Source organism: Emydura macquarii, unplaced genomic scaffold (genome assembly GCF_026122565.2).
Source record: "Emydura macquarii macquarii isolate MOO-44397 ecotype Brisbane River unplaced genomic scaffold, CSIRO-AGI_Emac_v2 contig_2979, whole genome shotgun sequence".
NCBI classification, from domain to species: Eukaryota; Metazoa; Chordata; order Testudines; family Chelidae; genus Emydura; species Emydura macquarii.
In genome coordinates, this window is record NW_027133116.1 from 300,701 (window position 1) to 357,961 (window position 57,261).

Here is a 57,261-nt window from a genome sequence, read left to right on the forward strand (position 1 = left end):
CCAGTCAGAACAGGAATCTGAGGTGCCTGACCTGCTGTGTGCCATGCAAACAAACAGCACCACATTACTGTTCGCATGCACAGAGCATCTGCACACGGTGAACCGCCACTCTTGGCTGCGTGAGAGAAGCACTGGGATGAGAAGCGGTGGCTGCAGAACTTTCGAATGCACAAAGCCACCTTCATGGAACTCTGTGTGGATCTCGCCCCTGTGCTGTGGTGCACGGACACATGAATGAGAGCTGTCCTCTCAGTGGAGAAGCACGTGGCCATCGCCGTGTGGAAGCTGCAACTCCAGACTGCTACCGGTCGGTCGCTAACCAGTTTGGAGTGGGGAAGTCCACTTTTGGCGTTTTGTTTTAGCAAGTGTGTGGGGCCATTAATCCCATTCAGCTACGAAGGACTGTGACTCTGGGCAATGTTTGTGAAATAGTGGATGGCTTCACAGCAATGGGATTCCCTAACTGTGGCAGGGCAATTGATGGCACACACATCCCAATTTTGTCCCTGGACCATCTTGTGATGGAGTACATCAATAGAAAGGGGTACTTCTCTCTGGTGCTGCAGGCGCTTGGTGGATCACCGTGGACATTTCACCGACATCAGTGCGGGTTGGTCAGGGAAAGTGCATGACACATGCATTTCCAGGAACACTGCCTGTACAGAAAGCTCAGGCGTACTCCAAACAGGCAGCTCTTTGGCTCTGCGCCAAATGGACAGATTGTCTCCCTGACCTTCTGGTAGCTCTGTTGCTGCTGCTTGATTTTTGCTTGGCACTTCAGCGTGTCCTGTTCAGAGCCCTTCTCAAGAACTCTGGCCCTGGGTAACATAGTTCCTATGGCTAGAGCGGAGCTGGGACTGCACGGCTGACTCTCCCCAAATGCCGATCAGGTCCAGCAGCTCAGGCGTACTCCAAACAGGAGAGGGTTTGGTGTGTGGAGCCGCCGTGGTCAGCTGGGAAGATAAGATCTGAGTTCTCCACACTGACCAAGCAGGAAGTGGAATAAAAAAATCTCAGGACTTTAAAGAGCGAGGGGTGGGTGGCTGAAAGGCAGCAGAGTTCACAATGATGGCCAGGCCAGAGCGGTCAGGATGGGCATTATGGGACACTTCCAGAGGCCGTTTCCTCCGACATAACCCAGCACGGTGTCTATACCGACTCTTTGTCGATAAATGTTTCTCGATAAAAGTTCTACGCCTCTCGCCAAGGTGGTTTTATTTTGCTGAAAAAACAGGGCAGTTGCCTCAGTGAGGGGGTGATCGCAGTGTGTACCCAGCAGTCTTTTGTCGACTACAGCTGACTGTGGTCAACCAAACTCCGTGGTGTAGACCAGGCCTCGTGCAGAAGAATTGCAAAGTGCTGTAGGGTCTTTTAGAATGAAAGTGCTAGAGCTGGTTATGCCTGTAACTGCTGGTGTGAACAGACGGGCTCAGAACCTGCTGTCTGATAACTGTATGGGCAGGGCACAGTGGTAGTATTAGTCCCGCCCCTGGTGATTGATAGTACTGGGATTTGAGGTAATAAATCTCCTCTAGGACAGGGCTGTGAAAGAAATGCTAGCACCTAAGGTCAGTCTATCTATATCACCCCCCTCCTCTGACCCCCCCTTGAGTGAGAACCTGGGAGGGGAATGTTTCCACCATAAAGGTGGCAGATAGGGAGGGTTTGGATGGGAAAGTGGGTGGGTGGGAGACTAGGGACTATATTACAGCAGGTCTAAACAGGTGACTGCAGCATCCTGAAAGACAGAAAAAGGGAGTGTTGGACTGGAGTGAGAGACAGACGGGGGATCAGGCAAGAGCGCTGGGACAGCTGGCGAGGAAAGGACAGAGAGGGAGATGGCTGACGGGAGGAGACTCCCATCGCAGGTGAGTCTTCCTTCCATTTCTCTTCCTTTCTGTTTCATGCTGTTTTAAATAAAAATAGAGTACAGGGCTGTACCAGGGGCTGTAGTCACGGCCTTGTGCTGACGTGGGGGCGTGCAACCTGAGGGGAGCAGCACGAGCACTGTGCTTTGGGGAAATCCGGCACTGCCCTCCCAGGTGTGCAGAAGGACCGTGCCTATGGAGGGGTTGCGGCATAGCAGAGCTGGGTGACGTTTTTTTCAGAGAGTAGAAACTTGGCCAAAAAATGAATTTTTTCAGGGTCCTGAAACATTTCATGAATTGGCTCAAACTGGCCAGCTAGTTTCAGCCCCAAAAACCCCCATATTTTTTCCAAAAATTCAAAATGCTTCATCGCAACCGTTTTGAGAGGTTTCATTTTTTGCCATTTTCATTTCAAAATGGCATTTTGTTTTCAGATTTGGTCAGTTCAAAAACGAACACAAAAAAGAGCGAAGAACACCCAAAATAGCCAAATCACAATGCAAAACTGGAGGAAAAAATGGTTTCAAATGAACTGAGATGTTTTGTTTGCTTCAGAACAAAATTTGTCCGAGTTTTTCAATTCGATGGAAAATTTTGAACAAATTGATTTCAGTTCAGCTCAAACTGGATGTTTTGCCCAGATGTTGTGGTTTGGCCCCTGAACCTCCAAATCCATTATTCACGCAGCTCTGCAGCATATGCCCTGTTACAGTCAGCCCTCTCAAGTAGGTGCTTCAGAAGGACGTGGGGCCGTGACTCTGCATCCTCCCCACACCTTTCAGGGTGGCTCGCCCCCCACTGGGATTGTCGTGAGGAGTCACCCCTGAGTTTGTGCAAAGCAAGGGAAGGTGCAAGGAGGCACACTCACCCAAAATGAGAAATATTTACTGGTCCTGGGGTGGGGTCACAGGGTATTCAAAACAGCGATTAAACCAGATAGCAAGAGGTGTGGGGGGGGGGGGGGGGAGCTGAGGGCAGTAAGAGAGATGGGGGGAGGGCAAGAGACAGAGAGGGATACCGCTGGGGGGATACATGAAGGATGAACTGGGGTGATTCACTGCAAAGGTGGGAGGCTAATAGCAGGAGACAGACAGGGGAACTCTTGGGGATGCACACAGGAGCCTGGGAAGTTCAGAGCAGGGTGAGCACCTGTAAGAGTCACACAGGGAGAGAGGGGTGGAGAGATGCAGAGGGGAAATCTCTTCTAGGGGATCCTCCCCAGGGGATTCTGGGCAGCTCTGAACAGAGAAGCTCCCTTTAACGTCCCCACGGAATGAGAGAAGGAAGGGTTGGAAAGCTGCAGTGAGGGGAATCTCCAAAGCAGGGGTTTGAAACTGGGGCGGCAGCACGGAACATTTGGAGACCCCCAAGCAGTGTGGGACGGGCCCAGGAGAGGGTCTTCTTCCCCACAAAGGGGTGCCCGAATGAAAAGCGGGGGAGTTCCTGCTCTAGGGGGGATTGTGTGGGTGCTGGGGCAGTTCGGAATGGGAGAAGGCTCAAATCCCGGGAGATACACCCAGGGGACTGGGGCCGTTGAGAGAGACTGACCCTCTTTAGCTTCCACAGGAGGAAGGAAGGGGTTGAGAGCAGCTCGTAGGACAGCTGTGTCTCAGGCATGTGACTTCCTCTTTCCCTGCACGCGATTCCTGCCACAGGGATATTCCTGGGTTCCTCACCTCATTAATTAATAGCCCATTAAAAGTCATAAAGCCGCTGATAGGCCAATCAGAGCACTAAGACCTGCCGCTGGGCCTGTGGCGGGAACGTGCGTGTCGCTCTTATCACTAACTGGCAGGTTCAGTGGCCCCGCTGAGTGAGGTGCTCCCTGGCCTGACTGCAGGCAAAGCTGTGAAATGGGGGCAGAGTGAGGGGGCGAAGGCCCCAGCTGCTTCAATCCATGGGTGACTGGCACCCGGACAAAGAGATTTCTGAAGGCAGCCAAGGCTGAGAACCCACAAAACTCAGTCAGTGACTTTCTTACAGAGAGTTAACCCGTGTGGAAGTCAGCAGGGATGCCATTCAAGACTAGTCGTGGGTACCTTCAGGAGGGGCTCCAGGTCCCCTTTCCACGGACTGCTTCTCTCTCTCGCAGACTCTGGGCCTTGAACACCTGAGCCGTGCAAGAGAGGCTGGGGCTTTTTGCACATGTCCAGCTTGTCATATCCAGCTGCAGGACCCCACACCGGGCCCCATGGTCCCTTTACCTTTTCATTTGGGTGCCCCAGGCTCTCGCAGGAATGTGGGAAAGAGAGAACCCTCTGCCAGCGTACTGCAAATATGGCTCGCTCCTGACAGGAGAGATGTGCAGGGACAGGGGAGCCCTTGGACGGGCACTGCTTCCTTCCCGCACTTCCTCCTTCTGCCTGCTCTGCATCTCTCAGCACCTCTGCTCCTCTCTCTCGCTGTGTCTTCCTCCCTCAGTGCTTTCTTCTCCCCCCTGCCCTCTCCTTCAGGATTCCCCCCTCGCACACACCTGATACTCAATCCTGGCAGAGTTAATGCCTCTCGCTCAGATCAGATGTGGCACTGGGGGGGGTCATGTGACAGAGGAAGGTTGCTATAAATATAGTTAGACCCTGCGATCACCGCCCTAGACGCCTTTGGGCAGGAAGAGGAGAAAGTGAGAGCGAGACAAGGAGGAGGGTGAGAAAGGAGGAGAGGGAGAAGGCGGGCAGGGCGGGCAAAGGCCATGCTCCGGGCCCGCTGGCTAGGTGGGTTGGGGTTGGGCCTGGAGCAGCACCACCGTCACAGCTGAGAGCGTGTGTGTGGCAGCGTCATGGAGCGTTCAGCACACAAGACGGAGAAGCCCAGCGCGGACTCAGCCCTGTGGGGGGGCGCTCCCCAGTACGTCTATGTCCGCTTCGAGAAGTGCACCAGTTACGGGATCCCGTCGGAGGCAGGGCGTGAGGCCAGGGACACGGGAGACGAGCGGCGCTGCCTGGAGAACTCCCTCAGCCACCCGCAGGTAGGGCTGGGCCACAGGGACGTGTGGGGCAGCACAGGTCTCCATGGTGACACGTGGGGGGACGAGGCAGAAATGGTTCCCGGGAGTCCTGATGGAGGTGCCCCCTCTCAGAGTGCCCTTCCCCCCCTTGCTCCCTGGCCCCCGCGCCGCAGAGCGGGAATCGGCCTTTCCACCCCCAGGCTCCTGTGGTGGCACTTACATTCAGGAGCGCTGCTGGCATGCCATGGTGCAGCCCGGTGTCACTGCCATCTGCAGGGACCCAGAGGACGTAGTGGAGCTGGGGAAAATGGGGGGGGGGGGGGAAAGAAAACAGCACCCATAACTCATGCGCAGTGCGAGAAGATAAAATTAAACTACCAGACTAGCATAGCACTCAGACACCGCGGGGATGATATCCACAGAGCTCTGGAGAGAGAGAGAGAGAGAGAGGGAGAACACATATAGATGGATGGACAAAGACACACACGGCTGCACCATGGTTTATCCCTGCACTAATGCTGAGCCCAGCACAGGGACCAAGAAGAGACAGCTTGCACCACCCCCTTCCTGATACTGGGGCTACTGGGAGCTGATTACGGCTTGTTCACCCCTTAAACCTGCCCTAATTTGCACTCTACTATGGGGATAGTGGCAGCAGGAGATAGCCGGGGAATAGATATGTCCTGGCCACGCCAACCTCTTTCCCCTTACCCTGCTCATGACCTTTCCCCGGCATTTTCCCTGAAGCAGCGGCTCCAGTGGGGGCTGGTAAGGAGCTGGCTATGTTAGCTCTGCACCTAGCATAAAGACCTCCTCCACTGGGGTATTCCCTGGGCGGCCCTTTTGTCTGCTTTGCAGCCACTTTGCTCAGGTTCGGCTGACGCGAAGGGTCTTTACGATGACAATGGATTTAGCCCCGTGATAATAGACAGAAAGAGTGAGAGACAAGCGAGTGAAAGACAGAGTGCTCAGCTGGAACGCAGTTGAGAACGTGTGTTTGAATAAATCCTGCAGGTTCGCTTGGCTGTTTTTCTTGGTCTCCATCTATTTGTTGTTCATAACTATCTGGATGAGTGACTTTTGTGGGTAGCAGAAAGTGACAATCTGGTGAATACTCGTGCAACTCAGTGATGGAACAAAGCTCCTCATTGACATCTTGAGAATGCTTTGATTTCCCTTCTGGATAGAAGGGTGTCAGCCATGCAGCCGGGGAGCAAGAGGCCCACTCATGTGGGTTAGGTGACCAATCACATGGACAAAAATAACAAACCTTCATCAGCAACAACAGCCACAGCAAAGAGTTGTGAATGGCCCTTAGCCTGAAATACACCCACGAGAGCCATTCGCTGAATAAATTTGGAAGGAACAACTACAATGGAAAAATCAGAAGGTGACTGCAAACAGAAAAAGGGTCTAACTATGTGATATATAAATTGTTCTCTTCTCAAGATTGCCCAGCTAGAATCAACAGACAGGATGATAGACAGATGGATAAAAACAAACACATACACATACCCTGATAATATACAAATATATGGATGCTCCATCATCAAAGCACATCCATACAAACACAGGTGCGCTAACACACACACCATCACGCACAAGCAGAGCTACTTAGACACACAGAGCACATGCCACCCCCTATGCCCACCTGGCCTCACACACAACCAAACACACAGTGACAGACACTGACCCCACACACCCTACACACATGCCCCGGCTCCCAGATATTGCGGGGGCTTTTAGGCAGACGCATACCTCAAGTAGTCAAATACACATTTCTTTTGTCCCTCAATGTCCTCAACCTGTGTGCATGTGTATAAACACACCCTCATGCACAAAACAGCATGAAGTCACATGTGTGCACGCACATACACTGCTTCCTGAAATAACTCCCGCACACCTATACATGCACTTGGCCTGACACATCCTCCTTCAACATCCATACACTTGCAGCCACACAGCTCTGTTTGCACACTCTCAACACAGGCACACACACACACAGTGCTGTTTGCACACCCACTGAACACATGCACACACTCAGACACAGTATTTTGTGCATAGGTCTCACACATACAAACAGATACACATGCTCACACAAAGCTTCACATGAAAGATCTATTCCTGCTCAAACATGCCTTGGACACACATCTGTCATACATATATATTCCATGTGCACAAACCCCAATTTAAATTCTTGTGGACACTCAGAGCCTCACACATCCCTTGCACAGACACACATGCCTGAGCACACACCTCTTGTGTATATATGTGCCTGCACACAACTTCCCCATGCCTACTCACACAGAATCTGTGTGTCTCTCTCTCTGTCACACACACGCACACACACCCCTCATGCACATGCACTTTCCTATGCATGCCCACAAAGAATCACTAATACACCAACACTGGTGCAGAGAGGAGTTTTGGATCCTTTTATCTCCACATCAGAAATAAGAAGCTTTCCCAAGGAAGCTCCAGGTGGTGCGAAGGCATGAACGGGTTGTGAGTCACCCTGGAGAACTCTCCCACTCCGAATTCCTCACTGGCCACAGGGAGTTCTCTGAGCAGGGGGTGGGTGGGCATAATCAGAGGCAAAGGGAATTGGGAGGCCTGGTGGTTACCAGGAGATTGCTGTGGGAGAGGCAATGACTTTATGTCCCACCTGTTAAGTCTACAGACTTGTCTTGACATTTAAGCTTACACATGAAACGAGGACAGTGAGAACTCACACATCAGGCCCAAACGGAACTGCGGCCACGTCACACTGCCAGTTGTAGCAGGACTGCAAGAGCAGGGGGCTGCAGGGCAGGACCGAGGGACACTGGCGGAGCTGTGTGGGGAGCCCCGGACTGGAACAGCAGGGGGTAGGGAGGCTGCTGTTAAGGCTAAGGTGAATGGGAAGCAGGTTGTGTTTTGGACTGAGTTACATTGGCAACTGAGTGCAGCGGGAGCCCAGGACAAGAATAGCAAATAGAAAAGTCTTGTGAGATCATCGCTATGTAGATGTGTTTTCCCTGCCGCTCTTTCCAGCCTCCCTTAGAATAACTCAAGCCATGGGGCTTCCCCCACTTCCTTTGGGAAATTATCCTGTGCTCTACTAGACTACAAGATTTCACCGTTAGGAAATGTGTCCTTATATATAGCCTGAAATTCACCATTGCCCAATTTCATTTCATTTACTCTTAGCTTCTTCTTCTCCCTCCTTCGTGTTTACACCCTCCAGATATTTGCAGACTGTTCTCATGTTTCCTCTTAGTCATCATTTAGCCGTGCTAGACACACGTAGCACTTTAAATCTTTCCTTTCAGGTCCATCCCTCCAGCCGCTTCTCAGGATCCCGTACAATTTTCCTGTTTGCTTCTGGTACTGAGGTTGCTGCCTGTGCTGAAAAAGTGCAGTCACCGAACTAGTACCATCCGGAGAGTGACAATCTCTCTCACACGTACCCCACCCCTAGTCAACGGCAGGAGACCTGCTGTGCTGTTTTTAGTTATACATCTCTTCTCCCCGGACGGAATAGGAAGTTTCTGGCATACCCCTCCTTCCCACTCCCTAGCCCTTCCACCTTCTGCTCCTTGCCCACTAGTTCCCTCCTTGTCCCTGAACGGTGTTTCAGCAGACAAGCTGCCTTTCTGGGGAGGGATAGGGAGCGGGGGAGCATGCCCAGCAGGTGGTGTGGGACCATACACTGTGCGGAGGGGATTGGGCAGTCTCTGGCAGCCGGGAGACCCCCTTGGAAAAGCAGCGACTAAGTGAGGGGAGCATGATAACTGCTCACCAGTCTCTCCAGAGCGTAAACACTAAGGACGCTAGAGAAGGTTTGTTCCAGGCTGGCCCGAGTGGGGATGGCTGGACTTCCGCAAACAGGGGGACATGTGCGGATGGTGAGAGTCCCCGAGGGGCAGCCCCGTCTCCGGGGGCATTTACAAGTCAGGCCGGACAAACCATCAAATGCATGGGGCTCAGGCATACCGGGCGATGCTTTATGTCTCTGTCTTGCATTCTGTCTGTAATTCTCCCGCTGACGAGTCTGGTTCTGCTGAGACAAGCAGGGCCCATCCCCCTCCTGGCACTCGGAAAATCTTAACGCTCTCTGCTGTGTGTGGGGGCTGGCGGGGGGGGGGAGAGAGGGCTACATTCTGGGAGGTGTGAAGTGCCAGGACCTCAGGACATACACCAGCAGGGGAACCCGAGCTGCTAATGAGCCCTCAGGCCTAAGTCGGGTCATTGAAGGGCATGTGACGAGGAGCTGCCCGTTCTCAGCTTCGCAAACCAATGGCTCCCCACACTGCTTCCTGCGCCGGGAGGGAGGGACGGGGAGAACGCAGCTATTCCCTCTGCAGCCCAATCGATCTCCTACCAGAGAGCACAGCCAGGATCCCTGGAGCTTCCATGTCTCCCCTGCCCTTCTAAGAGCACCTGCTGGCTGAGGACGTTACAGCCGGGCTGGAGAAGCCGTGCTGTTCTGAGCCGGCCCATCTTCCTCCGCTCTGGTGCGGCCCTGCCTCGCGATCCTCGCTGAGCTGGCATGGCTGCCAAGTTTGTTGCAGCTCCATGTGGGATATTTTATGCAAATTATTTAGCGAGCTAATTGCATATTTGTAATTCATTTGCACAGAGCCTTATGCTTTCAAGCAGCAGCGAGGGTAGGGTGCACAGAACATGGCATCTCTGTGGAGGGGCTGGGTAGGGGTAGGGGGCTGGAGGGTGCTAGGTTGGTTGGGGGCTCAGTTTCTGAGGCCTGGGGTAGCGCTATAGGTTGGGGGAGTGGCTGGGGCCGGCACTAGGTCTGCCCCACATGTCTCTGCTGCAGGGGCAGCTGTGAGAGGCGAGGCAAAGCGGCTGCCTCGCTGCCTGTCCCATAGCAACCCCCCCAGAAGGCAGAGCAGCCAGAGGCAATTCCCGCAGCCATCGGGATGTGTGAGATCTCCACTGACTGCAGGGAGGTGTGACTGTGGGGCTCACCCTGCTGCGCGCTGCGCCAGCCGCCTGCAGGTGTTCCCTGGAGACTCCCCAGTCGATGTGTCTCAGCCGCCCCCTCTCTCTGGCTCGCCTCTTTTTGTGATTATTCCCTCAGAGCTGGACATGCTGCTGGCTGCATCTGGTACACAAGGCAGGGGGATTCAGAGGAGATTGGGGGCTGGCTGGCAGGGGGTGGATGAAAGGCTGAAATCCTGAGCAAACCCCTGTTCCCTGCCACATTCAGACAGATTTAAAACAAATGCCATTTACTCAAAGCCCATTCAAGCAGGCAGAACTGCGGCACCTGCAATGTGTCCAGCGAAGGGGGGAGTTCCCACCTGTGCCCAAATTCCCAGGACACCTACAGGGTTTATGAGTCCCCTGGGGGATAACGAAAGTTGTCAGATAATTTCAGGAGCCCTGTGCACGCCCACAGCTGCTGCAGCCCTCACCCCCTGGGGAGAGTGGCGTGTCCCCACATCACAACACGGGGGCCTCACGATACATTAGCGAGTGCAGGCCCCACAGCAACCGTTCCTGGATCTCATGTCAATAGCTGAGGGCCTCTGCACCGAGTCCAGGGAGTGTCTGTAACCGGAAGAAATTCGGCATGCGATTGTACGGTGCTGTACATCTCTAGTGAGTATAGCTGGTGGTTGGTTCATTTGAGTTACCCACACCATTCTATGAAGCACCTGGCCATTTCAGGAGGGCTCTCCTTGAACCAGCCACAGCCCAGCCCAGCTTATGAGGTTTGCAGAAATAGTAACACCTGAAGCGGGGATGGGTGCAGGCCATGCATTTAGATTAAAAATACACAGGGCCAAATTCAGTCCTGGTGGACGTGTGTGCTCCTCCAGTGTTTTGCACTAGCTCTGAATTTGGCCCATCTTTTCTAGTGGGTGAAGCAGGGTCACACTAGTCAGCCCACTGAAGTGAAGTGGATCCACCGCTAGGACATAGGGGCCTATGTGAGCAGGACTGGGAGCACTAAAGACCTTCGATGGGGGAGACAGGCCACCCTGAGCGGGATCTGAGGGTGTGTCCAACTTTACATGGTATTGTTACTATTACTGAGCTCAAAACCATACCCCCATAAGATTTACAGAATGAGAATGCAGGAAAGCAAATAGCTTTTTGTGTAAATGACAGAGTGGTGTTGCGCAGGCATGATATGAGGACTCCATGGAAGCCTTCAGTCCTAAAGCAGATCACAGGGAGATAGAGAATGAATTGTAGCTGTGTTCACGTTCGATGAGACTGGAAATGAGGGCAATCATTCTGCTGCTTTGGTAGATACGGGGGAGGCCCCAGCTGGGGAACTGACTCCAGTGTAGGGCATCATATTGTAAGTATTACACTTACACCAGACAAACTGGAGAGAGTTCAGAGGAAGGTGCTCTGCTATGGCATAGTGGGACTTAGGTTATGTCTACACTTCACGCCGGGGGTGTGATTCCCAGCTGGAGTACACATACCCACAAAAGCTCTCATGGGGCTAGCGCCCTAAGAGTAGAAGTAGCCATGGTGGTGCAAATGGCAAGCTGCCACAAATAGGATCCCATCCAAGATGCAAGGCACATACTCTGGACAGCTAGCCCCTCCCCCTACTGCATCTAACTTTTATTTTTAGCACCGTAGCTTGCTCAGAGCTAGCGCAGGTATGTCTGCCTAAGCCGGAATTATACCTTCCAGCTCAAAGTGTAAACGTATCCTTAGTATTTGCCATCTCAGTGATTCCAGATCAACTATATTCAGCTCACAAGTAAAAAAGGTTTTCTTTTTAAAGGCAGCACCACAAAATCCCTCTGAGATCTGAGAGTCAAGCTGGGGTCTTTCCATCCTGCACATCGTCAACATAATACAGGTCTTCCAGGTCATATTAAGATCATTGTGATATCGGTGCCTTAGGGGGTGGGGACAGGGTTACAGGCATAAATAAGAGTACACTTTGAAGACAATGCGATTGCACAGGCGTCAGTGAGGACATCATTTGTCTAGCAGAACCTTTATTATGTTTTATTAAGAGGGAATGAGCTCAGCCTGACTCTCAGATATCAGGCTGAATTTGCAGAGTTGGCACAGGCGAAAATGTTTTTTTGACTAATAAACTGCGCATGTTTGATCTGAGAAATGATAAACATGGAATCCCATCAGGGCATTTATATGGAGATGCTTTTTAAAGCAAAGCCGCATTTTAAACTGCAGTAGGGAAAATACAGCTTTAATATTATAGTTAAGTCCAGGCGATGGAGAAAGACGGTTTAAGCTGAGAGAATCAAGCTGAGATGGACTTACCATTGGTCATGGATGGTTTAAAGATCATTAAATCAATTCAGCAAAAGGCCCATTCTGCCCAAAATGAGCCTGTGGGTCCTTGCTGGGAATGGAAGTTTTTGGGAATCTGTAGCCCCGGAGTAGGCTGTGGAAGGTGGCCTGGACCCAGCAACCTGGTGGCAGAAGGAGACAGACGTATTGGAGGGAAGATCAGTCACATGGAGTGTGTGGTATTCATGCCACCCCCAGTCCCAGACCATGCTTGGTGTAGAGGGGAGATGTTCCCAGAGGTCATGCCCAGCCGTAAGTGGCTGTGTTGTGTACAATGGCAGAAGATGATAGGGAGATATTTGCAGGCAGGGAACAATGGATCAGCTGTTGTAGATATGAACCCATTTTCTCCCAGTAGGTAGAGAGGGACAGTGGGACAAAGGGTCTGTCTGGGCTGGCCTGTGTTTCTGTCTCTGTGTTTACTTGGGTCTTTGCATCTGCCTGTCTGTGGAACTCTCTGTCCATCTGTGGAGCTGTCTCTTTCTCTCTGTCTGTGAACTGGATATTAAGCCTGCCTTTTCCCTCTCCTCTCTCCCTCTGCCGGCCCCTCTAGCTCTATGGGCAGTACACAGACCAGCTCTCTGACTTTGCACAGAAGGAAGCGGCAAAACTACTGAGTGAGAAACAGGCCCAAGGGGGCAGCCAGAGCCCCCAGAAACGGGACAGCCAGACAGAGATCAAAGAGGAGCGGTACTCCAAATGCCAAGGTAGGGACCACGCATCCCCGCTGGCCAGGCAGGCTCACTTTATTACCAAAAGATGGACAGACAGCCGCTGCTCAAGCTGGAGGTGCAGCGGGATGGAGTTGAAGTGGGGCAAAAAGGGGGACAAGCGAGCCTTGTTGCAGGAGAAGGAGGAAGGAGTCCCACTGGGTGGAAGAGGAGCAGCTAAGAGAGGCTCAATTTCCTTTCCCACCGGCCCCCCAGGAATATGCCAGACCCGTGTGACGACAAAGGGTAGTTTTTCTCAGAGCAGTCTGTCCTTCCACCACACAGTAGGTAACGGATCTCCTGTCCAGAATGGAGAGGCCTTTCTTACATTTGCAGGATCATTCGAGAATCCTGCCAGTGCACAAGAGGTTACATGCCCCACCCTTCCCACACCACAGAGGACTTTGCTGTATAGCGCAGAGCTATGTGCCGAGTCCTCCAGCACTCAGACATGATGTTTCCAGAGGAGCTGCTATCTTGCCATCCTCAATAAGGGAAAGAAGAGACAGACAGGGGGCTCCTCAATGTTACTTGTCTCAAGACTCTTTCTCGTCCACAGACTGTGCTAGTCATATTCAGAAATATGTTACCAAGAAGCTTGGAGAAGACTGGATATTCCTGGTTCTGTTGGGTCTGGTCATGGCGCTGGTGAGCTGGGGAATGGATTATGCCAGCGCCAAGAGCCTGCAGGGTGGGTCCCATTCAGGTGCTGTGAAACTGCCTCGTAAATCACAAGAACAATTCACTAATAACCCACGTTCCTCAGGATCTTTATTACCTTTATTACGTTGATGATGTTCCTCATCCTTCAGCACCGGCTCCCTGCAGCACAGTGCCATGCTGGGACTCTGGGGTCAGTACAAACTCAGAGGGGAGAATATCCCCTAGTTTGTCACCCACACAGCTCCCTTAGCACAGCTCTTCTCCCACCACACTGGGGCACGGGGATCAGTACCGCCCCACAGGCGAGAGTGTCCTCTACACAGTCACACCAGCGCTTGCAGTCTGTGTGGAAGTCTCTTCTCAAAAGATAGGCCAGACATCACCCTGCTTAGCTTAGGATATTTAACAGTCGCAGGCCAAGGCAGAATGGTATGGCTTGACCATGGAGTCCTGTTAATTTAATACTATATTTCTCCCCTCAACATGCATACACACACAGAGCTCTTCTAATCCAACCCCCCCCCCTCTCCTATTTTGGGAGACTCTCTTTCTACTGGCGTGAATTCAGTCTTTAGGTGCATTCACTCTTGTGTTGCACATCCCCCTAACACACACACACACACACACCCTGTGCCCTGTGACACACCCGCTCTGTGCTGGCAGGACCCCTTTTTGCTGAGGGATTCAGCCCCAGGCATGTTCGGGTTGTTCTTGGTTTGGCCAGTGTGTGGTTTTGCGCTGGGTTTGTTGGATGCTCACCAACCCCTCTGTGGAGCTGCTGCTCTTGCTGACACCTTCTCTGTCTGTCTGCCCACAGCTTACAAGTGGATGTACAAAGAGCTGCACCCGAGTGTCGCAATGCAGTACCTGGCCTGGGTCACCTACCCCCTCATCCTCATCCTCTTTGCTGCTGTCTTCTGCCACCTCGTCTCTCCACAGGCTGTCGGTGAGAGCAGGGGGAGGGGAATATCTGCCTTTGTCTGTCTCTTTGTCTGTATGTTCCTTGTTTCTAGGGCTTATTTCTTCGTTGTCTGTTTTGTTCTAGGGTCAGGGATTCCTGAGCTGAAGACAATCATGCGGGGAGTGGTCCTCAAGGAGTACCTCACGCTCAAAGCCTTTGTGGCCAAAGTCGTAGGCCTGACAGCTGGACTGGGGAGTGGCATGCCTGTAGGGAAAGAGGTGAGTGTTGCTGTGTGTGTGTGCGGTGATGGCCAGGCAGGGGGGCGGGTATAGGGCCTCTTAACTTGTCTAACTAGTCTATCCTTTTGGAGAAGGGGCAAATCACCCCATCACCATTCCTCTGCTTTTGTGTCTGAATTGACGTCCCATTGGTCCTTTTCCTGACTCTGTAAAAGGTCTGATAGCGAAAGGTTTAAAGGAAGATGCTGAAATGCCTTCAAGTGAATGATGAGAGAAAGAGCGGAGAGGTGGGGGCAGAGAGGCAGAGATGGCCAGAGAGGGAGAGAGAGAGAGCGCCAAGATTTATGTGTTTATTCAATCCTTGTCACCGACCCTTTTCTCATCGCACCCTCTGTCCCCTTCTCCTCTCTGACAGGGTCCCTTCGTGCACATCGCCAGCATCTGTGCTGCTGTGCTCAGCAAATTCATGTCAATCTTCTGTGGCGTGTACGAGGTAAGGCACAGGTTTCTGTGCGCACTTGTCCTGAAGCTCTCGCTCTCCTGGGAGAGGCGACGTGGTTTCTCTGAAAGAGGGCATAGCAGAGGGAGGGGGCAGGTTACTGGTACAGGGAATGCAGCGAGTGGGATTCATCAAGCTGTTGCAGACCAGTAAATCACACGGCCTGGCCAGGATCATGGTAGAGAAAGTGACACAGGATAGAGCCCAGTGATTTAGGAGGACTGGTCAGGTATGTAGCCGACTAAGTTACGGAATGGACTGGCTAGGAATACGGACTGGCAAGTCTGGGATTCTGATAGTGCTGAAACCACTGCACAAGCTGCCTCTCTGTGGTCACCCTCCATGCGTAAAGATTTGCCAAGCAGCTGTGCATAAGGACCAGTTTGTCTTAGAAGCTGCATGCACAGAGTTCTGCTAATCGTAGGAGCTGTCTGTACGTCTGCTGTAGAAACAGCCTCTGTAGTGAAAAGATCACTGTAGTGACAAGCTGTGTATTAAGGTTGGTAGTGTCCCTAGAGGCTAACCATATATGCTGCTGTAGAGAGAGACTGACTGGCTTTGTGCAGAGACTGGCTGTGTAATATAAGATAACCACAGCAGTTTATATAGACCAGATCGGTATAGAGACTGGTGCACAAGAGTAGACGTGATGGCATGCAAACACCACATCCCGGTAGTACAATAGACCTTGGCTGTGCTTAGTGACCAGATCTCCATATTAGAGACCAGCTCACTGTACTAAAGACTGGCAGTGTGTAGCGCCCGGCTCACCAGAGCAGAGACGGCTGCATCCGCTGCTGGCTGTTGCTTCATTTCAGAGGATGTGGGGACTAACCCTGTGGCTGTGCTCCCTCTAACCCTGGCATGCCCTTCTCTGGCTGGGCTCTCTGTTCCAGAATGTGTACAGGCAGCTCGAACTCCTGGTGGCGGCTTGCGCAGTTGGAGTTGGATGTTGCTTCGGGGCTCCTCTCGGAGGCAAGTGTATTCTTCTATACAACATTTTGTATACACCACCTCAACCCTCTCACGGTGAATTTCCTGCATGAAAACAAGTTCTGCACAGACTTAGCCCCCTCTCCAGTTCTGGGGTGACATGTGTGATTTCTTTTTTCATGTAATCAGGGAGGATTCAAGGCAAAGAAGGGGAAAGATGAGGTGGATTATGGGAAATATGCCACAGAGGAAGTGACCTTTGGGTAGGACGTGTCATCACTAATGGCTGAGCCTATCTAGTCCCCAGATGTCAGGCCACACTTCCAAAGGTGGGTCTGTCTACAAAACCAGTGACGGACCACCTTCCACAACAGAGGGAAAGGACCAAAAAACCCTAATGCCCTTCCTGGGCGGGAAGTGATAATACTCATGAACAGGAAATTGCATTACTAGTACGCACAATAAACTCTTTATCAGTCGGCTAGAGAATAGATACGGTGAAATATGGCCGTGGAGAAAAATGTGAGTGTTAATCATTCACATCTTGGCGTCTGCTCTCTCTGAATCAGAGATAACGCGTATGACAGAAATATCTCTATCCTTCGGCTAGATGGGCCAAGCCCCAGGGCAACAGTACACAAGGCGCAACATCCTCCAGTCAAGAGGGAGAAAACTGATGCATAGATTATTTGTCATTGAATGTTTCCCTTTTGATTAGTCCTGAGTGTGCGTGTGACTGTGCCCACCACACCCCCAGGCACTCTGATTGCTGGGACCCATGCCCAGGGCACCAATGAGGGTGTTCAGAGTTTGCTGGTTGTTCAAATACTGTGTTATTTCCTTGAGACAAATAATTCACTTCCGATCTTTAGGTGGAGTGAGTTAGAGGAGTAATAAACCGTATCCCAGTCTTGGCTCAAGACAAGAGAAAGAGTTCATTGCATTATGGTTTGCCATAAACAAAAAGCAGCCAGGTTAGCATCTAGCCTGAATGCTTAGCTGACTGGTAAAAGACCTGACATCCAGAGGGCAGGGGATTGTGCTCAGGGAGAGAGAGCGAGAGGTATGTGTGTGAGGAGGGAGCAGCAAGCCGGAGGCAGCTTGAGAGGGAAGGCTAGATAGCTGGCAACCTGAGAGCTGCAACGAGAAGGCTGGAGGAGAGCCAGAAGTCTAGCAGAGAAGCAGGCTGTGACTGGCTGAGGGCCGGCAGCACCACACAGGAGGCACACTCTGCAAACAGGCGGCGTGAGACTCAAACTCTCTGGATGACAAGAGGATAGTGCAAAGGGGCCCCCACCAGATAAGAACATAAGAATGGCCACCCTGAGTCAGACCAATGGCCCATCTAGCCCAGGATCCCGTCTTCCAACAGTGGCCAATGCCAGCTGCTTCAGAGGGAATGAACAGAACAGGTCATCATCAAGTGATCCATTCAGCCATTCCCAGCTTCTGGCAAACAGAGGCTAGGGACACTTCACAGCATGGTTTTGCATCCCTGCCCATCCTGGCTAATAGCCATTGATGAACCTATCCTCCATGAACTTACCTAGTTTGTTTTTTTGAACCCTGTTATAGTCTTGGCCTTCACAACATCCTCTGGCAAAGAGTTCCACAGGTTGACTGTGAGCTGTGCGAAGAAATACTTCCTTTTGTTGGTTTTAAACCTGCTGCCTTTTAATTTCATTTGTGGACCCCTAGTTCTAGTGGTATGAGAAGGAGTAAATAACACTTCCTTGTTTACTTTCTCCACACCAGTCATTATCTTACAGACCTCTATCATATCCCCCCTCAGTCATCTCTTTTCCAAGATGAAAAGTCCCAGTCTTATTAATCTCTCCTCATATGGAAGCTGTTCCATCCCCCTAATCATTTTTGTTGCCCTTTTCTGTATCTTTTCCAATTCCAATATATCTTTTATGAGATGGGGCAACCAGATGTGCACACAGTATTCAAGATGTGGGCGTACCATGGATTTATAAAGATGCAATATGATGTTTTCTGTCTTATTATCTATCCCTTTCCTAATGATTCCCAACATTGTTAGCTTTTTTAACTGCTGCTGCACATCGAGTGGATGTTTTCAGAGAACTATCCACAGTGACTCCAAGATCTCTTCCTTGAGTTCAGATGATGGGCAAGGGCACTGAACTCTGGCCAGAGAGATTGCAGGCCAACACTTCCTTGCCTCCAAGAGGGGCTGGACTAAAGGGAGCTGCTAGGGGTCAAAGGAGATTGAAACAGAAAAGGGCTTTCTTACAATACCAGCCAAGCAACAGGGTGAAGGAGCACTGCTTAACCAAGCCAGGGGGAAGAGAGGAAGCTCCCTCTACTTTTAGCAGAGGACATGGTGAAATGCCCCACCCGACTCCACTTTAACGCCTGGGGGCAGCCCGAGTACTAGATGGGGAGGGCTCTGAGTTACTACAGAGCATTCTTCCCCAGCTGTCTGGCTGGTGGGTCTCACCCACATGCTCAGGGTCTCACTGATCACCATATTTGGGGTCAGGAAGGCATTTTCTCCTGGCTCAGATTGGCAGAGACCCTGGAGGTTTTTCACCATCCTCTGCAGCAGGGGGCACAGGTCACTTGGAGGTTTAAACTAGTGTAGATGGTGGATTCTCTGTAACTTGCAGTCTGTAAACCATGATCTGAGGACTTCAGTAACTCAGCCAGAGGTTGTGGGTCTATTACAGGAGTGGGTGGGTGAGGTTTTGTGGCCTGCCTTGTGCAGGAGGTCAGACGAGATGATCATGATGATCCCTTCTGGCCTTTCAGTCCATGAGTCTAGAGTTACCCTAGTACTCCTCTACTGGCCTGCCCCATCAGTTAATATCCATGGGTAAGCCTTGCACCTAGTGTATTTGCCCCCTTTCTTGTCTCCAAACCCTCGTAAAGAACCCTCTCTTGCTCCCTCAGAATGTGAGTGTTTAATGGGGACTCACCACAGGCTGAGTGTAGTGCATGGGTGGGCAAACTACGGCCCACGGGCCATATAGGGCCCGTCTGAGCATTTCATCAGACCCTCTCCCCCCCAGCCTTGCCCCTTCCCCTCCCTGCCCTTCTCCCACCGCATGGGCCCAGCCGTGCCCTGACTGCAGACAGCCCGGCCCCTTCCCCCCTGCTCCAGATGTGGCCCTCAGGCCAAAAAGTTTTCCCACCCCTGGTGTAGTGCATGGAGCACCTCCAGCGCGCTGCCCACTGAGCTCGCTGCCAGGTCTCTAGAAGGGGCTGGGGGGCCACAGGTCACAGTGACAGTACCTGGAGGGAGGGGTTCAGTGCTTCCCACAGGAATGGATTTTGAGGGGGTGGGAGGTTAAGAGAAAGTAAAACAAAAATGAAAGTGGCCTTTCCATGGGACAGTTCAATGTGTGTCTCCTTTGCAACAAGCTGCAGAAACTCTGCCTTCCAAAAATCATAGAATCACAGAATTGGAAGGGACCTCAGGAGGTATCTAGTCCAACCCCCTGCTCAGAGCACAACTAACCTCAGCTAAATCATCCCAGCCAGGGCTTTGTCAAGCCGCAGCTTAAAAACCTCCAAAGATGGAGATTCCACCACCTCCCTAGGTAACCCATTCCAGTGCTTCACCACCCTCCGAGTGAAAAACGTTTTCTTAACATCCAACCTAGACCTCCCGCCCTGCAACTTGAGACCGTTGCTCCTTGTTCTGTCATCTATTACCGCTGAGAACAGCCTAGCCCCATCCTCCCTGGAACCCCCTTTCAGGTAGTTAAAGGCTGCTATCAAATCCCTCCTCACTCTTCCCTTCTGCAGACTAAACAAGCCCAGTTCCTTCAGCCTCTCCTCGTAAGTCCTGTGCTCCAGCTCCCTCATCATTTTTGTTGCCCTCCGCTGGACTCTCTCCAACTTGTCCACATCCTTTCTGTAGTGGCGGGCCTCCCCAGCAAATAGCAGATTCCTAGACATGTAGAAGTGCAGCACAGAGGAAAGAGGAGTCGTATGTAGCAGTTGCGAAGATACATACACCACAGGAGCATCTCGACCCATGGTCTCCTTGCCTCCCAAACTCCGTACCTGGAACTGATAGACTCGCAGAGGGAGCAAAAGGCATTTCATTTGGCTTTTGCCAGCCTTGTTGTATCTGCTCCGATTGTGGATCTATCACTGCTTATCAGAGATGTGCATCTACACAGCCAGCACTGCTGGGAACAAGCTGGGGCTGCTAGCAGAGGTCAGAGAAATCTCATTCCAGACTCACAAACTGATTGGGCCTACAATCTTCAAAGGGTGGGGCAAATAAATGCAGAGACATCCAGCTGCCATTTTTTATAATGGTTTTTCTGGCCGTGACCATGCTTTAGCGTCCTGTTTCTCCCACGGTAGCAGGTCGAGATCATTTCTTGTTCTAACTGGCTCTGTTTCAGGCTATTTCCTGTTCAGATATATGTTTAATGTGATTTCCTGTTTGGACGGATTTGTGCTGAAGTTATTTCCGATTTGATATATATTTTCCCAAGGAATGGTGTTTTCTTCTCCCCTCATTTCTTTAAGCAGTGGATTCCAGGGGCTGACATTCAGGGCAAGGTTAAATCAAGACAGATCACTTCCCCACTTGGTGATACCCCTAGGCCTTGCTCCTGCACTATAACTATGCCCTATTCCCTTCTTGGGGTAACAGGGCCATCCACAGAAGAGCCATCTGCTGAGCTGGTGTGGGACCCCCCAGTACTCCTCTTTGGGCAAACTGGGGGCCTCCCCTGTCTCCAGATCCTCACCCCCTCTCTTCAGCCAGGAAAGGCTCTGTCCTGGAGGAGGGAGGATTTAGCTCCCACTGGTCTGCATATGGGGCCTCTGCTGACACCATGCCAGCAGTCATGATGAACTTGCTGCCATAAGACTTCCCTGCTGAGGCATTTTTTTACAACAGTGAGGGCTAGAAATACATGTAGTTCAATGAAAGCTGAGACTGTGCCCTCCTCACTTGACCCGCGCCTGGGCCTTAATCCCGCCCCGATTTTACCTCAGCCCCTTTGGACATTTTGGAGGTGTGCAGGAGGGAGGAATGAGAGAGGGATTATGGACATACAGCCCCCAAGTATTAGTGATGGCGGGCTGGGTGACCAGCTGTGATGCTTGGTTCTAATTCTGTCACTCACTCTCCCCTTTCTTCCTTCTCGTCTTCTGTCTGCCTGTCTCTCTTCTGTCTCTTCCACCAGTAGCAGCCGTACTATTACACCGATGTCCTGACTGTGGGCTGTGCTGTGGGGGTTGGCTGCTGCTTCGGGACACCGCTCGGAGGCAAGTGGCTGCTGCCCTTCCTCTGCCTTTCCTCAGGGTACCTCTGTCCCCGGCCCCCAGGGCAATGCGTATTTCCTAGCGCTTCAGCCTGACCCACACTCCTTCCCTGGTATGTCCTCTCCCAGCAGAGAGACTCCCTCCAGCAGCAAGAGACTCTGCTCTCTGTCTCTCTCTGTCTCTCATTTCTGCCATCCCTTTCTCTCTGCCTCCCTTGCAAACTCCTTTTGACCCAAACTGAGTGGGAGCAGTGGGCAGCGATGGCTGGGTGGGAGACTAGAGGGTCTGGGCAGATTTCCACGTATCTGTCCCGGTGATAACATCTCTGTTTCCTCTAGGGGTCCTCTTCAGCATTGAAGTTACCTCCACCTACTTTGCTGTCCGCAATTACTGGCGTGGTTTCTTCGCGGCCACATTCAGCGCCTTCATCTTCCGAGTGCTCGCCGTGTGGAACAAGGATGCAGGTTCCACTTCATCTCCAACTTCTCCCATGCCCAGAAATGCAACAGGGGTGTGACATCTCTTCTGCCATCCTCCTTGCATACATGACAGGCAGAGAGAGGGAAGGAAGGGGGAGAGTGGCAAAACTCATGTCACAAATGGTCCAACCTACCCTATTTCCCCCAGGCTTAGATGTGTCTAGGGTTCCCCAAAAAATTCACCGTGCGGATACTTTGGTCCCTAAGAACTGGGAGGATTCTTGAGGTGAGGATTCATCATTGGTCAAAATAATGTAGGGCTGCAGACACAGAGACATGCCATCCTCGAGGAGGGAGGTGATAGTACTTGCAGCCGCATGCTGGGAATGCTGTGATCTGGTTGGGCACCTGTCAAGCAGAAAGGTAACACACTGGAGGGAATTCAGAGAAGTGCAATAACAGACTGATCAGGAGGCTGGAAGGACTGATATATGAGGAAAGATTGAAAGGGCAAAATATATTGGCTAGTGATGATGAAAAAGGACAAAATAACTCTCTACAGGTAGCAGAAGAGGGTAAATACATCTCTCATGCAGACATAAACACCACAGAGGGTGAGCCTTGTTCCGAATGGTGCAGGGAGATAAAGGGGAACATTTCAGATACTGCAGTCATGGAGACACAGAGAAATTAGGTAGCTGGATATGAGGAAAGCATCTAATGTTGAGGGGCAACATTCTCTCACAAAGGCGGTGGGTTTGTCAAGTTGGATCAGACCCATGGTTCATTGAGTTCTGTGTCCCGTTTCTGACAGTAGCCAGGACCAACTGCTTCAGAGGAAGGTGCAAGAGCCCTGCGGTATGCAGATCTGCCCCCCACAGAAGGCCTCATCCTATCCCTAGTAGTTAGAGGCTGAAGTAAGGCCTGAAGCATAAGGTTTAACATCCCTTCCAATGCTTACTGTCAATAACTATGATAACTCTGGGGATTCTTCTTGTCCATATAAATGTCAATCTCTTTCTGAATCTTGCCAAGTGCTCGGCTGCCACGACTTCCAGGGGCAATGATTTCCAGAGTTAATCCCATGTTGGGTGGGAAAGTATTTCTTCTCTGACGGTTTTGAATGTCCCACCTTTCAATGTCATTGACTGTCCCCTTGTTCTTGTGCTTTGTCACAAGGAGAACAGACGTTCTTGCTCTACCTTCTCTAGACCAGTCATTATTGCGTAGATTATTATCATGTCCCCTGTTGTTTGTCTTCTTTCTAAGGTAACAATCCCAGTCTTTTCAACCTTTCTTCAGACGCGAGTTTTTCCAGGCCCTCACTCATTCTCATTGCTCTTCTCTGAGGCCTCTCTAGTTCTGCAATATCCTCTGGAGATGAGGTGATCAGTTCTGCACACGGTATCCAGATGAGGCCACGCCATGATTTATATAGAGACATTATAATGTTCTCCATATGACTCTACATCCCATTCCTATGCACTCTAGCATCTGGTTTGCTTCTTTGATTGCAGCTGCACATTGAGGAAAGGTCGGCACTGATCCGTCTATGACACCCGGGTCCCCTTCCTGAGTTGATACGGTTCATTTAGAACCCTGCAAGGTGATAGTTTAAATTTCTCCCTCCACTGAGCATTCATCAATGTGCCATGATGTTGTGCATTCCCCTAGCAGGTTTAGGTCTCTCTGAAATTCCTCCCAGTCCTCTATGGTCCTGAGTAACACAAATAACTCTGTGTCATCTGCTGATTCTGCTACTGCACTATGCCCCTCTTTTCCAGACCATTCATTTGTTAAACTACACAGAACCTATTACAGAGTCTTGTGGTCCCTGCTGTTAACCTTTAGCCATGATGAAAATTAACCATTTATTCCTACTCTGCTTTCAGTCTCGTAGCTAGTTTTTGCTCCATGAGAGCACTTTGCCTCTTACCACCTTGTGTGGGACCTTGTCAAGGACTTTTGAAAGTCTAAATAAATGATGTCAACTGCTTCTCCTTTAGCCATCACTTTACTGACGTGTTCAAAGAATTCTAAGAGATCAGTTCCTCAGATCACTGCTACAGCCTTCGTTAAATGTAGGTATGTTTGCTACCCTCCAATCCTCTGAAGCAGTGGCTGTTGTTAACGAGAGAGTGTATATTTTTTATTAACAACATGGCCACTTCATCCTTAAACTCTTTCAGAACCCTTGGGGGTAACCATCTGGGCCCGGTGACATATTGCCTTTTGTTGGTTTCCGCCAGCACCTCTTCTCTGACCCTCAATCTCTGAGACCTTATTGCTGTTGGATAAGAGCAAGTCAGGGTCAGAAGCCCCCCAACATTCTCAGCAGCAAAGACACATGCAAAGAAATCACTTACCTTCTCCGCCAATTCCTTAGCGTCCTTACTCTCCCTTTAACTCCTGGTGGTGATCCCAGCGACCCACCAGTTCTTTCTCCAGTTTTCTGCTTCCCGGATATTATTTGTTTGTACACCTTCAGCTGTTTGCTCTTCAAACTCCATTTTGGTCCTTCCAATTTCCCTCCCACTTCATGCCTGCTGCAGGTTGTGTTCCTGTTTCCTGCCTTCATTAGGGTCAGGTTTCCAAATTTTGAAGGATTTTTGTTTGGCTCGAATAGGCTCTCGAGCCTTGTCTGCAGCTATATTAGTTTACTCCTTGCCTTCCTGGTTCTCTTTTTGTTCAGCGGTGCACTGAGATGCCTATCGTTCCTTTAAATAGCATCCATTCCACCTCAAGAGATTTTACCTCCTTTACTTTCCACCTTCAGGCCTTGGGACTAACCATCTTATTTGATTGAAATCTCCTTTCTAAAGTTTAGCATCACTTTTTGGTACTTTACTTGCCCTTGGGATGTTGAGCCGTATTATATTGTAGTCACTGTTCCTTTACTGTCTCAGCTACTGTCACTTCTTGAATTAGCAACTGTCTGTTTTGTAAGAGTAAGCTGAGAATATCCTCTCTTCCCTTGTGGTCTAGAACTCGCTGTTCCAAGAAGCAATCACGCCAGTGTCAAGATATTGTTTCTCTCAACTTGGCCGTGTTGTGGTGTTTGACCACTTTACATGTAGGTGGTTGGAGTTCCCCAGTATCACCAGTGATTAGGTTTTCCTGCCTCTGATCTCTCTTCACATTGTGCTCTCAATTTCCTTTGCTTGAGTTGGAGGCCAGTAGCACATTCTTACCTCTTGGGATGTGTATCCCTAGAGATTCAACTGTGTGGTCTTGTCCACTCTACATTTTTATCTCAGCAGACTCTATGGAAACCTGTAGATACAGTGCTACTCCACCACCTCGTCAGCCTGGTCTCTCTTTCCTGTATAGTTTGTAATCAGATATTGCAGTATCACATGAATTTTTGTCATTCCAACATATCTCTGTGAAGCCTATTTTATCAAAGTCCTCATCTACGGCAAGAGTGTCTTTGTTCCCTGGTTTTTGCTTTTGAACTTCTTGCATTAGTATATAGATATTTATAGTTTTCACTCTTGGCTAGGTGGAAACCTCACTGCTGGAGTGATTTAAAACTAGAGTGGAAGACAGTGAGGGCAGAGGAGCAGAAGAGTAGGAAAGGGGGTGGATAGATAAGATGGGACCTAATTGGTCTGTTCCCTCTCTGATTTCTATGACTGTGATTATTCCTTCTGATCTGTACCAGTTCTGAGAACTGGGTAAGTGGAGTTCCCAGAGAGGATCCCAGTTTTGTCCCCATGAGATGCTCTTGTCGGTTTGTGACAGGGATGCTCCCTGGGGATATGAGCCCAGCACGCCTCTGAGAAGATGATCTCAGCAGGGGAAGAATGGGAAAAAATCCATTTATCTTCTGAGGCTAGGAAACTATTCCCAAGCAGAAAACTTTGACAAACTGGGATTAGATTGAAAGTATATAACTTTCCTTAGCCCCCTATCCCCATCTCTACCCACATTAAAAGAATATTAAGGGTACAAAGTGAAACAGTCAAAATGCAGGAAATGCCAAAGTTAACACTGTCTGCACACCCTTAATTTGACATGTGCATTGCTAATTACACAAGCCCGTGCTGCTATTTCCCCACAGATCCTGTCTCATTCAGGGTGTAGATTGGACTCTCTCACCCATTTCCCCCCTTCCCATCTCTTGCTCTCTCTTCACTCTCACAGTCACCATCACCGCCCTGTTCAGAACTAACTTTCGCATGGATTTCCCCTTTGACCTGCAGGAGCTGCCCGCCTTTGCTGTGATAGGGTAAGTCCAAAGGGAGTTAACAAAGTGCGGTGCTAATGGGAGATCAAGCTGACCTGTGGCAGATCTCCTTATACAATGGATGGATAGTCGGTTTAAACCACTGGACTCTTTCTGGAGGTTTGCCACTACTGCAGCACCACCACTTTTGAGTGAGCATGGAAACCCAGTCCCAGTTCTTCTACTGCTCACAGGGACTGAACCCAAAGCCCATTTGAAGAGCACAGCAATCCAGTTCAGGTTCTTCACCTTCTTTTGGGAGGCTGCAGCCAAATCCATTCGAGGGGTGCACGGAACTGGAGTGGGATTTTCAACAACACCAAAGGAGATGTCCGTACTTCCAGCGGGAGGTGTACAGACATACCCCTGCTAGCTCTGACTTGGCGCACTAAAAATAGAGGGTAGCTGCAGTGCAGTGGTGCGAGCAGTAGGAGGGGCTAGCTGCTTGCGTACGTCCCCATCTGCGATGCTGGGCACATGCTGGGGGCAGCCAGCCCTCCTGCTGCTCACTCCACCTCAGCCACCCTCCATGTTTCTGACAGAGCTGGTGCGGGTATATCTACCCGAGATCGAACTGACACCTCCAGTCACAGTGTGGACATCCCCATAGTGAGCTAGGAACACACGTCCCACTGAAAGCCACGTAGGCACTTTCTAAAGTCCCACCCATCCAGTGTGTTCTCCTTCGTCTACGGCTGCCTGGGAAAAAGTCCACTAACTCGCCCACTGCAGGTGGATCCATTAGTTTGGGTGGGCAAGGGGAAATTGGCCCTGTAACTTAAACTGTAGGACTGCGAAAGCTCCTGCAGCTGCCTTTTGAACTGCCTCAGACTGTAGTTCTGTTCTACAGCACCGCCCCTCGGCTGGTAGATCAGTGTATTGACGGGCAACTAACAACAATTCCCAGGCTCAGGGCGAGAAGGCGTTTCAGATATCACCGTGATGGGTGTGATCTAAAGGGAGCTAATGAGCTCCATTAGGGGAAAGCCAACATGCGGTACCTTGGAACGCAAGCACAAGCACTCACAAAACTCATTGCAGCGTATCTCTAATCCCCCACCCATTTAGCAACGCATTCCCACCGCCCTCGCAAATTCCCGCCTCACTGTCTCTCCTCCATTCTAGTCAGCGTCTTTCCTCACTTCCAGACAGCACAACAAACGACACAAGTCCAGGCAGCGTGGGCAAGCAGATTTTGTTCTCCTGGGCTTGTAAATGTACAAGACTGTTTTAAGAGGAGCACCCCCTCCAGTGCCAGGGTGGTGGGGTGCTGAGCACAGAAATCCACTTCAGATTAGAGCGCGCCACCTGGAGTCCTCCACAGGGAATGTTTTTTTCTATTAAAACACCAGAAATGCGCAAACGTCGACAACACGTGATTTTATCACGTCTCATGATTCTGTTAAAACACCAGCTCCTGGAGTTCTGTGATTACAGAAGAATTTCCAATTTCATTGAAATAAAATACGTTTCTAGCCATCACGATTTCAAAGAAAAGTTTGAAAAGGCACCCGAGTGCACTTTAACGGCTCCAAAACTACAAGGAGTGCAATGCCCCTGTTTATTATTGTTTTAAAATCTCACAATTTTTAAGCCAATCTCAAGATTTTAGGAGCCTGATTCATGAGTTTTGAGGGCTTGGGGTTGGCAATAGTGATTACATTTTCCTTGTGGATATACCCAGAAAATAGTATAGAGCTTGCTTAAAGATCTGGTTGTAAAATATTTCTCTCTCGGGTAAATGCAGCTAGTCAACCTTTTCAAAGCAAAACAGTTTTTTAATTGAAAAATGGCCTTATTTTAAAAATGAACCTTTCGGGAAAGTTTCCTGCTTAGGGTTTTTCTTCTTTTGGAAAATATGGCCAGAAGCTGTAAGTGAAACACTCAGTCGCTGGTGTTTCTGACACGGTTTCTGCGATGGGCCGCTGGTCTTTATGTGTGACTGGCCAAAGGCGCTTTGCGGCCTGGTGCAGCTACTGAAGCCAGTGAGGTTGTGGGTGGGTTTTGTTCCCATTGCCAGTTTTGATTGGTGGGGGCAGTCACATGGCAGGATATTTATTTTCAAAATAAGACGTTTTCTTTTTGACATTTTTCAGTTTTGAAATACAAAATATTATTTGGAATGGTTGATTTGGAAATTAAAAAACAGTAAAAAATACCATAGGAAATTTCAAAACAGTAAAAAATGAATCAATTTTGAAAATGCATGCAATGAAAAGCAAATCCTCAACAATATCTGGTGGCAGTGAATTCCCCAGTTTAATTATGTGTTGTGAAAACAGTATTTCCTTTTACCAGCTTCCAGTGTGTTTCTTTTTAACTTCATTGGGTGAATGAGATGCAGCCCTGACTATCAGGTTATATTCTCTAGTCCTGATTACACCAGGAAATACAGAGGCCAATGCCAACACAGAGGGTCTGCCACACTTTTTGGTTAGATAATAAATGATTAGGAACATAATTCAGTTCAGCAAAACACTTACACATGTGCTTGCTTTAAGCACACGAGTAGTACCATAAATGTTGTTGAATCAGAGCCAGAGTCCCTGTATACTTTGTACGATTGTATTTCCTCATGCAATCTGACTTCTAAATTCTTCTGGCCAGATTTATCCTCCGCCTTGACCCAGATCCCCTCTTCCATCCCCCAGTTAGATCTGTCCAACTCTCATAGGTCCTTACACCTCACCCATCACCCTGGCATCTGCGCAAATAGCTGTTTGCTCAGACACAGAGCTAGAGCGATTTGCAGTGTGGTTGGTCTCAGTCTTGCTGATGCTGAGTGGAACCTCTGACAAGCCTTATATCCCACTGTCTGTTGAGCAAGCGATGTATAACCTCCATTGCATGCCAACCTAACCCAGGCTGACAGTGGGGTTTCTCCGCTGGGCAGTGGTGTGTGTGTGGGCCTCCAGGAAGCATCTTTGGAGGCCTCTGTAACAAAAAACAAAGCTGGAAAGTAGTAGAACAAAGGAAACACCCTGGAAGGTTCCTGTGTCCCAGAGGGCTGGATATCCCCTTCTGAGACATGTTCTGGATCCCCTTTCCCCCCTTTTGGATATGGCAATGTTCAAGGTATGAAGGAGGTTCAAAGAAATGTTTCTCTCCCTTTGCCAGAAACCCCAGTGACGTCAGTAAATGGCTGTGACTGAGATATGCAGCCTTACGAGCAAACTTTGATTCTGCCCGTTTGTTGCCATTGAAAAGGCTAGGTGAATACCCATATGTGAAATTATTCCCTGGCTGAGAAACGGCATTTTGTGGCGTGTGCTTCATGTCATTTTGTTTCATTTCCTCCCACTTTAGGATCTGTTGTGGGTTCCTTGGAGCCTTTTTCGTCTACCTCAACCGCCAGGTGGTTCTGTGTGTCCGACGGCATACGGCTCTGAGCCAATTTCTCACCAAATAGTGAGTGCGCTTGAGCAGCAGCTCTCTGCCTGAGAGGCCAGATTCTGATACCCTTCCTGACACTAGATAACACCAAGTGATCCCACTGAAGTCACTGGACCGTCTGTGGAGTTAGGTGCTACTCAACATCAGTCAGAGGATCACAATCTGACCCTAAGGGTCTAAATCATGTTGAGATATTTCTATCTGCAGGGAAGAAAATCTGTTCTGAGCTGAACTTTCATCTTTACAAGTCATAAACAGCTTCTTGGTCCAGGAGAGAGTCTAACATTCCCCTGCAATTTTTATTAGGAGGAGAAAATATCACTGGTTAGACAGGACATGTTCTTAAAGTAGAAAATGAACAATTTCTTCATAAGAGCCGCTGTTTACTTTTAGAATATATTAAAGAGAAAATGCCCATTTCAATTTGACCCAATATTTCAGTTTTGTAAAACAAACATTTATATAATTAGGGCTAACAGAAATGTTTCCATGTTAAAAAAAAAAAATCTCAGTGAAAAGGTGTTTTTAAAAAAACCAAGTAAATGCTCTCCTACATCAACCCAAATATTGCATCCAGGAGAACAAACAGTGAAACGCGGTCCCCGCTGAAAGGAATACGAAAAGGAAAGATAACAAAGACATTTGTGCAGGACATTTTAAAATATCTTTCACCTCTAATAAATCCTAAAGGATTATTACCAACACAGAGAAAGCAACATATCTCTTCACAAGATGTGGGTTTTAAGTGAGCTGTGTCCCTTTAAAGAAGAAATAAAATATTGTATTGCCTCTTAAAACTTTTAAGGGCCTTATCCTCTGAGTTGTGGAGAGGCCTCACCACCTAGCAAGCGGCAGGTGTGAGTAGTGAGCAGCTCCTAGACAAAGGGGAATAGTGACATTTCCCGTTAAATGTCAAAAGAACGGGATTAATGATGTGGAGGCAGAATCTTCTCTCCTATTCATTATGAAGCCTTTCGCTGGGGTACCATCAGAGCCATCTAAAGTATAACAAAGTACGTGTAACGGCAGAGCAGAGCCTGAGAAGCAAGCAGTTTACTTTATATTTGTGAGCAACTTTTACATACATTCATGGAGTGTAGGGCCAGAAGGGACCACTAGGTGATCTAATCTGACCTCCTGCCTATCACCCAGATACCCGTGTATCGAGCCCAGTAACCTGTGTTTAATACTCAAAGCTGCATGGGAAGATTCAGAAAAGTTTGATGAAGGACAGTAATATCTTGCACTGAAATCGTATTTTTGCCCCAAAGGATTCCACTACCTCCGTTTTACATCTCATCCCAGCAATACGCTGCCCTTTAGCACCAGGCTGGAGCACTGGGGTCAGTGCTGACTCAGTGGGGAGAGGACCCCCACTACTGAGCCACTCCCTGCAGCACCAGAGCCCCCTAGCACCACACTGACACCGTGCGGTCAGTGCTGACTCAGAGGGGAGAGCATCCCTCGGTGCAGTGGTTCCCAAGCATTTCCCCTGCATGACCCCATTTTCAGATGTGTGGTTTCCCAGTACCCAGAGAGCGTGGACGTTGCTGTTTAAAAATGGTGTCCTCCCTGCAGTGTGACCTCACACACACTGTACGTGCAAGGTCACGCTGCAAGGAGGATGCCGTTTTGCTTTACAAACTGGTCTCCTCTGGACTGCATCATTTCACACACACATGGTGCGTGCGAGGTCATGCTGCATGGACGGCGCAGTTTTGTAGAGCAAAATAGCATCCATGCGACATGCCCTTGTGCATATGGTGCGTGTGAGCTCACGCCGTGCGGAGGAGGGCATTTTGTTAACGCACGCTCGGGATTGCTGTGAGCCCATCTCCTGATGAAGCGACCCCACTCGGCGTCACTTGGGAACTGCTGCTCTACTGAGTTACCCTCTGCAGTCTGTCTAGCACCTTAGTTGCTGACTTTTCTGCAGGCAGCCACACTGGGTCGGACCAATGGTCCATCTAGCCCAGTGTCCTGTCTTCTGCCAGTGGCCAGTGCCAGATACTTCAGAGGGAGTGAACAGAACAGGGCAAATTATTGAGTGATTCCCCAGACCCACCCTTGCGTATATGATCTGACACAGTCACAGTCCGAAGTCATAGGGCCGCAGGCAAAGAGCACGATATTACATTGTGTTCAACTTCTTTCTTTCTTGTTTCAGCCGCCTGGTATACCCAGGAGTCATAACCTTCCTGATAGCAACGGTGACCTTCCCGCCAGGGTTTGGGCAGTTCATGGCTGGAGAGGTGAGAGTAGTGTTAAAGGGGTAAATGTATAATTCTGAAAGAAATGTGTGTAACCTTCTCCCCAATGCCCAGATCAAGAAGCACACACCGTGTTGGGTGGGAAGGACTTGGGGGTGTCCCCTTCCCAACCAGGAGGCAGGAAGAAATTTAGGAAGAGTTTGACCTCTCCTGAGCTGGGAGGAGAGGTCGCTCTGAGCACAATAATCTACACACGCCCTGTCAGGCAGATTTGGGGAAGGTGCCCCGACTCCCACCTAGGGGGTTTAGGGAGGGGAATGTAAGCCCCTTGAACACAAGAGGAGATTACGTAGATCCTCCTCTGCCCAAGTTAGGAAAGCCCTCTCTCTTTTCTGAGAGGATTAAGGTCTGGGGAGTTTAACTCTTCATATTCTAAAAGGAAATATCCAAAGAGCATCAAACTTGGGGATCCTCTCTCCTCTCTGGTGGGGAATCTGGGGGTAACATTGACCCCATTTAATCTTTTGAGAATCACTGTTTTCTTGCCTTCATTCCTTGCAGTTGATGCCAAGGGAAGCCATCAGCTCCCTGTTTGATAACTACACCTGGGCGAAGCACATGGGAGACCCACAAATCCTAGGGAAATCTGCCGTCTGGATCCACCCCAAAGTCAGTGTCTTTGTCATCATCCTGCTTTTCTTCATCATGAAGGTAGGAAGCCCACCCACCTTAACCTGGCAGTGTGTCTCCCCTCCTGTGGGAGTGAGAGCTCCTGACACCACCCTGCTGGTTGTAAAGTGCTTTGAGATCTGCTGAGGACAAAGCTCTAGCTAAGAGCTGGGTATTTATTGCTATGATTAGGGTGGGTTTGAGGGCTGTGTGGAGGGAAGGTGGGTCATTTTGAGGGTCGGGGCTTGGATTTCCCCTACATGACAGGGGAATACTTTTCTGGAATTGATAAACTGGCTTTTTGCACTGCCCCCGTCTCCTTACTTGTGCCTCCCGCTGCGGCAGCTACCCGGCCAAAGGTGACTAGTTGCTAGCTGATAGGGAAGCCCCGGACCCGCAGACTTTTCCTGAAGTCAGGGATCTTTGCTCCGTGGGTAACCTACCTTTGCTATGGCTCTTGGTGGTCCCTGTCTGGAGCACAGGAAGTCCCTACCAAGGAGCCTTTTGTGCATGAGGCTGATGTTAAGTACAAGATTGGAGACTAGTGAGTATTTCCCCAAGCATGATTTACTGAAGTAGGAGGCTCCAGGCTTTGTCTGCAGGACTGAGACCTGGCCGGAGCATTCAGCTGGGCCATGGCTTGCACAGCTGTTCAGTTCAGCACGCTAGAGTAACGACAGGCTGGGGCACTGCAGGTCCCGGCAAAGACCCAGCGTGCTGGCAGAATGTCCTGTCACAGTGAGATGAGACTTTCGCCACAGAGTGTGATGGACAGTGCAACAGTTCAAAGGCAGAGAGGCGTAACTCTCCCCTCCAGGGTCCACAATATGAACTATCAGGAATGAGATTTTCTGATAGAAAAATAGTGATGAGGAAAACCGGTGTGTTCTCCCCCGGGGGAAGGAAGAGAGGCAGCATCACCCAGATCAGCAATGCACAATACTGACCAGTGGGGACCCGACATACTGCCCTGGGCAGACGGTGTGTACTTCCAACAGACACCTACCGGTTCCGCTTCTTTGCTAATGCCGGGATTATTTGTCAAGCCGATCAGCGCTTCTTGCTTTGAACTGAGAGAGGGCGGGTGGGCCACAGGGAGTAGCTGTGCTGTGCACAGCAGGTCCCTGATGCAAGCCGTGTGCCCCTCAAAACTAGATTCATGTGAATGTTTCCTAGCGTGCGGTAGAGCATTCCTGCCCCGAGAATAGAGTCTCTGCGGCCGTGACGAGTCGCGAGAGCGGCTGTTTCAGGCGGTCGGTTTGTGTTCAAGAGGAACAGGCCGCACGCAGAAGACCCTGCCCCTGGGCTGAGTTTGGCACTGCTCGGGGGGAAGGGAGCTGAGTTGGTTGTTCTCCTCTCTTGCAGATCCCCAGGTCCTGGGGCCAGCCAAGAACCCATCTAGTCCTCAGCATTAGAGTAGCCGTAGGGCTGCTGCCCCAGGGCCACTGCAGCAGCCAGGGTGTGGAGGTGCTCAGGCCATGGCCACGCTCCCCTGGCACGTCTCTGCACCGGGAGCTGGGGGGATGCTGTCAGTTCTGCCGGCTCTAACAGCACCTGGGGAATCTCCCTCTGCGGGGGGGGGTGGCTGGACCTGCTGGCTTTATGGCCCTTTTACACCAACTACCCTTCGCAAAGCTACCCTGGGAAGGCACCCAGCAACTGTACGATGCAGAGCATGTCACGCCCGCTCTCTGAAGACCTCACTGACTTTCAGCTCTGTGGTTGGATCAAGGATGCCGTAGAGATCGCCCCCGTCCCTAGGAACAGCACCACTGCAGCGGCTGAGATCTGCTGGGCCGCTGCAGCTGAGGGTCCCGTGATGTGAGCTGTCTAGGGTAGGGTGGCAGGGCTCTCTGTGGAGCCCTCAATGGTAGAATCCACTCATCCTTTTGATCTGACGAAGGCCAAGCGTGCTGGCCGTCAGGGCATGGGACTAGGCTGGTCTGTTTCCTGAGGAAGGTGACTGTGAGATCAGCTGGAGAGGGGCTTGGGAGTTCCCAGTTCCAGCATGATAGTTTGTTATGGGTCTGCCAGAGGTTGTGGCCTGCACCATTTTATAAATAAGTAAAACTTCCAGGGGTAAGGGGGAATTCTCCATGTTTGTTCCATCCCTTGTGGATTAGCTTTCCCACCAGCACACAGTCATTGGGAAGCTCTGTGCACAAAACAGTCTCTGGGAGTGTTGATGGCTTGCATGAGTTCCTCCCGCTCTCCTCTGCTTCCCCGGTTCCCAGTTGCCCTTGGCTTCCTTGCCGAATCTGTCAGATTTCCCAATCGGCATTTCCTCATAAAGTGGCAGGCTGGAGGTTGTGGTGCGGCTGCAGGAGATGCTCTTGCCACACACTAACTATCACCCTGTGTCCCTCTGTCCTAGTTCTGGATGTCTGTCGTCGCCACGACCATGCCGATACCCTGTGGAGGCTTCATGCCTGTTTTTGTACTGGGTGAGTTTTAACCACCCTCTTGGGGGTCTCAGAGATTGAGTCTCAGAGAGAGGGAGAGAGAAATTGACAGAGAGACAGACAAGGCCAGAGTTCAGAGGTGTTTCTAAGAGAGCGTTCGGATGATGGCTCCCACAACTGTCTATGAAGAGCTCCATTAACAGTCTACTTGCCCAGCCTCTGACCTTTGTTCCGCCCCTGACCCTTTCTGCCCTGAATCACAAATGCTGATCCAGAAATTCCTCCAGTTTCTGCACATAGTGGGCTGGGCTCTGCAAGACAGACACAGTTACTAGATAAATCAGACATCGGGGTCAGGACTTGAACCCTGGCTCTTCAGTTCCAAAAGTCTCTTGAGATGAAGGAAAGCTCCCGTCTGGTACTAACAGTCGGCTTCATGTTGTCTCAGTGGCCCCAGCTACAAGACAGCAACATCCATCCTTCACTCAGAACCGATATGTTACAACCTCAGCCCTGGATTATTAAGTGACTCATGACAAGTGGTTGATGACTGATTATTGATTTTTAATCCCAAAACAGAAAACACTACGTCAAGCTGTCATTAGTGGTCAGTGTACATATTAGTAATTTAGTGTAAAATGTTGCAATTAAGTCAAAACCGAGCATTCGATCCCAGGAAATTCAGTTCAGGTTGCATGTAAAAGATATACAAACCTTCTTACGGTCTGGACGTGGAGTTTGGACACCCGGAGAACCCTCCACTCTGTGCTGTGTGGACACCATCCAAAATACGATACAAACGGTTTCATCCAATCTGGGACCACAGACTCACAGTAATCGTAATTGTACGTTCATTGCATGGTGTCACTACGGGGCAGGGTTAAGGGCTCTTTGGGTGCCCTCACTGCGCATTTTCAGACATGAACATATTTGGATTAATTCTGAATTTCCTGGGTTTGTATTTTGTGTTTTGGGATAAATATACCCTTCCTAGGGGGGCTTTTCCCCTTTTATTACTCATATAAAATTTCTACCTTAACTCCATCATAATGTAGTTTTTGTTTTAACATATGAACATTTCTCATATGGTTTCACTCAGCATAGATAACACATATTCCCTGCCCCGAAGAGCACAGCCATTTTGGGTGGATGGGTGATAACCCGTGACCTCATGTGATGCTTTCCAGGGGCTGCATTTGGCCGTCTGGTCGGTGAAATCATGGCGTCGCTCTTCCCCGATGGGATCCTATTTGATGGCATTGTTTACAAAATCTTACCTGGAGGATATGCTGTCATTGGTGAGTCTCCATGTCTTTCTCTTTTCTATCCCTGCCTCCATGAATCCCCTGGTCCATATGACGCTCTCTTTCCTCTTCCCCCGCAATTGGGAAAGGCGCAGCAGCCCTGACGGGAGCAGTGAGCCACACTGTCTCCACAGCAGTGATCTGCTTCGAGCTGACGGGCCAGATCTCCCACATCCTGCCCATGATGGTCGCCGTCATCCTCGCCAACATGGTGGCCCAGAGTTTGCAGCCCAGTCTCTATGACAGCATCATCCAGGTGAAGAAGCTGCCTTACCTGCCTGACCTGGGCTGGAATTACATAAGGTGTGGTACCACCAGTGGGGATTGGGAAGAGGAGGGGAAACAGTGGAAGAGGGAAACCAAGGAGGATAGGCTAGGCCACAAAGAAACGGACAGGAGGAGGTGGAAGACACAGAAACAGAGCGGGAGGAAGCTGAGAAACAGCAGGAGGGCAGTGGAGAAGGAGGGACTCGCCCACTGAGGGAGGGAGCACAACACTGCCCTATGGTCTCATTGCCTCTGTAGTTACTCCCACATGCGAATATGTGTCTGCCTTTATAACGCACACATCCGAGAGGAGCGCTTGTTTTGCTTTCCTCTTCGGGTCATTTTTCTTTTCGACATACTTGAATGATATGTGACCCCTTCTCCGTATTGTCTTTGTTGGTCTAGCAAATACAATATCTTTGTTGAGGACATCATGGTGTGCGATGTGAAATTCATCTCCTCCACTTGTACGTACCAGGACCTGCAGACCCTGCTTCAGAGCAGCACCGTCAAGACCTTGCCTCTGGTGGATTCCCCAGGTAAGCGGTGTAGGGAAACAGACCTTTTCTGACGCCTGCCTTGGTTGAAAGAGTCTGTCTCTGGAGATATGTGGTTTGGAAGAAACAGCATGGTCCAGTGGATGGGGAACCAGCCTGGGAACCCAGGGACGTGACCCTAGCTCTGCTGCTGATTGGCTGTGTGACCTTGTCCAAAACCCCCTCAAACCGCTCCATGCCTCAGTTTCCCTATCTGTAAAATGGGGGTGATCGTGCTCCTTATCGACATGGATAAAGTGCGTTGAGGTCTTTATATCCTGCTTTGGCTGGAATGGATGTCAGCTGTCCCTTGCGTTAGAGAGACAGTTTGGCTGTCATGCTCACACAGGGGAGTCTTTGCCGAGGCGGCTGGCCACAGACAGACCCTGCTGTTCTCTCGAGCTCTGTAGCTCCCAGGTTGACAAATGCCACCGGTGCTGCCTCCTGTCACCACACAGGGATTCCCCCGTCACGGAAGAGACCGCTGACTGGAATGCCTCCAGTCGTCTGGGCGGGCAGAAACGCAGGCCTGAGCATTTTCGAGAGGCGGGGGTTACAAGGAGGCAGCAGGGAGTGGGACAGGCATTGGTTGTGAGGGCAGCGTGGCCGGGAGGGGCACTGGGGAGCCAGTGGGTGGGAGCAGCGCTGAGCGGGGGCGTGGGAACGGTGTGTCTGCGGGGATGGGTGATGTATTCGAGAAGGAAGCTGATCTGATTTGTTGCTAGGCAGAGACAGGCTCGGCAGCAGTTTGGACTTGTGGGAGGGCAGCTGGCTGGGGCGTCGTGTCAGCGCCGTCTGTGGGGTAGCAGGAGGGAGAAGGACTCGGGGGTGTTTTGCAGAGGTCTCAAGCCGGGATGAATGTGGGTTATGCAGGCGGGGCAGGAGTGCTCAGCACGCCTCCTTCGGGATCCGCAGGGCTAAGCTGGCCGGTTTGGGCAGGGAGGGCAGGCCCACGCGTGTCCTTCAGCTGAGCCCCACGTCACCTCCTCCTGCAGAGTCCATGATCCTGCTGGGCTCCGTGGAGCGCTCGGAGCTGCAGGCCCTTCTCCAGAGGCAGATTGGCCAGGAGCGACGCCTGCGCATCGTCAAGGAGACGCAGCAGAAGCTGGCTGAGGCGCCCTACGATGGGCACAGCAAAGGCCCGTGGGCAGCCATGCCCAACTGGAAGCGCGAATCTTTTGCTTTCGTGGATGAGGATGAGGATGAGGAGGAGAAGGCTGAGGTAGGCGGGAAGGAGGGGAGATGAGGGATAGACAGACTGAGCTCTGGTCTGCATTAGAAACGTATGTCGGTATAACGTGGGAAATCCACCCCGCTGAGCGACGCAGTTACGCTGACCGGACTCCCAGTGTAGAAAGCGCGCTGTCCGTGGGCGGCCGTCTCCTGTCATAGCTACTGCTGCCATGGAGATGGAGCACCTACACCGACGAGAGAAGCTCTCCCATCCGCATAGGTAGCCTCTTCCCGGAGCGCTACAGTGGTGCTGCAGGTGTAGACAGGCCCTGAGCCGCAGAGAGACACTGGGGGAGGGAGGCAAAGGAGCTATTCCGGGTGATTCTTGTTTTATTTCCTTTCCCTCGGCAGCCACCTCCGCACCCTTCTCCTGCACCCAGTCACCCCGAGGAACTCAATGGCCCAGTGACTCCTCATCATAAACCAATGCCAGAAACACCGGGGCCCCAGGAAAGCCCAGGTATGGTGACCTCCAGAATGCTCCAGCTTGCCACCCCCAGCACTGGGAAACCTTCGTGCCTGTTTCTTGTGTCTGGCTGAGGGGCTAAGGTTGGAGCTAGCTGGAACATTTCCATTTACATGATTTTTCACTGGAAAAAGCTGTTTCAACAAAACCGATTTTCTTCCTCCAAATTGTGTCAGTTTTGACAGAATTTCCCACCGATTTTTTTTCAAAATGAAAATATTTTTGTTTCATTCTGAAATGTTGTTTACGTGTTTTCCATTTGTATATTATTTGCCATTGTTTTATTGTGTGTCCTGAGGTGTCAGCAGGAATAGTAGGTATTCTGCATTAGCGTTATTGACATGTCGTAATCTGATACGCCAACCCTTGAAATACTTTAAAAGTAGCAGCTGCTCTGAATGATGCACAGCTACTAGTGACCCGGCAGGAAGTCCTGGAAAAATCATACGCAAATGACAAATAAAAGACAATTCAAAATGAAATGAAGATTCAAAATGCCAAACCAAAACTCCAACGCTGTCCGAAATGAAGATGGTCCAAAATGGACATCGTACAGAGTTTTGTTTCATGGGACGAAGCACACACACGTTTTGCAAAGATTTGATTTACTCCAGTGCAGAATGAAAACAAATGTCAAAAAGTGGCATGTTCTTGGAAACCAGAAGTGGTGAGGTTTGACCAGCTGTAGCTGAGACCCTGTGTCTGGGGGCAGGAGCAATGTGGGGAAGCTGCTGGTTGCTGTGAGCTCATCTGCTCTCCTCATGTTAAGGGGATTGTGTTGAGATTACTCTCTGCGATCCGCCTTGTCACCACATACACCAAGCATGTGGCTTCCTCTGTAGCCTTTCATGACAGCATGGCCAGATCTGGCCCCCCCCACGTTACAGAACGCATCACACCATCCTGCCCACTCACATACCCTCTAAGCAGCTCTAGAGACCCCGTGGTGAAGATGGCACCACCGTGACTTGCCCACCCGCTCCACATTGTTCTGCCTGTGAAGACTCTTCTCCTGACATCTCACCCTACGTTCCCATCCTTAATAGCTTAGACGACCACTCAGTGCCATCCCCTGAGGCTGAATCGCCCCCTCCCACCCCACATACAGACACATCTTTACTGATGTAGCTCCGGCCATGGGTAGATGTACAGCGACATATTGTCGTCCCCTGTTTGGACCCAGAGGAGCTGAGCTCTCCTGACTCCTCTGGTCCCTGAATCACCTTCGTTGCCCCATGTGGGCGTTTCTCTCTGCGCCCCCTGCATTGCACGGAGCGAGCTGATGGTGGCCAGCCCCTGAGCGTGAGCAAGGCAAGCAGGGCTCCTGACTAGTGCCGCTAGCCACCCACAAGAGGAAGAGATGACATGGAGCTGGCTGGCCAGGGCGGGGAGCACTTCCTTGCTGCACCCCTTTGGGGGGCGTAGCATTGAGCACATGCCCCTTCCCTCAGCGCCACCAGTCTGGGCCAGTGCCCTTAAGGTACAGCAGGGTCCCTGGTATGCTCAGTGTGGTTGCAGAGCAGTACGCCAGCTAATCCACTACTCACCGGATGGCACCGTTCTCGTTGTCTGAGGAGTAGTCACCCCAAGAGGAGTAGGGAGGGCCCCTGGCTTGAGCCATTTTAAAGACAGCTGGACAAAGCCCTGCGGAATAAACGGCAGGGAGCCACCCTGAGGTGATGGGCGGAAGAGGGGATTGAGCAGATATACTCTAACAGCGCACTAAACCCTCCATACAAACACTGAATACTCCCCAGCCTGCCTTGGCGAGGGGCTAGGCCTGGTGCCTTGTATTTAGTCTCTCACTTGTCCTCGTTTTTTCTCTTCCTTGTTCCATTCTCTTCCTGCAGCCAGGAGTTTCTGGAGCTTGAGGCAGCTGATCCAGCAGCTTTTGTGCCACTACAACCATCCGCCGGAGATGAAGAGTGCTGCCCAGGTCAGGGACCCGGAGAGCCCGGCGGTGCAGTAACAGGGGAGGGAAGGGGAAGGAAACAAGGCCCCCCTGAGAGGTCTTGGCCACAGGGCAGGGGCAGTGGTGTCAGACAGGAAGATGCATGAATGACGCTGAGCTCCTGATAAAGGATTAGAGATTTCCCCGAAGAGGGTGGCCATGGCACGCATGGGGAGGTAAGGATCCTGCTGGCGAGGCGCTGTCCGTGCTGCAGGTACGGAGAGAGACAAGGCAGGTGAGGTAGTATCTTTTACTGCACCAACTTCCGTTGGTGGAAGGTACAAGCTTTCAGGCTACACAGAGCTCTGCGCCAGGGCTGGGGAAGGGAGCAGACAGCAAACTGCAGCTACTGAGGCAGGCATCCTGAGCGTCTGCTCAGATCTAAGAAGGTAGGCAGGCCAGGGGTGCTGCCAAAAGACATCAAGAGCAGACCAAGTGAAACCCCGCACCAAGCTAGGACCGGAACCAGCGTGCAGGCCAGAAGCAGCCCAGCATGCAGATTCCACCCGCCATGAAGGACAGGGGACCCTGCGTCAGCTGTGGGCTGCGCTGGCGGGGCGGGTTAGTTGCTGGCGTGTGGGAGATGCAGCTGAGCTTAGGGGATAAGGGGGCCTTGCACTCGGGTTCTGCTGCGGCGCGGGGGCTGTGCATGCTGTCACTGAGGGCGGCTGTGCTTTCCGTTCTCCCCAGGAGCCGGTGGAGGTTGTAGACACAATGAAGCCCGAGGAGGTAGGTCTGGATGAGGAGAGGGGGGCTGACCACCTGCTCTTTCTCCCCCAACTCTTTGAGGGAACAGCTCTGTCCTCTCAGCCCTGGACGCTGTCTCCTTCCTGGGACGGTCCAGTGGCCAGGATGGAGTTCAACCCCTCAGCAGAGGCCATCCTGCGAGACACTGTCCCCTCATCCCATGGGAATGGGGCAGCCTATCCTGGAGCGACGGGGGGGAGAGGGAGCTCCGGAAGGAGAGACAGAGCGCCCCCATCCCTTCTAAACAGGACTGGCGAAGCCCTCGCCTTCCTGGAGACTTTCCTTCCCGCATGGCACCCCTGCTGGGGCGTCTCACGCAGAGGCGCTGCCAGGTTCCCAGCTGGGGCTGGAGGGATGGGAAACCTCAGGGGAGTGCTCTGGGGGGGTGGCAGGTGGGGGCTGGGGAGGAGGGGGGAAGAGCAGCAGAAGATGGGGGCCGGGAGCCGTGATGGTCACTGTGAGCGCGGTCTCCTCCTCCCTGTGGCAGGTCCGTGCCTGGGAGCAGCAGGAGCTGAGCAAGGAGGTCTGCTTCGACAGCTGCCGCATAGACCCCTCCCCCTTCCAGCTAGTGGAGAGGACGTCCCTGCACAAGGTGGGTCTGAGCTCCCTCCCTCCTGCCCAGCCGGACTCCATCCTTCTCCAACCTGTCTGTCCCTCTGCAAGCCCAGGGCTCAGCCCCTCTGCCTGTCTTCCTGGCTGTCTTGCCTCCTCCTGGCCTCTCTCTGTATTTCTCGCGCTCTGACCCCGTCTCTCTACCTGCAGGATTCACTGAGCTCCCAGCAGCCCAGTAGCTGGCTGCAGCCTCCTGGGAAGTGAGACGTTACACTGAATTAGGTCAATGCAATTGCTTCACAGAAGCACACTAGGATCCACCAGCCATTGCGTTAGCGCTGGAATTCCTTCTCCCAGCCTCTGGAGGCCAGCTAGAGTCACACACACTAGTCCTGGGATTCCTGCTGCAAGGCTGTGGGTGCGGCGGGAGCCAGACCTCAGGCATTTATACAAGCAATGATCCGGCGATGCTGGGTTTTGTACACTAGCTTGTCTGAGAGCCACACGCAGCAATGGGGGTGAGGGATTTGCACCCCTGGGACCACAGACCTCCACCCCAGCACATAGACACTGGGATTCACATTCCCGGCCTCAGCGCGCAATGGGATCGGCATGCCTTTGTCACTGTATTTATAAGGGGCCGGCTGTCACGGATTAGAGCCACACTCCCCAGCACCAAAGCACAGCAGGATCTACCCCACTGCGCACTGAGCCGTGGGTTCTGCACCCTTGTAGCCATGTGCCAGGAGCGGGGCTGTGAGTCAGTGTGAGAGGCTGCTAGGTGTCCCGAAAGCACCCCCAAGCACACAGCAGCGTGACCTGAGGGGAGGCCTTCCTGGTTAGACGTCCCAGGAAGAAAAAGAACATTTGAGCTGCATGGTGCTGGCGCTCTGGGCTAACCACAGTGATGTTCCAGCAGGTCCAGGCGTCTCACAAGTGTAATGGGGTCTACCCAGCAAGGGTTAGCATGACATTGTCCACTCCTGGGGTAGCTGCTCACCAGGGTGGCTCCAAACCCAAAGGAATTGGCGTTGGGATTTCTGAGCCCTGTGGGAATTTCAGCCCCAGGCTTACAGCCAAGCCTCTCATTCCCGGCATCGGAGGACGTCAAGCCCCATGCTGCTGCTCATGGATGTTCTCTCGTCTTTTCTCCCACAGACACACACCTTGTTCTCCCTGCTGGGCCTCAGCCATGCCTATGTGACCAGTAAGGGGAAGCTGAAGGGAGTGCTGGCTTTGGAAGAGGTAAACACTGCCACATCGTCACGCAGGCACTCAGGGCCAGCTCTAGACCAAATGGCGCCCCAGGCGAGGAGCGTCTCCGGCGCCCCTCTCCCCCATTTGTTACACTTTTCCAGAAAGTTTGGAAGGTGCCACGAGATTCTGCAAAGGTCCAGAACGCTCCAGGAGGATATTGAACCACGAATCCCCATTCGGAAGACCTGAAACATTTTACTTCAAACGTCCTGTTTTCCCTTTTGTCGCTAACAATGAAAACCGCACCCCGAGCCCGGCGCCCCCCACGCCCGGCACTGCAGGCAGTTGCCTGGGTCGCCTGCCCTAAAAGCAGCTCTGCAGACACTACCACCTCCTGCCCAGCCCCAGATATCCTGTGTATTATCACAATGTCCCACAGCAGGCGGGAGCCAGCCGGGGGGTGTCAGTTTCAGGTCTGCAGTCACTACGTTTCCCAGCACTGCAGTTTCAGGTCCTGGCAGCACTGACTTAGCCCTTCGGAGGGAGAGACGTTGTGTTCCTGGATGTGCGTCTTTCAGAAGGGTCCTTAACAAACCAAGGCCTTTCTGCTTTGCATGGATATTAACGATCCCCTGGTCCTTTTCACGAGAGCAGGGTCCATACCTGTGTGGCCCACGCCGGATCCATTTAGCCGGTGTCCGTGCCAGAAGTGGCTACCTGGAGATGGCATGGAGCTCGCCCAGTGCTGTGGCATGAGAGGCACCGCAGTAATGCAAAATCTGCTCTCTCCAGGGGCTAGGCTCCTGCCCCCTTATTGTGGAAAGTAGCTGCACTCGTGTTGTGCTGCGGTTTATCAGCCACCCTTTAATTCCCTCTCTCTCTTCCTCTAACCTTCTCCCCCGGCAATAGCTCCAGAAGGCAATTGAAGGCTCCACGCGCTCTGGCGTCCACCTCCGCCCGCCCCTTGCCAGCTTCCGGGACACCAACCGGACCTCGGTCAGCAACGAGCAGGGTGGCCAGGCCTCCCAGGTGTGGGGACGGCAGGACAGCTGCGTGGTGCCTTTGAGAGGCGCTGCAGACTCAAGGATGGAGAGCCCACTGTCCTCCAGCTGCCCCTCCCCACGGCCCCCGCCCGTCCCTGAGAAGGGGACGGGGCTGCGCTCTGCCTCCGCGCTGGATGCTGAGCTGGAGGAGATGGAGCTGTCCGGCCCCGCCGCTGAGAACATCTCAGACATCCTCAAGGACCTGAGCCTGCGCTCCACGGACCTGGAGGAGGACGATGAGGAGGATGAGCCCCTATAACCAGTGGAAGGAGGGGAGGTTCCCACTCCACTCCCTTCAGCGAGCCAGCCCTGCTACACCTGCTCCTCAGGGACTGTCTCTCCCCAGCGCCCTGGGATCTGCAGTGGCTCAGCTGCGGGAGGGGTGACAGGACTGCCCTTCCGTCTGCTGCCCTCACGGCCTGGAGAGCTGGGCTACCTGGGACAGAGGGGGGGCGTGGGGTGAGAGGGAAAGGTGGACTCCTCCAGGCGGTCCATGGGCAGCTGGGATTAAGGCCCCTGCTCTTTCCTCTCCCAGCGCTATGGTGAGCGTATGCGGGGGGGGAGGCAGCAGGAACCGTAACGAGGCCTGGACACCCCCGGTTGCAGAGGCAGGTGCTCTGGACACTTTGTGCCGTGGTGAGAGGGGAGCGGATGGGGCTGCAGCCTGCCATTCTGCATTCCCTGGACCGCCTGCAGCACAGCATGACTTTCTCTGCCCCCCACCGCACCCTCTTCCCAGTCCTGCAGGAACCCTCAACCCGCCGCCCCCCCCGCTCGACCTGGGAGTCCTGACTGGTGAAAATTCCCAGGGGGGAGGGGGATTGTGCAGGCCATGAGAGGGCAAGAACCCCAAACACCTTCCCGCACGACCCACCCAGCCACAGCTGGAACCCAGGAGATTGCGGCTGAGCCAGCCTGGCACCTGGAGACACCCTGAACCCCTGAGGTAACAGGAGCTTTATTGACAGTGGCTCATTCATTAGCATCACCCGCCTCCCTTCACTCCCTAAGGGTGGTCGCCATCGTCCCAGCCCCCACCCCACCCTCTGCCCACACACGTAGCCTAGAAGCAGCTTTCAATCTCAGAATCCCACCCCCAACCCCATGTCCCTGCAGCCCCTTCGGGACCCTCCCCTGCTGTGCACCAAGAACATTCTCATCCAGAGACATCGGGTCTCAGTCTGGATTCTCCCTCTGCTATTTTCCTTGGTGGGAAGAAGCTGGGGGCTCCTCCTGGGCCCTCCAGCTCTTCCACAAAGAGAGAGGTTTCTTCCTGCTCCCGTGAGCGTGGCTGGGAGGGGGGAAGGGGTGCCTGCTCGGTGCCATGTTCTTCAATGTACTCAGGACTTTACAAAAAGGATTGGATGGGAGGCCAGGCTCCTCGTTTTCCGGCTGGCTCCTTGCAGTGTTTACGCAGAACAGCCCAGGCTGGCGTGGAGTGGTCAGAGATCACACAGGCATGGGCGAATGAGGAGGAAGACTGTATACACGTTCCTATCAGCTGCTCCTGTGTTTGTCTCTGCACCGGGGTCGGCACTCTCCCGATGAAGTTATAGTCTTAAAACATACCAACTCCTGGGGCAGGGGATTGTGGGCTGGGAGCAGGCTGATGGGAGAGAAGTGAGAGATGGCAGGGAGAAGCCGCTCCGCTCCCCACTGCCCCATTGCTCGCCCAGGAAGGCCCCCTTTTTAAACACTGCTATCGCCTGCTATTCCAGCGCTGGGCACCCACCACACAGCTCTGCCAAAGCAGCTCAGTCCCAAATCATAGCACCGCTTTGTATGCTGGTCCTGGAACCACCCCCCTCTCCCCCTCTTTGTCAATACACCTCAGTCTCGGCCAGCAGCCCCCCAGCGTTTCCAGTCTGGGGACTCTAGTTCCCCTCTGTGTTTCTGGGCTACTCAACAGAGGGACCCCCCCACCCTGCTCTGCAGCACCCCCTGCTATTCCGTTCCATCTTGCTGGGTGTCCTGAATGAGAGACGCTGCAGCCGCTCATTTCATGCAGGTGAAACCCTGACTCTCAGCGGGAAACGCCTGCCAGGCTAACTCACCCTCCCTGCCAAGTGTTCCCAGCACGACGGCAGCATTCAATGCTGTCACAGTCTGAAGCGTTACCCAGCCATTGTGCATCTTTCTACTGTCAAATTTTCATCAAAGAACCGGGCAGCAGGCCCTGGGCCTCTGCCAGACATAATCCCACTTCTCAGGCCGTGAGGAGTGGAGATCCCAGGCACTGCATGATATGTCCTGGAGGGAATTCTCCCTGAGGTCTGGCCAGGTTCACCTCCACCAGCTGGCTACCTGGAGGCTACCACAAACCCAGAGGCACCAACTTTCCCAGTTCCTGCCCTGTTCCCTCTTTGTGCAACTGAGAGACACCAGCTATGTTGGGTTTGCCCGTCTGATCTAATCAGATGGTTCCCCTGCAAGTGCTCCAGGGGCAGGTAAAAACACCCTGGGACCAGCCAATGTACTCCAGTGAGAATTCCTCCGTGGCCTCAAGCTTAGCAATTCGGCGTGTACGTGTAAACAAGAATCCTTTCTGAAGCTGGGGACCTCCACTGTGACCAGGGGTGGCTTGTGTCCAGCTGAGCGCAGTTTTGTTGGGGAAGGAGAGGATTGATCATTCCCTCTGCATTATGGTCCCTGTGGTCTGTGTCTGTCCCTTCCCTTTGGGGACAGCTGCTCTCTCTCGCTCTCTTTCTCGAGCTGATGTTCATTTTCTCCAGGTCTACGTGGCGGCAACATCATTTTAAGACTAACCCAAGTAAACAGAAGGTGGGTGACAGCCTCACGGCAGCAGCCCAGTTCAGATTTACTGCACCCCCTACAGTGTCCTGTTACCTTCCCTCCCCCAGCTGCCAGGCAGCAGTGATCAGACACAGGCCCTGTCTTCGCCTTGCCCCCCGAGGGAGGGGTGGAAAGCAGAGCACCCACCTGTTTTTTCTTAAGGCGACAGTGGTATATTTTAAAGCATGGGCGGGGGGAGGAGGGGCGGAAAGAAAAAAAAATAAAGTTTTGGCTTCTCGTAAAGTACCTGCAACGATCTGGTGCGTCACGCCCCATCAGCACTAGGGCTCTCTGAGCCACCACCAAGCCTGAGTCCCTACCTCTGGTGCATTGTAGGAACGATTGGGGTCTGACTGGGTGAGCAAGCGGCTTAAGCAGCTGTCGGAGCTGGCTCTTTAAATCAAAATTCAGGGACAGAGAGAGAGACGTGTGCATGAGAGCAAAACAGAGACAGAAAGAGACACTGGGGACTGAGCAATCCAAGGAGAGGAATCTCGGGGTGAAGCACACAGGGGTTGGGGCAGCTCAGAATAAGGCCTGGTCTACACTTAAAAGTTTTGTAGGCATAGCTATGTTGGTTCGGAGTGTTTAAAACTCCCACCCTGAAATAGCAAACTGGCTAGGGGGTAGTCTTGAGGTTATAGGTCTGGGGGTTAGAGTGGATCACAAACTGAATGAGAGTCAACAACGTGATGTGGTTGTGACAAAGGCTAATGTCATTCTGGGTGTATTACCAGAAGCATTGTACGTAAGACCTGGGAGGCGACTGTCCCGCTCTACTCAGCACTGGTGAGGCCTCAGCTGAAGTACTGTGTCCAGTTCTGGGTGCCATGCTTTAGGAAAGATGTAGACAAATTGGAGAGCGCTCAGAGAAGACCAACAGATATGATAAAAGGTTTAGAAAACCTGAGCTATGGGGAAAGGTTAAAAAAAACTGGGCACGTTCCGTTTTAGAAAAGAAGAGTGAGGGGGGAACCTGCTAACTGCCTTCAAACATGTGAAGGGCTGTTATAAAGAGGACAGTGGCTAATTGTTCTCCAGGTCCACTGAAGGTAGGGCAAGAAGTAATGGGCTTACTCCACAGCAAGGGAGAGTTAAGTTTCTAACTGTAAGGGTGGTGAAATTCTGGAAGCAGCTTCCAAGGGCGGTTGCGGAATCCCCATCACTGGAGGATTTTAAGAACAGGTTGGACAAACATCTGTCAGGGACAGTGTAGGTTTACTTGGTCCTGACTCAGTGCCAGGGACTGGACTAATTAATTTATTGAGGTCCCTTCCAGCCCCATATTTCTCTGACAGCTATGCTAGCAAAAGCCTACAGGGTAGTCCTCGGGAATGCCGGACAGAGCAGCCCCTTTGCGCCATGTGGCCAGCACACAATTGCTGTAGGGCAGTGATGGATTCCCGAGTGCTGGTCTCTGACATGGCCTAGGCTTCCTGGCACACACAGTAAGTATTCTGGGCAGTAAAGGCATCACACTCCCTTCTTAGCCTGTTCTTTCCTGGTTACCTTTCTCCACGCATGGAAGCGGCCCTGAGAGCTGAACAGGAAGCCTAAAAGTTTGAACTAAGAAACCTTTGCTCCCTAGCATGAATCCCGAACATTCACCCCCTGAACCTGAACCTCCAGCTTCTCCCCTGTAAAACACACAAAGGAAGTTTTACTTTAAAACTTTTACTTTTCCCAAAACTTGTAAACTTCATCCCACAACTTGAACCATCACCAAAGCCTCAAACTTCCTCTGCACATTCAAAGCCAGGTCTACACGCCAAACCTTCATCCACAAGACTGAATCCTTCACAGCCCGCAAGCCCTGGAGCGTATGTGATTGAAAGCAGGTCGTTTCTCTCTCTAACAACACCTTCCCCACACCCGCCACTGCTCCCCCAGCATCTCCATCCCTCTGTGCTTTCCCGTCGCCTCAATTGAAGGGTGGAACACTGCACGTGCTTGGAATGGCCTGTTGTCACTGGATGTTGCCAGCAGTTACCCTGCAGTAAGGTGAGGGCAAGACAGACGGATCTGGGTGATTTCCTCAGCCCTTTTCTCTCCAGAGCAAGCAGACAACAACATCCCAGAGGCCTGGGGGCTCTGAGAGCTAGTGGAGCACATGTCATGGGAGGGGCGTATTGTCAGTAACCAGGCAGTGTGGGAGGAGGCACAGGGGAAGGGAGGGAGCCGAGCAGCAGTACTTGCAGCTGAAAGACGGGTATGTGTTCCCCCCCGGCCTGCACTTCCACAACGGCTGGTGTATGGGGCGGAAGGGAAGCCAGGCCTTCTCTGCATCCCCTCACCTCCCTCTCGGCCCAGACACATCGTCCCATTGCACTGAGAGAGCCCAGGCAGCAGCAACATTACGGCAGCCCACCTCCTGCCCGGGTGTGCTAAGGGGTGGACAGTGCTCCTGGGGCCGCCTTCTCCTGTCCACCCACAAGCCAGTGCATTCACACAGAGCAGCCAAAACAGAACCAGCCACGGCTCTGTTCCTCAATGTCCCCCGCCTACACAGTGGGGAGAATGATAGCTACCATGGTACCCTCCCTGGGGCATGGTGAGGCTCAGTTCATTCATGTTTGGTCAGGGCTCTTAGCTCCTCGTCTGGAAGACGCTGAAGGGAGAACTTGGATACCACTCTGATGACTAATTAGTGCAAACGCCTGGAGAGATACCAAATTGGGGAGCGGGGGAATGAGGGAGTCATTCCGGACTGCATTTTACAATCCATAACCAGTTTTATAACAGCCATAATGAAGATGGTTTACATTTTTTAATCCATCTATTTTTATATAAATAAACGGCTAAGTCACCTGCTGCTCTGAATCGATGAAGGAAAATTAAAGAAAAACGCTAGCTCTAAAAGGAAAATGACTACCATAGGGTCAGCATTTCAGCAACACAAGCTGACGCTACAGTCCCCTGAAAGCTGAACCTCTAATCCGGGGTGTAGCAGAACTGTGAGCAAAAGGCAGCCCTGAAGATTTATGAAGAATAAGTTGCCAGACAAACTTGGCTGCCTTTTTCCCCGAGACACACAATATAAGTGGTTATAGAGAAAGCAGGAGTTGTAACATACTTGGATTTTGGTCCAACATTTTAGGAGGTGTTTCTGTGAGACAAAATTACAACTCCTGCTTTCTCTATAACCACTTATATTGTATGTCTTGGGGAAAAAGCAGCCAAGTTTGTCTGGCAACTTATCCTTCATAAATCAGCGGTGCTGCCATTTGTTCACAGTTCTGTTACACCAGGGGTTAGGTCGGTATAACTGCTTTCTCTATAACCACTCATATGGGCTATAAATTTACATTGTTATAATTACCTCCCTCGGGGGTGGGAAAAATCCACCCCCCTGAGCGATGCAGTGATACCAACCTAACCCCCCATTTAGACAGCGCTATGTCAGCAGAAGGGCTTCACCTGTCAGCATTTTAAGAAGCTTTCCTGTCAGCATAGTAGCATCTCCACTAATGCTGCTACAGCGGCACCAGTGCAGTATTATAAGTGTAGACCTGTCCTCACTCTTGATCATAATTCAAAGTGACTGGGATATGAGAACTGCTATGTGCAGCTAAGGACTGTCTGAAGAACTGTAAAAAAACCCATGCTGGCAAATGGCAAAGTAGAAAGCTGGGGAGGTGTTGAGTAGAATTGTTCCAGGTCTAATTTTATTTAAACTCTTCATGAATAATCTGGAAGAGGAAGTAAATGGCATGGCTAATGAAACTCACAGATGGTAACTTGGGAAGAGCAGTGAATACCAGACAGGACAGCGAAATAACAAGAAAGAGACCCAGAGAGTGCTGAGACCAGGACAGAAAACAACAGGATAAGATTCACTTTGGGAAAACACAGCTAACGTGTCAGGGGACAAGAATCCAGAACACAGCTGGTGGGGGGAGAAACCTAGGACAAAGAGATGTTTAAAAAAAGCCAGTAGCAACAGCAGAGAGCAAATTAAACATCTGTGTGTAGTGTAGCAGGCAGTAAAAAGGCTATCAGGGAAGTGACAGCCCCTCTTCTGTCACTCTGATGCAAGCCCACTGGGAATATTTCAACTCTGAGCGTCACATTTCAAGAACAACACTGACAAACTGAAGGTAGTTGAGAGAAAAGCGCAAGAAATGGTGAGGGGCCTGGAGGGACTCACCAGCAAGGAAAGATGTGAGGAGTTAACTACGTATATTTGTGAAAGCAATATCTAAGGTAAAGCGACAGAATAGTACAGACATATTTGCAGTGTGTTAACACCAAGGAAGAGAGAAATTATATAGGGTGGCAGAGGGGTTACAACAAGGAGTATTGGGGCGAAACTAATGTAAAGAACATTTAGAATGAATAGCAGCAAACCCTTCCCGACAGTGAGATGAATTAGGCCATTAGTCTTTCGAGTGGCAGATGTAAACCAGACTGGAAAAGCTGTAGAAAATGTATAGTACCTTGGCAAGAAGATGGCCTGCAAGGGTCTCCTCCATCTCGAGATCCTGTGGTTCTCATGTGATGAGATAAGCACTGTCTGGTCTGGCAAGCACAGTGGAATTCCTCTGAGGAACAGTCAGATGATGCAGGAATGTTGGCAATTCCATAGGGTCATCTCCCCGCTGAGTCAATGTTAAACCAACACCCCAGTACACCAGCAAGGGCACCGTGCAGCTAGAAGTCCAGTTTTTTGGATTAGATGTAAAGCCAATGTCCGGGTTATTCATTGTCATTATAGATCTTATCCTGCTTAAAACTTCCCTCTGGTTTCATATGGATGCTGGATTCTTCTCCATGTCCTGCCGAACCTGCTGTCTAACATGTTGTGAACCATCTGCTAGGCTCCATCTCAAAGAGGGCTGCATGTCACTGGTGACTGCACAGCTCCTACGGGTACAGGCTGTAATGTGCTTTGAGAGGAAAGACTCTGGGGAATGAGAAGCATGAAAATTAACGCTGCAGCTGAACGAAAAGAGAACAGAAGAGGGCAGCAGTGTCAGCTTTGACATTGTCGGGCTCGCACAATGGCTGCAGATGAAGTGTCATCTTTTTACAGTGGAGTACAAAAAGCTCTCATCTGCTCAGAATGAGATATTGCCCCTGTGCTTCGATGCTTCTCCAGCCCCTTCCACCCCTGCCTCCCCCCCCAGCACGTTCTGGCTTTGCTCCTATCCCCACTCCTGCTACGATACTGTTTCCTCAGACGCAAGTCCCTTGTATCCTCCCCACAGAAATAAAACACTTCCACCAGCCAGAATGGCAAGACCACATTCTGTTTAATAATAACTCCATAAGGACTGTACATGCCGTTTTGGGCTACATCCCCTCCCCTTTCCGTGGCTGCTGCCACACACAGGTACGGAGGTGTGTAGGGCCATATAGTTTCCTATGTCCGTATGTATAGTTTATATATAGAGAGATAGATATTTATAGATATGGTATATATATATTTATAGAGGTTTTTTTTTCTCATAAGTCACATTATCAAAACATGCGAAGAATAACCAGCGAAAAAATTTCAGGCAAAGAAGTTTTGGAGCTGGAAGACCAAAGGCAAATCAGTTTTGTTCTTGTTTATTCGGGGGTGGCATGGGACAAGGCAGGGGTAGGAGGGTTACAATGACAGATCCCCTTCTCCTCCTGCTCTTACATTCTCCCTGAAGAGCTATGGCCCTCCACAAAACCCATCCTTCCGGAATGAAGAGAATCTCCATTCAGTCCTCCACAAAATCACACACAGCTGAGGAAGGGGGTCTCACATTGCCCTGCTGCAACGCCTCCTTGTCCTGTCCCCTTACGCAAAAGCGGTTTAATATGCTGAGAATACAAAATCTTAAGCCCCAAACCTTTGGTTGCTTTTAAACGTGCTTCAAGACACCACTCCCCATCCCCCCACCCACCCATCGACTGCCCCCATACCACACAGCTCACTGTACCTCCCATTTCCCCAACCCTTACCCACCCAACCCCGAAAAGAGCTTTTTAAAAAAGTCCTGCTCATGTAAAATGATTTTTGAGGCTCATTCAGTAGCTTGGAGGATCCTGGGGATCCTTTGGCTACTCCCCCAATCATGCACAACACCCGAAAAACCAAAGATAAAGAGAAACCATCAAACGACAAGAAACACCTGCAAAAAACTGCTTCCGCTTTCCACACTGCTCACCCACGCGCTACATGGAAACAGTGGAAGGAAGTGACCTGGATGCTTGTGCTTGCCTGGAACGGACTCTGGGCACAGCATCGAAGTCAAGAACCTGAATGGAGTTTGTGAGCTCTATAAAGGGAGCTGGGCAACGAGGGAAAATCCTTTTACTGGTTTTCTATACCTTCTGCAAAGGGACCTGGGTTTAGGTGAACCTGGACTGGATGGCCGGGTTGTTCTGGGACTGTCAGTGCATGACCTGGATGGAGAAGAGCTTTGGCTGAGCGGCATGGACACTGGCTGTATCCCTTGGGAGAAGCAGAACCTGGACTGGATTTCTGAGGCCAACTAGCATGGACTCAGTGCAAGGTGGAAGCGGAGGTAGAGTTCCCACCACACCAGCAGTATTCTTTCGATAGAAACATAGCCACCCTCCCTTCTCCAGTGTAGCTCTTCGCTAAACAGCAGCCCTTGCCATCATTCTAGAAGAGGCAGGTGCCTTCTTGACCACACTGGGGAGGAACATTCATGACCGCACAGCTACCCTGTCAGCCCCTACATTTCAGGAGAAATCCTAGGGACTGGATGGAAATATTGTCCAAAACAGAGGCCGCACCTGATTGCATTGCTTCCATTTCAACTCAGTCCTGTCTGTGCTGGGGAAATACAACGCACAACCCCAGTTGGTCCATATTACTGTTGTACAGACCTGTCCATATCCATACAAGGGAAGGACAGAAATGTCCCAGAAAGGTCTAACTGGTACACATCACACCTGTAAACACCTCACTCTGCCTGTGCGAGATATATAACAAGCTCCTAGATGGTCTCTGTTGCTCCAGTGCAGATCCTGCCATATCTGTGTTGGTAACACAGTGACCAGCTGGTCTGTATCACTTCCCAGCAAGCCTAGAGAACTGTCTGTGCTTGCAGGGGCCTGTGATCGCCAGCAAGGGGCCAGCCATTCTGTGTAGTGAGAAACATTGTGCTGGGGTGAGAGACAGAAATACATTGATCTGGCACAGCTGTCCATCGGTCCCCTACGGATCCAGCCCTGTCCATCTCGCCTGGGGAGTTACTGTGATGTGAGAGGGCCCCATCTGGACCCTGTGGCTTCCATTCATAGCTGACACTGCCTCTGCTGTGCGGTCTAATGGATGCACATCAGATCCACATTCTGCACTGGCAGCAGATTGCTCTGTTTACCCTTCCCTTCTCTGAGTCAAGGCACAGCACCTCCAGGCTGTCCCTGTCAGACTCTGTCTTCTCTGCTCCAGCTAAACAGAGAATGTGAATTCCTCTTCACTTCTCCCAAGCCAGCATTAAACATGCTGATTGCAGATCACTGCATTTGAAAGGCTCTTTCGGTAATTGCAGCTTCAAAGGGCATTTCCCATTGTTTAGAAATCGCTGTACCAAGCCAGGAGGAAAATCCAAAGTGGGCGAGAGGCAAAAACTTTTCCTCACACCAGCTAGTGTGAGCTGAGCTGGCAGAAAGGAACGGTTCCAGGTTGGGAGAGAGCAAGGAAAGGACTCCTCCTGACGGGAAGGTTGAGGCGACACCTTTCTGGGTCTTAGTGCCAGCCTACACTGCTCTCCAGAGATTTGAGGGGTGTTTATGTTTCACTTACCTTTTCCTCTATCTGGGCAATTTAAATCTGACATTTAAGCCACAGGGGGCTGAGTTTGGAGATTCAGGGCCTCATCCTGCTCCTGCTAAAGGCAAAACCCCCATTGACTGCAGTTGGAGGATGATTGGGTTCTTACTGGGGCAGTTGTTGGCTGGTGCCCACAGGAGGAGGAATATAATATTTTGCTCAAAGGAGACAAAGAAAGGAGTAGGTAACTTCTTGAGAGTGAAGAAATCTCCCTCCCTCTCTGTGTTTTCCAGGGGGGAGAGCTGGATGGCCTATGCATAGGCTTGGAAGGATTCGATTTTTATTGGTAATGGTCTGTAAACGTCGAGTCCATTGAACACACATAAACCAATGCAAAAAAATATTTCCATTGCCTATCATAGAAATTTAACGCTAGGCAAAATAAGAAAAACGCTGCTTGAGAACTTCTTAGAGCTTGATTTAGGGAATTTACTTTGTATATTTTGACATGAGAGGTTGAGAATTTGTGTTTTAACTGTTTTAAATCTATAGAGGTTTTTGAATCTCAATGTCTGTCATTAAATAATCGTTGTCTTAGCCCTCCATTTTCACCCCACCATAATTTCACACAACTGTGGAGACTGAAACAGATACAGCTAGAAAAAATGTTTAAAAATGAAATTGATATTATCCATCAAAATTATATACAAAAAAATTAAATTCTGCCAAGCCTACGTAAGCAGTACCAAGCTCCATTACAGCACTGAGCTACAGCTGGTTTGAAGAGCCTTTTTCTAATTCTGTGGCTAACCCCTCCAGCTTCTTGGAGGCTGTTGTGTTATTTTTTAAAAAGCTTTTCTCATCTTTTTTTCTGACATATTTCCTCAACTCCATCCCTTTCCCTGCTGCCTCCCTCCCACTCAACACGCACACCTCTTTCAGATTTAGCACCTAGTCTCCTTTTTCCTGGCTGTCCTGCAGGCTCCCTAGACAATTTCCATTTGCTGGACACCGTAAAGACAGATGGTCCAGGCTTTAGCAACGCATATGACCTGTCTATACATCTCAGGACCACTCCAACTCTCAAGTCGTCTTGGAACTGGCACGAGAACAGGCATGTACTCTGGCTGTAGGAGCTGTATCACCCCAGGAGCCTACCACAGTGTCCAACGCTTCCCAGAGACTTGCCCCCTCCCTGCAACCACAGGACAAAACTGAGCAGGGGCGCTTACCTTTCCCTGTCAGCTCTGATGTCTCAGCATAGTCAAGGAAAGGGCTGACTAACCCCTGCCTGAGATCTGCCAGCTCACATGGAAACCGAAGCGCTGCCAGATGGGAATGACTGTCAGTTGCTACAAAGTAGGAATGGATTGGAACCAGTCACCTAGAAGTGATGAGTTCTGCATCCCCTTCCTCAGCTCCCCCGAGCCAGTTCCCCCTGACTTAGCCATGTATCGGAACAGATGCCCTACAGGTGAATGGCCTCGTCCCGTGTCCCATTCACCCAGCCAGTTCCCCCAACCTGGGCCCACATTGAAAACTGTGCTGTGGAGATGAAAGGCCTATATCCCATTCCATGAGCTTTCCCGAGCCAGCCACTCCCCAGGGACGCATTGGAACTTCTGCCCCAGAGGTGAAGGCTCCAAATCCCACCACCCTGCACCAGCCAGGTTCTTACCTACCCTGTGCCCCCATTCCCAGCTCAGCCCAACCCACAAACAACTTGTAGGTTTATCGACAGTACTGAGAACTAGCTAGAGGGTGGCAGTGGAGGGCACAGGAACCAGAAAGGGTTCTGTAGGTGTGCTCTTTTACGTAAACCCACCCATATTTAAAGAGACACTTCTCTGTTTAGCACAGAACAGAAGTCCTGGCTCCCACTAAAGACTTGAAGGCTTCACAGTGGAAAGCAGACAAAGGGAGGAACCCTCCAGCTACAACGCTTCAAGCCGTTTCAGAAACATTTCATAAGTGCAGCTCTGCTCACAAAGTAACTTTACAACGGGCCATGGGGTTCCGGCTCTCAGACTCCCACTCAACCTGGCTTACAGACAAATACAAAGACGTTTGTTTCCAACTCTCAGCCCTGCACGCTCAGCCTGGTTCTGAGAGTCAAGCTTCACTCTTTCCTAGGATAAAGGATCTGCAAGTCAAACTGTGCCCCCAGTGACACCTCTGCAACGCCACGGGTGGGTTTCAGCGGCTTTATTCAGGGGTGACTAATTAGAACCTAGTCAATCATTCTGCGGACAAGAAGGAATAGGTTCCAGCGCCCTCTCTATGAGCTGGACTGGCTCTGCAGGGATAACAGGAGAAAAAGCTAAGGCCACTTTTTCAAAAGTGACTAGCAATTTTGCATTTCTCAGTTTTTGGGTGCCTAGCCTAAGCAACCTTCAGTAGACCTGATTTTCTAAAAGTGCTGAAAATCAGGGTCCCTGAATGCATCTGAAATTGGGCCCCCCCAAAACTGAGGAATCCAAAACTATGAGTCACTTCTGAAAACCTTAGCCAAGTGAGAAGATCTGATTCCCGACACATGCAGGGAGCAGGTCTGGTGCATAAGAAAGGCCCGTTTTCATACTGTAACTTTTTAAGGTAGAATCACGTTACAGGAGACTCAAGGTGACCCATTGGATTGATATTGTCCATTTGGGCCGCACTTGAGCAAGGGTTGGTGGTCCTGGGATGCTGTGTGCAGTCAGGTTCCTGGCAATGGGAGAGGCATGTGCATTCTTGGATGGTGCACAGACCAAAACATTTTTTACAAAAAAGGTAAGACCTTTATTTGCAAAAAGGCAAGACCTTTCTGGAAAAATCTTATAGAATTT

General features: G+C 51.1%; 1 protein-coding gene across 1 annotated transcript; it reads left to right on the forward strand.

Annotated features, from left to right (window-relative positions):
- Window positions 1–4,644: 4,644 nt before the first annotated feature.
- CLCN1 (chloride voltage-gated channel 1) lies at window positions 4,645–44,637 on the forward strand. Its single transcript, XM_067570036.1, has 22 exons — window positions 4,645–4,759; window positions 13,375–13,506; window positions 14,296–14,424; window positions 14,524–14,657; window positions 15,034–15,111; window positions 21,231–21,309; window positions 21,645–21,770; window positions 25,872–25,956; window positions 29,260–29,361; window positions 31,514–31,598; window positions 32,118–32,267; window positions 34,600–34,669; window positions 35,815–35,925; window positions 36,021–36,234; window positions 36,604–36,737; window positions 37,730–37,956; window positions 38,319–38,427; window positions 40,284–40,369; window positions 41,075–41,113; window positions 41,619–41,723; window positions 42,842–42,928; window positions 43,790–44,637. The coding sequence occupies exons 1-22, from the start codon at window positions 4,645–4,647 to the stop codon at window positions 44,180–44,182; spliced, it is 2,790 nt and encodes a 929-aa protein (XP_067426137.1). The 3' UTR covers window positions 44,183–44,637.
- The last annotated feature ends 12,624 nt before the right edge of the window (window positions 44,638–57,261 follow it).

Excerpts from the sequence above, each read along its gene's own strand:
- CLCN1 (XM_067570036.1), top strand. The coding sequence starts at position 4,645 with ATGGAGCGTTCAGCACACAAGACGGAGAAGCCCAGCGCGGACTCAGCC. Across the intron at positions 13,507-14,295 it reads CAGCGCCAAGAGCCTGCAGG|CTTACAAGTGGATGTACAAA; the intron begins GTGGGTCCCATT and ends GTCTGCCCACAG. Across the intron at positions 42,929-43,789 it reads GAGTGCTGGCTTTGGAAGAG|CTCCAGAAGGCAATTGAAGG; the intron begins GTAAACACTGCC and ends CCCCGGCAATAG.